This window comes from Panthera tigris, chromosome A1 (genome assembly GCF_018350195.1).
Source record: "Panthera tigris isolate Pti1 chromosome A1, P.tigris_Pti1_mat1.1, whole genome shotgun sequence".
Lineage (NCBI taxonomy): Eukaryota > Metazoa > Chordata > Mammalia > Carnivora > Felidae > Panthera > Panthera tigris.
The window spans coordinates 186,197,500-186,269,588 of NC_056660.1; positions in this window are offsets into that span (position 1 = coordinate 186,197,500).

Sequence of the window (72,089 nt, forward strand, 5' to 3'; positions counted from 1 at the left end):
CAAAGTAGTTCTTAGTGTTTTCTGTAAAACTAAAAAAATATGTGAAAATATGTAATCAACATGCCTTATTCTTCTCTCTTATGAACATGTCCTTGGCCCATCTTTCTATACACAATTGCACTGAACATATTTTGCTGCTGTTTGTTGCAAAAGTCTCTTCAAATGAAATGGTAGTAATTGGTAGCCTGTATTTCCAATTTCCAATACCCCCACCTGAGACCTTTCCCAGCATCCCACACAGCTGCACAGCCACCTCCAACCACACACAGGCTGGCTCCCCGCAGCACAGGCCGCTCTGCCTCTGACCCCAGATCGGGAGTCAGGAGGCATTCCAGGACAGACTGCTTAGATCTCTACTTCCTGGACACCAGGCCTGTCTCCATGGCATCATTCAGCTGAAAATAGACAAGAGGTTTATTTCAAGATCCATAGGGAAGAAACAGATAGATGTAGAGATGATTAGAATGAGACTGACAAGGCTTTCTGTAAATCCTAGAACCGACCTTTCCCCTCTAGGAGCTTTCAGGCCCCGATTGTCCCCCATACCTTCTGGGACTCACAGTCAACTGCTAACCCTTGTATTTTGAACTAGAGTTTTAATCCAACTTGTGCTGCTTTCTGTCCATTGCTTTCTGTACCTTTTATGATACTGTAAGGTTCTAGAGGGGAGGAATCAATATCTGCTCTTTTTCTTTTTTTAATGATTTTTTAAATGTTTGTTTATTTTTGAAGGGGGGAGGGGCACAAAAAGAGGGAGACAGAGGTTCCAAAGCAGGCTCTTTGCTGACAGCACAGAGCCCAATGTGGGGCTCAAACAAACTATGAGACCATGACCTGAGCCAAAGTCAGAGGATGAACCGACCAAGCCACCCAGGCACCCCTATCTGTTCTTCTATATCTTCCCAGTTCCTAGGTCAAAAATGTGTCTTTGAAATAAATGACCTTTCTCAGCTGCTTACTAGCTATGTGGTATTAGGCAAATCACTTCCCTCAGTTTTAGTGTTTTGGAAGGAGCTATTTAAAGAAGATACTTTATTTTTATTTTTAAAATTTTTTTTTAGAGAACACAAGTGGGGGAGGGGCAGTGAGAGAGGGAGAGAGAGCATCTTAAACAGGTTCCATGTTCAGCACAGAGCCCAATGTGGTGTTCAATCCTATGACCCCTGGGATAAGGACCCGAGCCAAAATCAAGAGTCGAATGCTCAACCGGCTGAACCACCCAGGTGCCCCTAAACAAGATACTTTTAAAGCATCCACCATAATAAATACTTGCCATAATAAAAGTTGGCTCCTATCACGCACAGTTCCTGAAAATGTGGACACTGAACTCAGGCTGTCCAGGTTTTTTTTGTGTGTTGGCTCCAGTACTTATCAGCATTTTCTTATAACTTCATTTTGTATCATTTCTGCATCTTTAAAAGTGAGTCCAATCATAGCCCAGTCTATAATATATAGTGTTGTGAGGGTTGAGGGAGACAAGCCATAAAAAGTGCTTAGCAAAATATCTATCTGGCCCATAGTAAACTTCAGTAAAATTCTCCATTGCCTTCTCATCAGAGGCAAAATTTATACAGCTAAAAGAATACATATTGTCTAAATCTTCTCAGTCTTTCAGAAAAGTTTTTTGGTTTTTTAAAAATTATTATAGGGCACCTGGGTGGCTCAGTCAGTTAAGCATCCAGCTTCAGTTCAGGTCATAATATGGTTCATGGGTTCAAGCCCCGCATAGGGCTCTGTACTGACAGCTCAGAGCCTGGAGCCTGCTTCAGATTCTGTGTCTCCCTCTCTCTGCCCCTCCCCTGCTCACTCTCTGTCTCTCAAAAATAAATAAAATGTTAAAAAATTAAATTAACGATTATGTTACACCTATCATTTTTTTTTAATCACCATACCCTCCTTCATCATTGGGATATTGCTTGCACTTGATTGTTACAAAACAAGTGGTGGAAGTACTTCTCATAAATTAATTATTATGAAGCAAGTCTCTTAAATATGGCAGGTGGGTACCTTAATCTCTGAAGATCTTGTATTTTTTCCTCCATGCTCCAATGGTCAGAGATGTTCAGGCCACATGGCTCCCCCTGCTGGAAGAAGGAGATTTGGGCCCTTTTGGGTCTTTGAGCCAAAGACCTGGACAATGCAAATATAAGATCCTCCCAGCTTCCCACACTGCAGCTACTGTTATGTAGGATGTTCTCATCTCAACAGGACTCTGGCAGCTGAATGCCACATGAGGCTTCAGCCCACAGACCTCATCCCTGTCTCTGAATTCTTATTATGCTCCTCTTCTAACTTGGAATTGCTTAAATCTTGCTTGTATTTTAACTTAGTATCCTTCTGTTTAGTTTGCTCAGCTGCCCCTGTAATTTTCACCCTTGTCTGTATTGAATTCTCCACTTACAAATTACTCTTATATAAATATACTCCTAACAGAGGACCTTAAACTTCGCCTTCTCCTCTATCCTGATCCTTACAAAAGAAAAACTAGTTTACTTTTTCACAATGAGGGCAGTGAAAGCAGATATATTCTAGAAGGATGTTTAATAAAGGAAAACATGTTCTATGTACCTGGTCTTAGCCCTCAAGTCCTCATAGTTAGGTAAAGAAGACAAGCAAACATGAAGAATATACTCCACTGTGACATGAGAAGGCATGTCCATGTCTTGGCCCTAAAGGGAAGCATCCACTGTATTAATGGCTCAAACAAGGTTCAAAGATCTGTGAATTTATCTTCTCATGAGAATCCACTATCTTCAGTTTTTTCCCTTCATGAGCATCCATTCTCTTTCATTTGGTGATAGCTCATGTCTCTGGAGGACTTCTAAAAAAAGGGAGGCCATGTCATTCATCTGAATATTTGTTCTCCTTTTTGAAACATTCCACTATTGGTATCGTATTTCTCCTCCCCATACATTAGTGTTTGTGTGTCCTTTCATCTTAGCCCTTTCCTTGCTGATTTTTTCCTTGTTTAACTCAAAAGGTGGTATGATGTTATGGCTCTGTGTTGTGCTTTGGCTGGGACAGAAGGTTTGCATTAGTATTCTTGTCTGATGGGAAGAAAAGACAAGCCTAAGATCATAGTGTTCTTTTCTTTGACTTTGAAGAGCCACCAACTCTTCTTGGTCACTATGTATTAGAAGAACCAGGTGGAAGTGGGCAGGATCTCTCAGGGAATAAACCTTTGGTGGCATTAAAATAAGACAACATTAGTAGCCTTAACACCAGAGTCTGTAAGAGCCCCCTGACCAGTCAGTAATTCAAAGATTCACTGGAATGAGACTGCATTGGCAGGGCAGTGAGATACACTCTGGGAGTTGGTTTCTTAGATTTTGAATGTTGGACGTAAAGAACGAAGCTGAATTAAACCAGTGACTCTGTCTACAACAGCAGAAAAAGAAACCCTGTAAGAAATGTAAGACAGCTTCAAATTTCTAATTTGAGAATGAGTCAAATTATAGACTCAATTTGGTCCTCGCCTTCTTATCTACCAAGTAACAGGTGGGCAAACAGAGTCTAGAGAGGTATTTTATCTTCTTCTTGTGCACACAAGAAAGGGAAACTTGTTTAATATACTGAAGCAATATATAATCTAGAAACAGCTTTTGAGAATATTAGTACAACCTGCACATGTTTTAGGTGATGAAATCAAATCCCAGATAGTGTAAATGGGATGCCTGGTGCCACCCATCTATCAATGGCAGACTAAGATTCAAACTCAGGACTTTAGCCCTCTTATCCACTGCTCTTTGAAGTCTATACAATTCCTGTCTTCAGGGGAATATGTGTTCTTGGTCATCATAATTAGAGAAATCTTAAATATTACCATAAAAAAGGACCTGCCAGTTTTATGTTATGGGTCCCCAGTGTTCTAGGAACCTTAAATATTTCCCATCATCCAGACATATGTCCTGATAATACAGTTTGAGTCAAGGTCAAAAAGTCACTGATTTTGCAATTAAAATGCATGATGCTTTACCTGAAGTCAGAGTAGCAAGCAAATGGACAGTGAACCTCCATTGTAGAAATCAATACAAAGACCCCACATCTCAACAGAGGATCAGCTTCTAAAGCGAATACCACAAATAGTCAAAATCATCCTTCAACACCCCTCAAAAGGCACTACATTGGCGATCGTAATACTAACTCAAAGCATATCCAACACAGACTACATTTGCTCCTATTTTGAAACAGATTGCTCTTTCTTCAGTTGAACACCAGATGAAGTGGTGAGTTGGCTTGCATTCAGGGGCAATGTTGTATGAAAAATATGTATCTTTAAACACTAAACACTCAGCAGAGTGAGATGCTCACTCTACGGGAAAGCGTGAGAGAACTTAGCGTCAAGGGAATAACAGCAGGTCCGCAGCTCCAGTGTCAGGCTGCCTGGACTGAATGTTTGAGTGGCATAATTGGCAAGTCACCTGCATAATTTAAATCCCCCTCCCTCTTTGATTCTCTCTTTCACTGCTGAGCTTCTGGAGTTAAAAATTGCCGAAATTAAATGTTTGTGGGGACTTCACTGAACTTACCTGTGAAATTTAGCCAGGTTGCTTATCATAAATCACTGACTCAGAATAATGAAGCTACATAAATACACATATGTACTTTTTCTTGCTGATTTCTCTGCCCAAAAGCCCCTGTTCTTTCATCCCAGCTTCATTTATCATCAGCAAATGTATGGTGAAAAAAAAAATTTTTAATTGGCATAGATGGGAGTCAAAAGAACTAGGTTCAAATCGTGGTTCTGTAATTAACTAGCTGAGAAATCTTGTAAAGTCTTCTAACCTCTGAATCTCAAATTCCTCGTCTTCAAAGATAGGCTCAGACAAGATACCCAAGGTGACTTTCAATACTAAATTTATGTTAGGAGTTTATAGAACTGGTTACTGCAAGCACTGAGACTTCAACCAAAAATAGAACACAGGACTGCAGCTTAGCACTATGATGCCTCTTCCTCCTCTTTCTCTCCTGCTCTTACTTTCTCTCCCTCCTTCCCTAATCTCTCTGACCCCTCTCCCCCCACCCCCCGCTTCTCTCTCTTCCAAACCATAATTGGATGCTTGTTGTGTGCTCGGGACTACACAGACCCCAGGGATACACAGATAAACTTGAGATGAGACCATACTGTCTCTTGTACATTGAAAAGTCTTTTCTCTTCACTTATCTTAAACGCAGCTGGGCAAGTCCAATCTGATACTATTGTCATAGAGTAATTCAGTGTGAATTTTCTTTGGAAAGTCACATCCTTTATCTAATTTGGATAAGCAAAAGTACTTTTTAGGTCCCAGGAAGGAGTCACACAAATCTGTCTAAATTACTGAAATGTTTCCTGAAGCTGTCTATGCTCTATTTATTGGTAAAGAAAGAAAAAGAATTAAAAGCTCTGAGCATAGTATTCAAAGTCATGTGGAATCTTTCTCCCATTATAGTCCATTCATCTCCAGGGCCATTCATCTCCAATGCCACAGGAAAATAGCGTGGTTCACAATGAAGACCCCGGGTATGGAATTAGATGGACATAGTTTACATAGCTCTACTACTTACTAGCTGGGTCACCTTGAGTGTGTAACTTAACCTCTCAAAGTTGCTGATTCTCCATCTATAAAGTTTAAGTGGTAATATCTACCTAGCAGGACTGTAGTGAGGAATGACACTGTGCAGGTAAAGAGCCTAAGGGAGTGCAACACACGCAATAGATACAGAAGAGAAGGTAACTGAGAATAATTATGAGTATAATTCAAGGAAAAAGAACTCACATTCACAAAGCACCCGGTATGTATTAAGGATAGTATTACGAGGCTATGCCAGGCTATAGTAACAAATTGATCTCAAAGTGTATAGAAATTCAAAACAAATAGAAATTCATTTATCACTCATCTACAGTGAAAGTGGATGTTCCTGGTTAGCAGCTGGTTTTCCTCCACAAGGTAATTCTAAGACCCAGTCTTCTTTCATCTAGTGGCTCAGCCACCCTCAGCATCACATGCATTCAGCTGACAGAATGAGGAAGAAGGCATGCCTGCTTACTGAAAGCCTTGGTCCAGAAGTGATATGTATCATTTCTGCCCTGAGTCCATCATTGATAACTATTCACCAGGCCACGTCTGATTGTAAGCAGGAGCTAGGAAATGTAGTCACTGTTGGTAAACCACTACCCAAAAATGATTATACCCCAAAGAAGAAGAGCAAAAGCTTACTCTGCTATGTGAAGCCACTTAAATCTGTGAGGTAGGTATTATCACCCCCCATCCTACTAATAAGGAAATTTTGAGTCAGTTATTAAGTAAGCTCCAGGTCACCAGGATCTAAGTCTAGGTGTTGGACTCCAAGGCTAGCATTCCCAATCTTGCCTCCCTGAAATCTTGTAAGACAGAGTTCATAGACTGCTGAATGATGGGTTGGATGGACCCCACAGGATGCCCCCACAGGTATCAATTTACACACACAAAATGTGCATTTATACCCTTTCTTTATAAATCAGAACATTTGGCAACTCTGGATCCCCATCCTAGCAAGGCAACAATTGTCTGAAGATTAACTCTAGCTTTTGTTGTGTTTGATGGGACATGTGCATTCTGGTCTACTGACCACTATCCCCTCTCTCCCCAGTTTATCTCTGTCCAATTCCACCCATTAACATCATTTCCCTAGACTTTCTAGTCATATGAACCTTTGCTGTAAGAGCTATCTTTATTATTTTCTTGACAGGGAGAGTCAACATTGTGCTCTCAAAACTTGGAATAGTCATGAGGAAAACAAAGAAATGTTTCTTTTTGAAACTATAAGAGACTATTTAACACTTTTTGTGTCTCTTCAAATTTTGTGCTTCCCACCCCTATTTCTCACCTGACATTTATTGCTCAATCCTGATTCACAAGGCCATCTAAATAAATTTCCCTGCAGCCTGGCCCTGATCGGTACAGAAGAGCCCTCCTACTCTGCACGATTGGTTTTCTGTCTCTTTTCCTAGTCCTCTCCCTCTCTGCACTTATCTACACTTCTCATTCCACTCCCAGCAATAGCCTTGCTTCTATCAGTCTCAGCCATCTAATCAATGCATCAGCTATTTGTCAACAGAGCCCAGAGAGTTTTGACTCCCTGTTTTCAAGATTAGAGTTCAGTAAAGTGTAAAAGCAGAGGACAAAGGACTGAGGTAGGGGGTGGAGGGGGAGGAGATGGACACTGATTGGAGAGCACAGCATGGGCCAATAACTCATCCCCTCTGTGGGTATCCCCTAACCTTGAAAACCAACCCCAGCTTTGCAGCCTGAAGCATGGAGCTTCAGAGGATGGGGAGTGCCTGGCCTGACCAATCTCATCACACTTAATTACTTGCAATTTCAATTCAAAGGCATAACTCTGATTCATCAGCAAGGTTCTGCTTTGACATTATAGTGATTTACAGCAGGGAAGGTCTTCACAGAATTCTCAATTTCTAAATTTATTATCTGGATTTCTCAAGGGCATATTTTCTTAAATAGTTGCCTCACTATATATACTTTCTATTATCAATTGGAATCTTCACTCAACTTTCTAATTGGCCAATCTTCTGTACTTACTGCCTTAATAATCCTTTTTCAGCTCCCCAAGCAACTCTTCTAAGTGCAAGACCAAGAAAAATATGTTCCTGTTATCCTAACACACTTTGTCTGAAAATGAGTCCCATATAATACTAGTTCAACAAGAAGTTCCTAAAAGGAAGTTCCATGGTCCTGTAAATTTTGCTAAAGCTACTACTACATAGTTCTTTAACATATTTATGATACAAGTTAACAAATAAAAATTTCTGAAAATGCTACAGTTAAGAAAACAAAAACCATTTAAATATAATTCTGTATTTCCCATACTTATCCTTCTATAGAACCCCATTCCACCCCTCCTTTATCATGAAACACTTAGTCATGACTTCTGGAATTAGTGTTCCATGATGAATATTTTATAAAATGTTTTCCTAGCACCACGATATGGTTTAGTAGATATAAATGCTTATTTGCTGTTTCTTTCCTTTTCCAATTTTACTGTATACATGCTAGAATGAATTATTGGTTACGATTTTTTATCACTTCCTAGGATCATAACCTTTGTCATGTAACTTTTCAGTTCTTCCAATGAAAAATTCATTCAGTCTTTAATCATGTAGTTTGCTTTGGCCAATGGTATGAAACATACACAATATGAGCAATGGCTTAAATTGGATTTGCATAGTTGAGCTTGTCCTCTTAAGCTTCTGCAGTGATCATGAGAACATGTTCCAGCTAACCCAATGATCCCAGAAGGAGGAAGAGAGACATAGGGATCACAGCAGCCCCAGCGAACCTATAGACCAGCAGCCTGAAGCAGGAGTTCCCCAGCTGACCAACAAAGCATGATCAGGAAATCAATGCCTATTTTGTATGCCTCTAAGATTTTGAGGTTTGTTATGCAGCTATAGTTGATTAATATAATACGTTAGATTCTATTCTAGAAAACGTCTGTCTACAAATAAGTAAACAGGAATCTCTACCTTTAGTGACCTTATAGTAAGAGAGAAGAGAAATAACTAATTATAACTCAAGACAAAATAAGAGTGCCAAAATAAGTGCCAATAATATGCTACAGGGACATAAAAATTGATGTAATCCATCCATACATTTTTAAGCAGGAAGGTAGAATTTTGGCTTGTTCTTAATCATTAAAAGTACACTGGAAGAAGAATCAAAAGAGAAGATATTCCACATCCTGCTTGTGGAACAGCATGCACAAAAAAAAAGTATAAATATTTTCCCTCTTAGGAAATGTTGGTGTTCTTTTGTGAATATATATTGGTATGTCCTATTTGTAACTGAGAAAACTAGATGACTACCCAAGACCACATAGTTAGTATGTGGCATAAGTGGGCTCTACAACCTAGGACTCCTGATTCTAGTTCTAGACCCCTGTTCTATAGTTATTTACATACCTGGGTATAGAATGTAAAAAACCAAAAATAGGAAATTAGCATGCTGTTGTGCTTGGGAGTAACCACAGGGTTCTAGGCCTAGGCAAATAAAGTACGTATATCATGCTCCTAATCATCATCATCATAACAATCACAGTAAGAAGAACAGAAACTACAATATGGATAATAGTTAATATTTATTATTCCTCTATCATGTGCTGGAGACTGTTATGTTTACCTTCTTTATAATAATTCTATAAGAAGGGTACAATTATTTGCCCCATTAAACAACATGAAATAACTAAGGAACAGAGAAGTTATGCCACCTTCCCATGGTCACATGGTAAGCGGAGGAAGTAGGACACAAAACCATCCCTATCTGTCCCAAGAGCCTGATCTCTAACCAACTGTGTTCAACTTCAGTAAAAAATTAGAATCTCCTCTGGGAGAGGTCCTGCCCATATTAATGGAGTCCCAAGCACCAAACCATCTTAAAAACTCTCCACATGATTCTTTCATACAGCCAGTGTTAAGGGGTTAAAATCAGAAGCAGAAGGATGAGCTGGATTCAGAATATTCATGAAGAACAAGAAAGCAAAACAACAGACCAATCAGACAGAAGCCAAATAGGGTAAAACTGGCCTAAGAGTATATTCATGCTTTTAGATCAATTGGGAAAACCTTAGAACTAATTTACTGACAAAGGCAATGTTCTAAATGGAGAAAGATTACCACAATATCCCAGTAGTACCAAGGGGCTTAACTGACCATAAAATAAGCAATCTCAAGAACCAATAACACAGGGTTACCTTTAGGCACTTCAGAGTAAGAGGGAAAAGGAAGACATGAAGATTCCTCCATCTTTACTGGTTTAATTCTTTTTTTTTTTAACGTTTATTCATTTTTGAGAGACAGAGAGAGGCAGAGCATGGGCAGGGGAGGGGGAGAGAGAGACAGAGAGAGATACAGAATCAGAAGCAGGCTCCAAGCTCTGAGCTGTTTGTTAGTAGAGCCTGACGCAGGGCTTGAACTCACAAACTGTGAGCCCATGATCTGAGCTGAAGTCGGATGTTCAACCGACTGAGCCACCCAGGCTCCCCTTTCCTGGTCTAATTCTAACAAAAAATTTGATATGGTGTAGGTTTGATTTTGGCATCCTGTTACCTTACTTTCTCAATTGCCCTGTATGCCCTTTCCCACGTACCTGGCACCTACAAGTTTCCCTTCACTTCCCATTATAGTGGACACACTCAGGTCCTTGGGGCAACTTGATCTATATAATATGTCTATCCCTCAATGGCAGAGTTCCATTGAGCAATCATTGCTCTTTGGTAAAACTCACTGAGGCTGGGCACAGACTCAGAATCCTTCTCAGTTGTAGGCAGGCCTTGAGAAGCAACTGGGCACAAGTGCTTAGCATGACAAACCAGTTTGCCACCCCTGCCCTGAACAACTGATAAGATAGTAATGAGGCAGCAAAACAGCACATGCTGAGGTTGAGATGGAACAATAAGTGCAGTTTCTGGATGCAAATGCTTCTCCTACCTCCTCCATGTGCTCCTTAGATTTTGCTGTCAATTACACAGGGTCTTCTTTTCAGCTTCATTTGCCAAATCAGACCTTACACTTGTATACTTACTTCTTCACTAAATTTTTGGGACAATCTCACTGGTTACAGGTCCAGTTAACATATGATAGAAGTTAAAGTCCCTCATGTGCATGGTCTTCTTTGTAGAAGTCCACATTCAAGTGCAGTGCCACTTTGATCCTCTTGAAAACCCCAAGTGATGCAAGGTAATTGGTATTTCCCTCATTTGTCAGAGGATAAAATTGATGCTAAAATGGAAAGAATGTTGAAATTTTAAGATATTTCTTGGAAGGAAAATTGTCTCAGCTTACAGCACGGTTTATATAAGGATGGGGGCTCCTGGGTAGCTCAGTCGGTTAAGCGTCTGACTTCTGTTCAGGTCATGACTCACAGTTCGTGGGTTCAAGCCCCATGTCGAGCTCTGTGCTGACAGCTCAGAGTCTGGAGCCTGGTCTGGATTCTGTGTGTGTGTCTCTCTCTCTGCCCCTTCCCTGCTCGCACTCTGTGTCTCCCACTTTCAAAAATAAATTTAAAAAAATTTTATATAAGGATTGGAATCATATGGTCAGCCAAAAAACATTTCTGAACACCTACCATAGACTAGGTACCAGACTAACACCTAGAAATAATAGATGAATAATTCATGGTCGATACCCTGAATAGTCTATAGTCTAGGACACAGAAAACAAACTACAGACTGTGGGCCAAATTTTCCCCATTCCCGATTTGCTAAATCAAGTTTTATTGAAATACACAAAGGACCATTTGTTTACATATTATCTGTGGCTACTTTTGTGCTATAGTAGCAGAGTGGAGTAGTTACTAACAGAATCTGTGCACCCCACAAAATTGAAAATATTTATTCTCTGAGTCTTTACAGAAAAAGTTTGCTGACCCTTGATCTAGTAAAGTATGTCTAAGTGAAATCAAGTGGTGCTGGTGTTATAGAATTCTGTGTGGGGTATATTGTGTGGGCTCAAATGAAGCAGGGGTGGTTTCTCAGAAGATGTTGTCTTGAACGATAACCAGAGAGACAGAGAACAGGAATGCAAGCAGAGGTAATAGTGTGAGTAAATAATGGAAACAAGAAACAACAAGGCTCATGAGGAAACTGTCAGTAGCTCAGCATAGCTAGTATTTATGGTAGGGGTGAGAGGTGGAGAAGGAAGGGTCAGCAAGGAGTGGTGGTCACGGACCACCTCAGGAGGATTTCATATGCAAACCTAAAGCCACTGACTGTAGGCCTAGGAATCTTTGAGATTTTTATGTAACAGATACAGTCTGTATTAAAAATGAAATTCTATGATTCTCTTCCAGGCTGAGAAACCCTCCAAGAACATTTAGGGTTCAGTGACCATGATCCATTATAGCATAAGATGAGGTATAGTTTCAACTGAATAAATTGAATCTCTGTTAAGTCAATTTACAGCTATTTCCTCCCTTTATAATAGTTCATAGCAACTAGGGCAATAGCTAAGAAGAGTTACAGGGTACTGAGAAAGCAGATGATAGGAGACCTGGTTTAATCTAGGGGAGTTGTGAAGGTTGTCCCAAACAAGTGACATTAAAGGCATGATCTGAAGCCGAGTACACATTAACCAGGGAAATAATCAAAGAATCATGTGAGAAACTTTGTCTTAACATTTTAAAATCTGAAAAGCTGAATCATTTCAAGATGGTATTCCTCTTCCTTGGATGAGGACGTCATTGGGTTAAATATCACTGAATTCACCAGAAAAATAGAGCTAATACTCTCTAAATAATCACATTAAAGCATTGCTCTAAGGACAAAGAAAGTAATGCATGGGTGGTATTTAACATAAGGTCCAACACACAGGAAGCATGCCAGAAATGCTGGCTGTCAATCTTAGTAACTGTTTTTCTTCTTCCTCCTCCTCCCCCTCCCGCTCCCCCTCCTCCTATTCCTCCCCTTCTCTTCACCCTCCTCCTCCTCTTCTTCTTCTTCTTCTTCTTCTTCTTCTTCTTCTTCTGTAACAATGATGAGCTTATCTTGTCTATTTTATACCCTTTACACAGTCTAGGCAGAAAAGAATTCTGGTCCACAAATTGTTGTAGAATATCATTAATACAGTATTTTTGGTGAATCAGTGAATCTCAGTCAAAAGCAAAGGAGCTCTACTTCTAAGTATGGGATTCCCTGCTTTCAAATTTCTAACAGATGGTCTTCCAATACCCACTTGGATGAGGCCAGTGAGCACTTGCTCCCCAACTGGGAAGCTCTGGTCACAGGAAAATTCTTCTCCATATGGAGCCCAAATTAACTTTCCTCAAACAGCCACCCGTTGGCCTTACTTCTGTTCTCCGGACCATACTGAACATGGCCTATGCCCCTTCCACATGGTACCCCTTCAAATCTCCTGATAGTAGATTTCCCACACAGAGTACAGACCACAGGATGGGTCTCCTCCATTGCACTGTATTGTCTTCTCTCTCTCTGACCTTCAGTAATTTTAAAAGACAGAGGTCTTGTACCACAAACCTCACATCTAATTCATCTCTGCATCCACCCAGCACAGTGTCTCTCTGAAGTAGGCACTCACTCAGCAAGTGTTTTTATGATAAATAAATGAAAAAAAATATCTATATCAAAGCATATTACTCTTTAAAAAGCCAAATAAAACTGAATAATTTTTCAGCTAATGTTATTCTAAATTCTAGTGTGCATCAGAAAACATCATAGGCAATTTAGCAAAGAGGCAGATTTCTGGACTACATCTTCAGAGATTCTGATTCCATCAATCTGGAGTTTCCCTGGGCATTTGCATTTTTATCAAGCATCATGGGTATATCTGAATCAGGTGGTCTGTTAATCATACTTAGAGAAATACTGCTTTAAGCACTCTAGACATCAAATCAAACAACTTTTATTAAATTTGATATTTGGAAGTAGCAAACATATTGCAGTTATTTCTACTTATAACAACTTTTCATTTGCTCTCTTGTTATTTTTTTCTCCTTGAAGCATTTTTTTTTTCTGGGTTACCCAGCCATAACTCCCCTCCCATGCTGAGAGGTAAGTATGCTCCATCTATTACATTCTTTTCAGACCTCCTAAGGAGATAATTAGGCATTGCAATTGATTGCAATTTATTAATCAGAGCAGGATGTTACAGAGTTTGGGGGTGGGGTAGCACAGCACTGAAGTCTAGCATAAATGCAAGGCAAGTGTACAGACTGACAGGGGAATAAGGCAAAAATAACTACCAAATCACAGGGTGTTTTAAACTGATTCTTGTTTTATACTGTGGTGTCCTGATCTATAAAAAGGGGATATTAAAACTTGGCTGATCTACCACCACAGCCAGGTGTAAGATTTATTCTATAAATATTTATTGAGTGTCTATGACGTAACAGGTAATGTCCTTGGTGCTAAGGATACATCACAGAACAAGACTAAATCCTTGCCTCATAGAGAGATTTTTAAAAATGTAAATACATACATTTAAATTATACCATATTATACTACTCAGAAGTTAAGTAGAACTGAGTAATGGGATTGAGAGTGAGGAAGGGGAGGGAGGGTGCAGGTGAGGTCTCCTATTACATAGGAAGTTCTTGAAGAACTCTCCAAGGGGGTGATATTTAGGAATAAATCTAAGTGACGTGAAAGAGCATGCTGCAGGAAGATCTAGTGGGAGAAAACTCCATGGAGAAGGAATGGCAATGCAAAAGGCTTAGGTGGGCCAGTAGGATGAGTGGAATCTACATGATGGAGAATAGCAAGAAGAGATGCTTGACTGGAGCAGAGTGGCCAAGTAAGGAAAGTGGTAGAAGAAAATAAGATAACACAGATGGAAACATGTTGAAAAATAGTCTTTGATGGCGTACTATTCATATAGAATGTTAAGCCACCAAGAACCTAAGTAATCACTCAATCCAGTCTATTCATTCAAACAAGTGGGAAAACAGAAGCCCACAGAGGTTAACAGACATCTCCAAAGTAGGAGACTAATGCCCAGGTCCTATGATGTATAATAGAGCTTTCATTGTCATCTTTCCTTGTTTTCTGCTTGCTCTTCCTCTATTTTTCGTTTCTTACTCAAACTTCCTTTTTTCCTTTCTTTTTCTGCTACCTCCTCCTCCGAGTCCCCTTATTTCTTTTCCCTTTTTCCTCTTTTTCTCTATCCTTTACTTATCACTCCTGCTGTCTCTCTTCCTCCTCACGCCATCAGTCTTTTCTAACTTCATAACTTGTGGTCAGGTGTTATTCAAGACAACAAGATTTATCCCCATATGAAAACAGTTCTGACCATCAGGCCTATGCTATTCAATATCAGATGATTTCAAATTCTAACATCTAAGGACCTCAAAATATCATTCCCTTAATCCTCCCTCCACAATCTTTAAAAGCTACCTGTTATTTTATCTAAAAAATATCCCTTGTCCTAGTGTCTGACATATAAATTACCTCCACAATTACAGAGATGTGTATATGTACTCCTATGCTGGGTGTTTGGTACAGGAAGTGTGAAGCAAAGCCCAAGTATAACAAAATCCAAACCACACATCGAATACAATGGGACAGGTATTAAGTATAAATCACTGCCATTAGGTATGAGGGATGATAAAGACTTTAGCCAAACCACAGGAAATTGCTACCTCTTTTAAAGATATCTACTTGTTTAATGTCTAGCCCATTTCTGGAAGCAGGTGTCCTACATCAGCCCAGAATCTTATGAGAGACACTAGGGAATGGTGATACTCTGAGTGTTGATATCAGTGACTCAAGTAGATGTCTGGTTTCTAAACTGAGTGTGGAAGCAAGGCACTGTGAGTTTGTCACATCCTCTTCCCAGCACACAACCCCAAGTGAATCCTCATACAAATCCCTGACCATTATATTTCAATTTCATGTTTCTAGCCATATAGCTAGAGAATGCAGAGCTGGCATCTGTAGAAATTGATTTTTCTTTTTCTGTGGAAAGAGTCCTTTGCTGTCACAACACAGCATATTCTTTTCCTTAGAAAGAAAATAAAAGTAATTACTGGGAGTACTTTTATCCTGCCAAACAGCCAACATCAGTCTTCCACACAGCTTTTCAACTCCTCCAACTCTATCTGTTGCTCTAAAAAAAAATAATGGCTACATACATATAACTGACTCTCTAACAAGCAACAATCCAAAATTTACTCCCAGAGCCAATCTCCCTGGGACTCAGTCTGTTCATCTGTAAAATGAGAGTGTCAAGTAAATAATGTTTATATCTATGGTTACTACCATCCTATTCCTTCTAGGTTCTTATTTACATCAGGAATGATGGTACATGGGAAATAGAATGAGTCTAAGACATCTCCCTCATTTCTATTGTTACCAGTGATCAAAGAAAGAAAGCTGTGTGGTTTTTAATCTTGATATTATTAAAATTATATCTTTTTCATGAAATTTCAGAGGGAGTAAGAAGGAGATTAAAATTTTGTTATGAGTTGTTGTGGGGTGCTGGACAGTACCTCATGATGGTTTTGGGATTCAGCTTTGAAGATTGATAACATTTATACGTAGTGTATAAATGTATGGGAGAATATGCTTTATAAAATTTATATGCTTATAGAAGGAACCACAAAACTTCAGAGAAGAGGTTTCGCAGATACTCTAAAAAAACAATGATAAAACTGGTCAGAATAGTTTAAAGCAATCATTGTAGAACTCTGAAAATTGAACAAAGGCATACAATAAGTTGAGAAGTGTTTATTCAAGAAAAACTACTAACCATCTCTAAGGACAGTAAAAGTTTGTGACTTTATAGCCTGCTCCCATCCTTCCATCCAGCTCATGGCATGATGGCTCTGCCATAGCTAGGCTGGGTATAAGAAGAGACAGTTCTACCACCATAAAGGGCTTACTTGATTTGAGACAGAGTAGAGAGAAGCCACATGCCCTAGGGCTTTTTCAAAATAATAGTGATCTCTCTGCCAATCTGGGAGGGCTAACATCACATCTTTCAGAGATTGTGATGCTGACTGGGCCAGACAACAGATTAGCCAGAGATATAATAAGGATATACAAGGAACAGGGTAGACATGATAAGTTTTTATAATAACTCAAATGTTTCTGATGGTCTAGAAAGCTGTGTCCCTGCCCAGGAGAGACAAGAGAAGGTCCTGGCTATCTACTCATCACTGGATGAATGTGAGGCCTTGTACAGCAGAAAATAAAAGCTGGAGCATATTTGATAAGTGCTTGAGCTTTGAAGTATTCTGTAATCTACACACAGAGCCATCAGCAAAAAAGGAAAGTCTCAAAGTGTTCAAACACAACTTCTGACCAATCTTTGGCTGACCACTAAGCTATGCTGACAGAGGCAAACCTAAGAAAGCCAGTCTTAAAGGTTAAAAAAAATCAGAAAAATAACCTGAGTAGAGACACCACTGATTGCATAATACAGGATAGAAAGGTTTGACAGAATTGGTGTAGCCAAGTCACTAAACAAACAAACAACTAAAGCAACAACATCCCTTGGGATGGGGGAAATCAAAATCCAGAGTGCTACAATACATCTAAAATGCCCATTTCAACAACAACAGCAAAAGAGAAAAATGCAGAGTAACAGGAAAGTTTGTCCAATACACACACAAAGAAAGCATAAATAGAAATTATTGCTGAGATGAGCCAGAGATTTAACAGACAGACTACAAAGCAGCTACAAAGGGAGAATATGAAGGGTAATAAATGCATTCAAAGGCATAAGGAAATTATGTTTAAAGAATTAAAGGAAAATATGACAGAAAATCACTAATAAAGAATGTCTATAGAGATAGAAAATATAAAGGAGAATAAAACTGAAATTCTGAACTAAATGTACAATAACTGACATAAAAAATACATTAGAAGGACTCAATAGAAGGTTTGAGCCGGCAGAATAATCAGCAAAATAGAATAGATCAATAGAGACTATGCAGTCTGAAAAATGGAAAAATGAGGAAAATAAACAAGGCCTCAGAGACCTGTGGAACTATATCAAAAGTACCAATATGTGAATAATGTAAGTCCCAGAAAAAGAGAAAGAAATGACCAGAGAAAATAAAGAAATAATGGCTGCAAACTTCCAAAATGTTTGAAAAACATTAAGCTATACATCGAAAAAGCACAAGTTCTACGTGTGATAAAGACAAGAAGATCAACTTCTAGTCACATCATAACCTGATAAATTCAAAAACAGAATATCTTAAAAGGAACCATAATAATAGTAATAGCTTACTTCTCATCAGAAAAAATAGAAGCCATAAAGCAATGAGATAACATATTTAACATGCTGAAAAAACATTGAAAAATAATTCTATATCCACCAAAATTATCCTTAAAAAATGAAGGTGAACATTTAAAAACTGAAGGTGAAATACTAAAATATAGCATTTATTAATTTCTAACAGATATGCCTTAAAATAAATCCCAAAGGAAATCCTTCAGGTTAAGAGGAAACGACACTGGATGATAACATGAATTTATGTAAAGAAATACACTGGTAAAGGTAATTGCAAAGATATGCTTTAAAAATATACAAATTTTCTCTTTCTTATCTCAACTTCAAGACAACTGTACTATAAACATTCCTAAACTGTGTTATTGAGTTTATAACATATGAACATATATTTGGAAATAAATGCGCAAAGTAGGGGAAGAGAATGGAGCTATAATGGAAAAAAAGTTTCTATTTTTTACTAGATTTAAGTTTATATAAATCTGAAGTCAGTTGTGATAAATGCATATTGTAATCCCTAAAGCAACTTTAAAAAAATAATGAACAAACTTTAAATATATGAGAAAAATATCAACAAAGGAGTGTAAATGGTACACACACACAAATGTGTGTAAAAGGCAATAAATGTGTAAAAGACAGTAAAAAATGAACATACAAACACAAAAAGGAATAAAACACATAAAACATAACTAGCAAAATGGTGGAAATAAATTCAACCATATTAAACACTAAATATAGATTAAAAACTCCAAACAAAAGGCAGAGGCTATCACACTGACTAAAACAAACATAAGACTCAATAATATGCTACCTGAAAGAGATTTACATACATACATACAAATTTTAAGACAAAATTAAAGCAAAAGGATAGAGAAAGTTATACCATGCAAACAGTAAAAATGAGAGATCTAGAGGAGCTATACTAATATCTGACAAAATGGACTTTAAGATAAAAAATGTTGGGGCACCTGAGTAGCTCAGTTGGTTGAGTGCCTGACTTCAGCTCAAAACAAAAAACTTTGTGAGTTCAAGCTCCACATGAGGCTCTCTGCTGTCAGCCTGTCAATGCAGAGCCTTCTTCTGATCATTTGTCCCCCTCTTTCTGCCCCTCCCCCACTTTCACTCTCCCAAAAATAAATATTTTAAAAAATAGATTAAAAATGTTAGAGACATGGGAGTATTTTATAATAGTAAAATGATTAATAGGAATATGTAACAATTATAAACATATTTGTACATAACAGCAGAATCCCAAAATACATGAAACAAAAACTGACAGAACTGAAAGGAAATACATAGAACAAAAATAATTGGAAACTTAAAATCTCTTCTCAAAAAAATTGACATAAAACTAGACAAAAAGTTAGCAACCATAAAATTTAAACAACATCAACTATCAATCAACATGACATAATTGACAGCTAGGGAACAATCCATCCAACAACTGAGAAATACGCATTCTTTTTAAGTGCATATGGAACATTCTCTAGTATTGGTCATATGCAAGGACATAAAGCAGTAGCAATGCATTGAAAGTATTCAATTATACAAAGGATGTTCTCACAATGGAATTAAATTATAAATTGATGACAAAAGGAAATATGCAAAATTCATAAGTATTTTAAAATATAAAAACACAGAAGTCAAAGAAGAAATCACCAAGAAAATTAGAAAATATTTTTATCTGAATGCAAACAATAGAGCAGTTTAGTTTTGTCTAAACTGACAAAGAATAAAAAACATGCACACACACACACACACACACAAAGACACAGGTTACCAAAAAAACAAAAACAAAAAAAAACCCAAAAAGTGTGGATGTTACCAAATTGATAAAGTTAAAAGAATTTTCAAAAGTACTATAATTGACTTCATGCCAACAAATTCTACAGCTTAGATGAAAAGGAAAAATTAATAGATATAAATTAGCAAAACTGACTCAAGAACAGATTGAAAATCTAATAGACCTATAATACATAAGGAGACCCACAAAATAAAGTCAATGGCCAAATGGTTTCACTGGTGAATTTTTTTAATATTTAGAGAAGAGATAATAGCAATCCTCCACAAAGTCTTCAGCAAACAGGGGAAGAGGGAACACAACTAATCCTGTAAGGCCTCGATAACCAAAGACAAAGACATCACTCACCAAAAACGAACAAACCTAAAAACTGCAGACCAATATTTTTCAATATATACAGATACAAAAATTTTTCAACAAATACTAGCAAGCCAAATCAAGAACAAATAAAAAGGTTTATACATATTGTCCAAGTAGGATGTATCCTAGGAATGCAAAGTTAAATTATCCTCCAAAAATCAGTTAATGTAATATACCATATTAATTTTTAAAAAAGAGCAAAAACCACATGATCGTCTTAACAAATGCAGAAAAAGAATTTAAAATATCCAAATCCCTTTCATGATTTCAAAGGAAAAATAAGTCTCTCAACAAACTAAGCATAGAATGAAATTTCTCCCAGCAAAATAAAAAGCATTTACAAAAAACACCCAAAAAACGACATTAAATGAAATAATGAAAGTCTTAATTCTTTCCCTCAACATCAAGAACACGGTAAAGATGTCTGCCTTTGTAATTTCTACTCAGTAATAAAAATTGTAGCTATTGGAATCAGGCAACAAGACAGGCTAAAGGGCATCCAGATTGGAAAAAGAAAGAACACTATACACATTCATAGATACATCATCTGTATGTAGAAAATCTAAGGAATACACCCACATACTACTAGAACAAATGAATGATTTCAGCAATATCACAGGATAGAAGATGAACATACAAAATCAGTTATATTTCTATATGCAAACACTGAACAATCCAAAAATAATTTTTAAAAATTATTTAAGTAATCTCTGCACCCATCACGGGACTCAAACTCATGACCCTGAGATTAAGAGTCACATTCTCTATCAATTAGGCCAGCCAGGTGCCCCCTGAAATAAATTATGTAATTCCATTTATGATAGCACTGTAAGAGTAAAAATATATAGGAATAAGTTTAATGAAAGAAGGGCAAAATTTACAAAACACTATGGAAATACATTTAGAAGACCTAAATAAATATAGAGAGATTCTATATTCATGAATTGAAGGATCCAATGTTATTAAGATGGAATTTTCCCCAAAATTGATGTATGGATTAAATGTAATCCTTATCAGTAACTCAGCAGGCTTTTTTTTTTTTGCAGAAATTGACAAGCTAACCTAAAATTTATATGGAAGGGCAAATGACTAAAATAGCAGAACAATTTTAAAGAAAAAGAACAAAATTAGAGGACTTGTATTTCCCAACTTCAAAACAAAAAAGAAAGGTATAAGAATCAAGGTAGTGTGGTATTGACATAAAAATAGATATATAGATCAACAGAACATAATTGAGAATTTAGAAATATACTCTTACATTTGTAGTCTAGTAATTTCAACAAAAGGGCCAAGGTAATTCTTTGGGAGAAAGGATGCTTTTCAACAGTTGGTAATGGAACAATTAGATATTGACTTGAAAAAAAATGTATTTAGATCTTAGTCTCATACCACATGCAAAATTAACTCAAAATGGATCATAGAACTAAATGCAATCACAAAAATAATAAAACTTCCAGAGCAAATCATGAGAGAAAAATCACTGTGACTGCAGGTTAACCAAACATCTCTTAGGTTACAAAAAAACAGAAAGAAGAGGAAGAAAGAAAGGAGAGAAAGAACATCAATAAGAGAAATAAATTGGCCTTAAATTAAAAACTTTTATATTTCAAAAAAAATTAATGAAAAAATAAGTTACAAATTGAAAGAAAATATTTTCAAATCATATATCTGATAAAGGACTTATATCCAGAACATATAAGAAACAACTCAATATGATAAGCCAATTTTTTGAAAAGCCAGCTTGAAAAACAGTTTCTCAAAATGCTAAACATAGATTTACCATATGATCCAGCAAGTCAGCTCTCAGTATCTACCCATGAGAAATGAAAACATATATCTATGCAAAGTCTTGTATGTGAATGTTTATAGTAGCCTTACTCATGGTAGTCAAAAAAAAAAAATCTGAATGACCATCACCTGGTGAATGAATAATTGTCGTGTATCCTACAATGGGATACTATCCAGAAATAAAAGGGGATGAACTGTTGATATATGCAACAATGTAGATGAACTTCAAATGCATAAATGAGGGAAATAGGCCAGGTGGAGAAGACATGGCCTATCTAAAGCAGCCAATTATTGCCATATGGGAATATTGTCATGTGGGCTTACTGTTGCTGAATCTTCAGATTTTACAAAAGGAATGATAAAGGAACACTTGTTTGTGAATTCTCTTCTGTAGTCCTTTGCAGATTCCCTCTGGCTGTTTTGCTACCTGTTGATTTTATTCCAGAGGTGAGAAACTTTGGCTATTCTGCCTGCCTCCTACATGGGGTCCTTAATTTTGTCTCTTGTTCCATAAAGTCTAAAGTATTTACTATCTAGCCCTTTACAAACAAAATTTGCCTACTCTTGCTCTAGTTAATTTCTTCAATACATGATGTCAGCTGCATATGCCCATTCTGATTCTTGTAGACTGAAAGTGTGTGCATGGGAGGAGGTGTATTCCTAAACAAAAATGTGGGCTGTTTCTGTTTACTCAAACAAAAATAGAACTTCAGCTCTTTACTTGACTATCTTATGTCTAGCAATCCTCGATTTTCTCTTGTATAAGCTCTTTGCTACTCTTCAAATTAGCATACGAGATAGAAAAGTGACGGCAGGACCCAGATGTTCCTGAGCATCTCAGTTTCCTGTTTTCCATCATTCTGAAAATCCATTTCTCTCTTCAGTCCTTTTTCTCAACAGAACATATTGACTGTAACTTTCTCCCAAAATCTGAAATGCATTCTGTTTCAAACATAACATTTCTTTGGTAGTTGAGTTGATTTCTGGACTGTGATTCTGCTTCACTGTTTTTCTGTCCAGCACTGTATTGGTACCACTCTGCTTCAACTATAGTTGCTTGATGTTATACTTGTCTGATAGGGATAGTTTTCCCTTTATACACTTCTTTCCCTTTAATCTTTTTCCTATGACTTATCTATTTTTTTCCCACTTAAACTACTGTATTTATCTCCACACTCTAGATCAGAAAACAGAAGAAAAAGAGAGGCAATGTCCTGCCCTGGGTGTGTGTCAGCAAGGATTGGATCCCAGGTATGTCAGCCTCCTCCTTGTATTCTTGTATTTTGTATTTTGGTATGTGTATAGGTTTATTATTCCATTTGTCTTTCTCTCTTTTCCAGTATTCTATAAAACCCTGCTTGAAATGTTCAAACCTCTGTTGTAATAAGTGTATCCCAGGACATTTGCCTGAGACAGAACCTTGTACAAAGGATTTACAGATGGATTACCACATCTCTGGAGGGCTTGTATGATGCTGGCAGTGTGAAAAGCAAAAGTTAGAGTCTCAAAGTGAGGATAAAATTTAGGGGACAGGGTCATGGACCAGTTTATAATACTTTTCATTTGAAAACATTTTCAAACTTAGAAGTCGCATGAATAGTGACAAGCATATTATTTACCCACATTCACCTCACTTTAACATATATACATGACTACTCTTTTTTCTGAATGTTGGAAAGTAAATTACATTCATTTTTGCCCTTTATCCCTAACTATTTCAGTGTGTATTTCCTAAGAAGTATATTTTCTTCTATACACCCAGAGTACAGTTCTCAGCTTCAGTGAATTGAACAGTAATATAGAACTTTAATCTACTGGCTACATTTCTTGTCAATTTACCCAATAATGTACAATGTGACAAAGCATTGAGAAGTTTAATGTGATGACTGCTGGCAAAGATTTTAAAGAGTGTGGGGCACCAAAGAAATGGGCAGAAGTTTTGTGGAAAATCCTCATGAATAGTGTGGCAAAAGAAGTCCCAGGAGTCCCTGATATACCACTGTTGTTTTTCATGTCTAGATGAGTGGATGAGGCAGGGGCAATGTGGTTCTCCTAGCCCCAACCCCAATACCTGTTCTCTGCTTTACCTGCTGAATCATGAGTTTGGAAAGGACTGGTTCTAATTTCTAAAAGTTTGCCCATTTCTTATCCTCAAAGCCTCCTTGCAGCTCAATTTAAGTCACTAAGAGTCTTGTCTTCCGAGTTTGAGAATCCCCCCTTGCTCCTCTGTCTTGTATTCCAGATCTTCCTACCCATCTTGTCCATTTAACTGAGTCCCATGAGGGCAAGGATCTCATTTCTCTTATTCTCTAATGTGCTAGGTACCCTGAGAATAGAGGAAACATAGCCTAGCATGGAGTAAATGTTCAAAGCTGAAACATTTGCCTGAGCTGGTCTGCTTCTTTCCACCCACCCATCTATGGGTCAGATGAGGACATCTAGGTCTGCAATCCCTCCGGCGGGCATGCCTATTTCAGCGAAAATGGAAAAACTAGAGGAGAGTGCTCTGGCTGGGTTTCTGATGTGATGCTGATAGCAAGCTTTCATGTTTCAGCTTCTTTTTTTACATAAACACTGTTGCTCCTTGGAGGGCTAGGCACTTGCATGCTGAATCAACACTCAAGTCTCTGTGGTTTTAAATTTCATGACTGCTTTGCAGAGATGTCATGGGTAGGAACAGGGTCCCCAACTTTGAGAGGTTATGATATATAACTTCTGTAGCTCTCTGAGGCTGAAAATCCCTTGGCTCCTTGAATCTCCTCCAAGAGCTATAACCTCATTATGCAGTGATGACTGTCACTCATGGGGAAAGATAGGGGATCAGAGCTCTCTCTCATTATGCACATAGTCACTCAGAAGGATTCTTATTTGTGCCTTTCACTTTTCATTTGGCTTCTTCTACTCAGTTCAAAGAGATTAAAATTAAAGACTAAGAGAGGAATCAAAATATTCACAGGTTTTTGTTTGTTTTAGTATGTCTCCTGACCTCTTCTGATGAGAGTTTAAGGTAATAGAAAAAAAATTCAGACTATAGAACCTGGTTTGTCATGACCCCTGGTTTGTCATTATTCTCTGTATGACATTCAGCAAGCTAATGTCTTACAGTCACTATCTCTCCAGCCCTAAGATGGAAACATCAACTTGTCTGATGAGATGTTTTAAATGAAAGGGAAACTCACTTATCAGTTATCCTCTTGACCTTCTTGTCCTGGGGATCCTTTGTCTCAAGAGATTGTCTCCATAATCACCCAGCACCCACTTGAATGCTGATCTCAACACCTCTTCAAGTTCTGTAAAGAACCCACTCACACAAGTGTCTTGCCGAATTGACTGCAGCTTTTTTTTTTAAGTTTATTTATTTATTTTGAGAGGGGGGCAGAGGGAGAGCACACTCATGCATGCACACACACACGTGTACACGCACATGTTGGGGAAGAGGCAGAGAGTGAGGAAGAGAGAGAGAATCCCAAGCAGTTTCCATGCTCAATGTGGAGCCTGAGTTGGGGCTGGATCTCACAAACCATGAGATACCAGAGCTGAAACCAAAAGTTGGAGGCTCAAGTGACTAAGCCACCCAGGTGCCCCTTTACTCTAGCTTTTATAAGAATGAGGAAGAACTTTATATTATGTACATTTTTTTTTTTTTACTTTCATTCCTCCTTTTTTTCCCCTAAAGACTTTCTACTGAGCTGCTATAGGTATGATGGGGGCAGGGGTACTTTCTGATTCTTCCTCCACACAGGGACCAATCTGCCTGGCCTCTCTCATTTACTTCCTGGGGAACTTGAATTTCTTACCTTGCTATTATTAAGTAGAATAGTTTCTATCCTCTAAAGCCTTGGAGGCAACTCCCTGTGGTCCTGAAACCTTAAGGGACTTATGAAGAGAAACTTCAAAAAATAAGCAAGAATCTTTAGTGGAAAGTGGTGTCCTTGTAAGGAAAACTTAAAATCTCCCTAGAATCAGACTGCTTGGATTAAATTCTAGTTCTTCAACCTACTAGCTTGTGACCTTGGGCAAGTTGTTTCTCCTGGTTAAACTTCAATTTCCCTATCTGCAAAATAAGGATAAAAGAATATACAATGTAAATAGAATCAATATTATAATATTATGATTAAATGAGATGATCCAAAAAAAGTGCTTAGCACAGGACCTGGTTTATAATCCCACACACATTAAGAAATAGATATGTAAAATACCTAGTACATTGTTGGCTTTCAATAAGGAGCAGCTGTTGCTAATTCATAGGCTTTTATATAAGGCAGATGATATCATGTTGTCATGTGCAGTAAAATGGGAGAGATTTCAGGCATTGTTAGGGAAATATGGTTGGGTGGGGAGCACTTCGGAACTCACTGCATGGGAACTGTCTATAGAAAGGACTGGTCCTGGATGAATTTGAGACATGTCAGTCTTTCTATGTGTCTAGCACCCTTTTAACTTCTGGGGGATGCATCAGCTGTCCCATATCATCCCCACACCAAGATGTCATCACCATTTTTCCCTTAACAGGTAGAGTCTGGATTCATATGTTGGTCTTTTAGCTTAACCACAGGTCTGGCCAATGGAATTCAGTCCCATAGGTATTTATCAAATTTTAATCTCACAAGGCTTTTATTGAGTAGTGCCACCTACTTTATGGTGGACAAGATGTGCCACCCAGCTTCCTATTCATGGAAGGACTTGTTACCTCACTTGTCATCAGGCAGCCTCAGCTGTCAGCTTCTCCAAGCCTTGTTTCTATGGGAGAAAGCCACCCAAGGGCATGCCACTATGGGGGAGCCTCACATATGATGACTGATCAAGGTAGGGGCTGGAGGCTATAAAGACCTTGTCATTTTGGTGTTTTGTGGAAGAATTCTGTGGTGTGAGCTGAGGCTGTGTTGGGTTGGCCTCCCAGTTGGACTTCTCCATCTTCTCAGTCCTTCTTCTCCTAACTTCCTTCCACATGTTTTGATACCTGATAAATATCCCGCAAGCCAAATTTCATCTTAGTGTCTGCTTCTGGAGAACCCAATATGTGACATACTGTTATGGGATATCCATCCTTGACCTCCTGAGAATTACCTATGACCATGCTAAGTGCTATGGCATTTATAAAGGAAGAACACATGTTCTTGTCCCCAAGAGACTTCATAGGGGGACAGAAAATACACACATCCCTCAAATAGCTAAATAATAATACAACACTATTTATGTAATACTATGTAAGTTTACATGATTAGGTGACAGAATGAGAGATAAAGAGAATGAATACAGAATATGAACAGTAGGCCAGGTTAGCTCAGGGAGGAGTTAGGCCTGTGTGAGCTCTGGAAGTTGAGGGGAATTGGGATAAGCACTCTAATGTGTAATTTTAAAATGTTTTCCCTTTTAGGAGGAAGTAGCAAAACTTCCTTTCTCAATTCATAATCAACAAACAGATTAAATACAGCTACTAATCCCAAGAGTCCTTGCAGTTCTTTCAGCAATTGCAAAACCAAAGCCTAGAAATCCCTGGAACTGCAGCAGGACTGAGGAGTCATGCTTATTTTAATACAGCTGACCTGGCAGCTTAAAGGGCCATCATGATGTATTGGGCATGGAACATGTTGGGCAGCCTTAAGGAGATTCTGGAAGGTTGTAGATAAGAAGGTTTGGCAGAAACAAAGTCTTTGCTCTGTTACTGTGTTCCACAACTGCCTCCCAGAGAGCTTCCTACTCAGTCGTGTCAGATGCCAGGGCCTATGACACATTGAATCCTTGGTCCCTTTCATACACACACAAGGTGGGGGAGGCCCCATAAGCATTTGTAAAATGGGCAAATACATGAGTGGCGCACAGACAGAAAAGAACACTCAACCATCCTGTCTTGCTCATTCATTCATTCAAACATTCATTATTTATTGAAAGCTTATTATGTGCCTGGAACTACACAAAGCATAGCCCTCAGAGCCTAATAAGGTTTGTGGGGACTACAGACCATAAGAAATAATGTCAATATATAGGGGAAAATGAGGGCGGGCTCTTCAATACAGGGTAGTGGAAGGGATTTTCAAAAGAGGAAATAAGCAGAAATTATAGAACCAGAAAACATGGACCAGGTGGAAAGGTAGCAGGTGGGAAGTGGGGGGTGGATAATTTTAGGCAGGGAGAAAAGCATGGGAGAACTCTGGGACGGAAGATGGCATGGCTCATTTGAAGAACTACAAAGAGGCTAGGTGGCTGAAGCAGATTGAAGGAGGAAAAAGGTAAATAAGCTGAGGATAAAAGAGAGACGGGGCAGATCACTCAGGAACTTGTTCAGGAGCTTGGATTTTTGACCCAAGAGCAAAAGGAAGCTGTTTAAACTTTAATAACGATCTAATTAAATATAAAAGCACATTCCTTCTTCAGGGTAGACAAAAGCTGCTCCCAGATGATTTCACCAAAGCTCTTGGAAGACCAATGATAGTGGAAATTTTCTTTGTCCCTGTTTTTTTTTCTTTCTCTTTGTGGTGGCCTCCAGCCCCAGAACTGAACTACAGAGCTTGCATAGTGTGTGCATACTGGTTTAACTGGTGATCCTCTAAACTATATTTTGGAGGATGTGTATCAGAGTACATCAAGGAAGAACAGGGGTGTTGGTGTAGCTATGTAGAGGTTGAGTTTTGACTGATCATTTCACCTTCCTACACCTCAATTTTGTTTATTTTTAGAGCACATTTAACCACATTGTCCCTACTTGGCTTATACAAAGAGGATGAGGAGACATGATTTAATAGATGATTTAGAGGCATAGTATTTTCAACAGGTAGAACTGTATTCTTAGTGAACTGTAAGTATTAAATAACCAGGAAGAAAGGTTGACTGCATTTGAAAGAAGAGACACAGTTTTGCTATTTTCAAGCACAAGTGGTTGGTTATAACAAGTGGAGAAAACTCTATTCTTAATAGTGTGTTACAGAATTTCTCCTAAGGAAAAAAGCACATTTCTTGGAAGAGTCTCCTTAGTGCCTCTCTTGAGGTCATTGAGTGGCTGTGGGAATTGCATTTCAGCCTACAAGGAGCCTTCAGAGAAGGGCAGAGCCTCCTGCTAGTGACATGAAGGGGAATTTGTTCCGAACAGGGTAAAAGGGAATAGGGAGAAGCATAGGAAGGGAGAGAAGGGGAGGGCAAAGATGGCAGAAAACTTTGCAGGACACATGTACGCTTTCTCTGTGACACTTCAAATTTTCAGTAAAGTGATCTGACTTACAAAAAGGAAGTAGCTTTATTTCCCTGGAAACAAGAAAATGGGCCAACACCACCAGAGCTGCAGGAGCAAGAGATAAGTCAGCAAGAGGAAGCCAGCCCTTGGAACTCCTGGAAGTCTAGATGATAATTCAGCCTTCCCAGAGTCGTGGAAGCAGCCATTCAATGAAGGTTGTTCATTCTCCAAAACCAAGGATGTCACTACTATAAACTTGGTTATAAGGGAAAGCAAACAAAGGTTATTACAGAGTATGTTTAGATGGACTGGCATCTTGTCAATAAGCACATTTTGGAAATCTGCCAACTTATTTTAGACTAGTTTTCTTACTCAGACTACACTTAAGGTCATCCTATTCACATCATCATTTTCTTTGGCAAACTTTCCAGAGTTTGGAAGGTTGCCTATATCCCAGTTCCTTCTCCAAATCACGTAATTCCATTACACATGAAATTAGAAGTGTCTGTGTTTATGCTATAAGAGCCGTCAGAGGATAAGGCAGCAGAGCCTTAGCTAGGGAGGGGCCAGCAATGAACTCACTATCAGAAATGTGTGTAAGAAAAGGGACTTCATGATTCCTGCTTGGCAAGGGGACATTCAGAGGAGGAAGACATGTCTAATACCATACTTTTCAGATTTTATTTTCAAATATTGTAAAATATTTAAGAACACTGGCTATAAAAACTAACTTCATAGGGTCAAATCTTTATTCTACCACTTGCTACTGTGTGACCTTTTGCTAATCTCTTAACCTCTCTGATCTTCAGTTTGATCATCCATAAAATGTCCATACTTACCTCGTAGAGGCACTGGGAGGTTCAGTGTATATAAGTCCTTAGCACAGTGCCTGGCACTGCATAAACACGTAGTAACTGGTATCTATCTGTATTTCTATGATTGTTAGTATCTTTAATATTGGGGCTTTTTGTCACTACTACTCACAGCTGGAATTGGATTTTAAAAATCTATTAATAACACATTTCTTACAAAACTAGTCTAAGTCAAACTTTAAAGAAGGGGAGATTGTGTTCACAGTTATGTATTTGGCATTTTTTATCCTTGTTTTTATTGGTTCTTCCTAGTCAAAACTTGTCTGTCCTGTTGTCACATTCCTCTGCTGAAGGAAAAACAGCAATCCTTTTTAGCTGAAGTTGTTAATTGCTGACAATGACATATGTATAGAATAACTAAGATGTAATCTTCATTCTTAATTCAAAGGTATGGGTTAAAGTAGACAGATGACATGATCATAGATACTATCCCATGCCAGACATGGAGCAAATTCATCTCATCCCTAGTTCCATTCCTACTTAGTTGTATGGCCTTGAGAAAATCACAATATCACTGATACTCGCTTTGCTCATTAGCAATATATTAAGCAGCATTGACGAGGTCCATTTTTGTTTTAAAATGTGTATAATCCATATTACACTTAGTAAAATTATAGAAGGTGTTCTCAATTTGGATCTGCAATTAGAATGTATGGGGGGAAAACAGGGCTTAACCTAATAAATACAGGGTTTTGAGCCCAATTATCCCCCTACATTTTTATTGTGACTAAATTCCTGACTTTATTCTTGACTAAACTCTGTTTCTTCATTACCTAAAAAAATAAAATGATTAAGTTAGAGCTATATCCCCCAAAGCATTCCATAGGTGTGCAAGACAATGGGTTATACAAATAGATTCTCTTCCTGTAGCAATTCCCAGAGAATGCTAATGTGCACTGTGGCGATTTCAGAGAAGTATTCTTTGCAGCCTTTCTAAAACTTCTTTGATGAAAGAGCCATTTCTTTTTCATACAGTGGCTCTTATTCATGAAACAACCTTTGAAGAACATGGAGCCAGGTAGACATAGGTTCTGTGAATTTGGGGTGAGGAGAGCAGTGAAGGTGAGGGAGATTTCAAACCACAGAATTAATTAATCCAGCCTCATTGAATGTCACATTAGAGTAATAACGGCCCTCAAGAGTTAATGCTGCCTTCCCCTGAGCCCAAATCCCTATGCCCAGAGGAGCTTGGGCTCTGAAGGCACAATTCCTCCTGGGTTTTCTTGTTTTTGTTTTTGTGTGGTTTTTTGAAGGCTTCAAGATTGAAAGATAGGAAAAAATTCTGTGACATTGTAAAGTAGTATAACCCTCTGTTCAGTAGGATCTTTTGTAGTTCAGTAAAAACAATCTGGAAAATAGAAAATTTAAAGAAGTTATTTTATTTTATTTTATTTTGGCAGAACTGGACAGGAGAATTGAGGGCTTGTCACCTGTCTAATGTTGATAATTATCTGTGAAGACCTCTCTTGCTCTCCCAGATGAGTTCCTCTAGGTTTCAAAGAAACTGATTCTACAATAATACCTTGAACGGATAGAAAAGAGGTTGTCAGCCACTGAAGTTGTTTGGCTTGAAATAAAAGATTCTGAGACTTAGTATGAGAAGAAATGCCTTTCACAGACCTTCTAAAACAATAAAAGTCAGTATAGTCCAAAATCACAATAAAATTTCATATAAAGTTATCTTATGAACAAATCAGTGGTTAAATTTTGTCTTTATTACAAAGTCAGCAATGAGGGTATTAGGAAACTTATAATTTAAATACATTATTAAAAGAAATAGAATTATAAGTATTAGAAGTAAAGAGATCTTAGAAGACTGTCTATTTGTTTTTGCTTTCTCATTTCAAAAAAGAAATTAGCCCAGAGAGGGAAAGTGACTTCACAAAGCCATACAATAAATTAGCGTCAAAGCCCACGTTAGAAATCTTTTTGTTTTGCTTTGCCTTTTTTTTCATTGAAGTATAGTTTACATACAATGTTATATTAGTTTCACTTGTACAACAGTGAATTGACAATTCCATAATTTTATACATTATGCAATGCTCACCAAGATAAGTGTAGTCTGTCACCATGCAACATAACAATACTATTAACTATATTCTCCATCTCTGTCACATTTATTTTATAACTAGAAGTTTGTACCTCTTAATCCCCTTCACCTCTTTAGACATTTTGTCTCTTTTCAGATTAAGCTAGATTTAGTAAGCATGCACGTGCATATTTTATCTTTAAAAATATGACAAGCTTTTGTTTTAGAATCCTCACTATAATTACTCATGGAAAATTGTCATTTAAATTTTCAAGGAACTTACTACCATCCCTTTAAGAATAATAGCTTGAGCAATTACCACTAATAAGCACAATAGCAATACCACTTTAATAAAATGCCACCTGGTGGAAACTTGGAGGCAAAACACACTTCTTCCATGTATTCCTCTCCAAGAGAATTACCTTAGGCTCACATTTTAATCAATATCATTATCTCTGTGAGTGCTACATGATTAAAAATAACACTGACAATTGTCCTACCTCCAGAGCACAGCAAGGAAGATGAGATTGTGCAAAACTAAGTTCATAAAAAAGAATATACATGGGGTCAAATTGAAAACCATGGAGCTAAGGGGACCCAAATCTTCACTCTCATTTTACTATAATGTAAAACAAAAGAAGAATTAGAAGGAAGTTTGTTTTGCTACTCCTTTTTATAGTCTGGGGCATCTAAGTCTACATGGAAAGTGGAGGTTAGAAAGGGGAGACATTTTATCACGAACCCCCTACCAGAAAAAAACTTTCTGGAATCAGAAAACCTCAGGACCAGAAAACACCTAAAATGTCATCTGGTCTAGTTCTCTGACTTATGGTGAGGTCCTCATGGATCCAGTTTTAAAAACTCCACCCATAAAGTAATGTAGACAGCCATCATGGAAGAATGAATGAATCAAACTTGGAAATTCCACGTGGAAAACAAGAAGATGGATGGACACCAGGCAGGCTGATTTCAATTCAGTAGGAGGAAGAACTCTCAAAATGGGAAGAGATCAACATGGAATACTGGAAGACAGGATAAACATAAGCCAGGACTGGTCCCACTTGTTGAGCTTAAAGAGACTTAATATTAAATATATGGAGCCCTAATATTTAAGAGAAATTGGAGTGAACTGTATTGAATGGTGGAGGTTTTGGAATCTGTGTTAGGTTGGTTCCCCTGGGAAACAGATAGGGAGACTTGGCTGCAAGATGTTGATTGAGAAGTGCCCTCAGGATCAATACCTGCAGGCAAGTGAGAGAAGAGGGGCTGGCAAAGGGAGGTAATGGGCAATAATGCTCTAGCAAGAAAGGCCTCCTCAGATCCCATGGGAGGTCTGGAATTAGATGGTTTTGCAGAGTTGTCCTGCCTTAAGGCAAGGGCTTGTCTATACCTGCTAACCAGTCCTGGCTTTGGGCTGCCCCAGGGGAGGAGGTGTGATGTTGAGTTAGATGCTGTCTTTGAGAATAATTCCTAGAGACGAACTCACTGAGAGTACTCAGCAGTATGTACAGGAGTCCCACAGCTCTGAGAAGGCTGTGGACAGCACAAGACAGCCTGTAGTACAGCATTCTCTCCCTGTCTTTCCAGAACCCAACCAGCAAGTTACTCTTGTCATCCTTCAAGGCCAAATAACACATACCTGAAGTTTGCTTGCAGAAGAGTGTTACTTAAGTCTCTTTGTTTTCTATCTACATGCTTTAGAATACTCTCACGGTGATTTGCATTAGAAATATAATTTGTCCTTTTCTGATATTCATCTTAGAAATCAGGCCTCACTTTGAGTTTTAACCTCCCTGTGCCTCATTTCTTAATCTATAAAATGGGTATAATAATAGTATCTTCTCTCATGAGTACTATAGGGATTAAATAAAGTAGAAACTGTGAGCTAGCATAATATCTAATTCACATTAAACATTTAATGTGCTATTATTACCAAAAAAGAAAGAAAAAAGAGAGTATGGATATTCATGCATATATATATATATGCATATATATGCATATATATGCAAATATATATGCATGTATTTGTATATATATTCATGTATATTATACACACATACACATTCAGGTTCTAATCTCACATGTCCTTGCCTAGTCCAATAGCTTTGAAAGTTTACCCAAGACCCTTTTTGGAGGTCTATGAGATCAAAATTATTTTTATAGTAGTACTAAAACATCATTGCCTTTTTTACTTTCACTCGTTTTTGAGAGTAAAATGGAGTTTTCCAGAGGCTACATGACATAGATTGGTATTCTCTCTGATGTTAACATGTTATTATTGCTATTTTTTTAATTTACAAAATTTAACTTCTAATTTCTAGTCAGGATAACTATTGATAGCCATAATGCACATAAACAAAATCTTTTTAGGGTCCTCAGTAATTTCTATAAGTGCAAAGGAGTCCTGAGATTAAAATGTTTGAGAACCATTGTCCTGAACAAATTTAGTCCCCTCTTTCTAAATCTCTGCCTACCCCCATTCCAACCATAAGCCTGCCTGATGGCCTTCCCTGACTTCTACTTCAAGGCTGCTCTCTGCTTTAAATTAAGATCTACTCAGGCTATGATCTTGAGATGGGGATGTGGGATCAGATCAGAGACTTTGCTTTGTCCCTCAGGGAGGTCAGATGGGAGGTTCCTGAATATCAAATGAGGTACCAGAGAACAGGATGCTGAAGTTAGAACTTGCACAGAAGATGCTGAGTAACACCAAATGGGTCACTAAGTGACGGATGTCCTGCTGCTCACTGGCTGACTGTATTTTAGGAGGACAGGCATGTGCAGAACAGTGTGGATTCTATCATTAAGTAAATTATCAGGTAACAGTTTCTCTAATGATTACCATAGAGATGATTCATTCACGTCAGTCTGACAGTGGAAAAGAAAATTGCAGCAATGCAGTTTGAAACTGTCAGAATTTAGGAAAAGAATGACTCTTAGAACATTTGCACAGACCTTAGTTTCTTATCTTCCCCCCTCCCCCTGCCCTTGATTATTGTGAGCTATCAATATGAGGAAGGGGATACAATCAGAAGGAACAGAGACACTGTGTACTGAAAGGGAGAATTTCATGTGAAAGGGAAAACAAAAACTAAGAAAGATCATCATAGTTCTATTTAACTCTGCTTCCTGCAACAGCTCGGTGCTTCCCTCAGTTTTCCTCTCATCAGCCCCTTAAGGTAGAGATGGCCACCCACATTCTACAGATAAGGAACCTGAGGAAGAGAGAGGCTTAAATGACTTGCTGGAGGCCACACTTCAATTAGGTGACAGAACTGGGTTACTCACCGAGTCTTTCTACAGCAAAACATGATGCTTTGCCTTTTGTGTGCCAGATAGTTCCTGTTTTAAATTTCAGTTAATGTTTATTAATCGCCTAAATAGGCATTGAGTTAGAATTAGTGGATCTTCAGAGATATATAGAGCTGCACCCACATGGGCCTCCACCCCCTGCCTACTCCGACCTCAAAGGAGCCTCAGGACAGGCTGAGATCAAAGTAGCTCCATGAGTGAGGAAATAGTTGCAGAGTTGTGAAGAGACCCAGAGGGCAACAAAAAGGAAAAACCTATCCTCAGCACTATTGGGTGCCATTCTCATGGCATTTCACAAGCAACCTCTTTCATCTTATGGCTCTCTGGAGAAAGTATAATTATTGTCTCTATTTCATAGGCAAGTAAACAGAGACCCAAAGTGGTGAAACAATTTTTCCAAAGTACACAATTAGTTCATTCTAGTGTTGTGATTGAAATCCAAGGCTATGTGATTCATAAAGCCTAAGGCTTCTCTGTGGACCACTGCCTAGGCAGGGAGCCCTCCTAGTCATCAGGAATGGGAAAAGTCCTTGCATGAGAGTATTTGCAACAGGCTAGGATGTCTTTGTCCATCTCTTGTTCAGAATTACTGCCTCTCTCTAGACAATGTGGCTTAATGGTGTTGTGGGTCAGACAAGAGTCTTCAAAACTAGTATTAATTCTTTGCTTGCACAGGAGCACTCTGAACAGGGTTGTGGGTATTAAACAATATTATCATTTACACAATAGCACTTTTGTGCTTTTATTATTATACAATATGCAAATGTTACTTCTTCAATTAAAAGAAAAGCTAGTTACATAGGGACGGGTGATAAAGGAAAGGGAAGGAGGAAGGGGCTTTTAAGATGGAATTAAAGGATGCATAGGATTTTGAAAGATAGGTAAGGAGAGATGGCATTCCAAGAAATCATTTGAACAAAGTCTGTGAGATAGTGTTATGAGCTGAGCTGTGTCCCCAAAATTCCTATGTTGAAGTCTTAACCCCCAGTACCTTGAAATGTTACTGTATTTAGGGATACTGTATTTAGGGACTTTAAAGAGAGGATTAAGTTAAAATGAGGTCATTAAGGTAGGGCCCTGATCAGATATGAGTGGTGTCCTTACAGAAAGAAGAGGCACCAGTGGAAAGGCCATGTGAGGGCCCAGTGAAAAGGTGAGCATCTGCAAGCCAAGGAAACAGGCCTCAGGAGAAACCAAACTTGCCAGAATCTTGATCTTGGACTTGTGGACTTAAGAACTGTGAGAGAAAAAATTCTGTTGATAAAGCCACCCAGTCTGTGGTGTTTTCTTATGGCAGCCTGAGCAAAGTACAAAGTCTTTGTGAAGAAGAGACCAAAGTGGCCTCCTCCATAAAAGATCAGGAGTGATTGTAGAGAGATAAAGTAAAAAAGATATATTATGGAGAACCATGTGTATGTTAAAATCAAATTTTCAAACCAACTATGAAGAGTAAAGAAGAACAAGGAAAAAGGAGATTTTTTTGTCTGTAGTTCTCCATATCTCAGAAATACTTGTAGTAGAAGAGTCTGCTGAGAATTTACTTTGCTGGCCACTTGTAAAATTACTTTGTCCAACCATGTTTATGATTTTCCATTCTCTAATTGGTGCCTTTCTAGTTCAATTCTTTTCATTTCTTATCGATGCCATCCTCTACCTTATTTTTATATCCTAGTTTTATTCTAAACCTTAGTTTTTAAGGATTATGCAGTGACAAAAATATTCTGACCTGAAACTTTGCAAAATAGAGTGTCAGAGGAGGCTTTCAGGGTGACTTGTCTAGCCCCCTTTATTCGCAATAAACAGAGTGAGGCCTGGAGAGGGAGGGGACCTCCCAAGATCACACATGCACACCTCAGTCCAATGCCCATCTTCCCAGTCTATTGTGCCTGGCCCACCACCTGTTTACTTGCTCGCCTGGGCCCAGTTTTTGCTGAGGTCAAAGTGGCTCCCCAACCAGATCATCTTTTCTCTACACAGAATACCATTCTCCTGCATGCAATTAACAGGAGAGATTGCACACAGAGGTTGGCGGCTAACATGATGTCACATACCCAACGTTGGCCAGAACTGGTCCCAGCTCCTCATTTCCCCACAGTCCCCTGGCACCTCCATTTTCTCCATCCTGCAAGTGATTCAGCATGAAAGTTTAGAAGGAAAGCAGAAACAATCAATGTCCCATCACTATACCCGTTTCTAGTCCCGCACTGGCCAAATTTCATCCAGGAGCCACTGTGAGCAAATGCAATGGTCCCTCTGCTCTACTCTGAGAAGCTCTTCCTACCTGCCACTAGACTAGAGTCAGAGTCTGGGGAATTGATAATCTAGAATTCCATCTCCTGCAAATTGTCTTTGAGGTCCTTAAATTTCAAATGGCAAGCTACTAACTTATTTATCAGGCAGCTTTTCCTACTTTTAGTCAATTGTTTTAAAGTTGTATTTTTTTAAACATAGCCATTATAACTCAGGGACCCAGTTGGTGCTGTCTCAGAGGGAGTTTATACTCAAAAAGTGTAGTCAATATCCAAAAATAATGAGAAAGGAATTCTAGTCTTCACTCAGCTACACAAACACATCACAAAATCCTTCCTTCTCCCATCTTTCTTTCTATGTGATGATTCCATCACATCATCCCCCCTCCCAAAATTCCTCCTCTGCTCCCCCTAATGCTCCTCTCCTTCTTCCTTCCATTGCCCTCTCTCTCCCAGCCCTTTATTAACAGAATGATTTAGCGTCTCTCTCAGCAAAAAAATTATTCCTTTCACAAGAGGAAGAAATTGATCTGGCAATTTGGGGATTAACTTCTGTGGGTTGTAGAAGTCTAAGTCAATGTCTGCTAATTCCTACCTACTGGTCCTGGTGAAGTGACTTGACCTCAGAGCCACTCTTCCACATGACAGTGCTTTAAATATTTGACAAAAGGTCATTAAGCCTATACCCACACTCTTTTCTGTTCTCCAAACCAAACACGGCTGCTATGAAGTTTTTTCTTCTCTGGGCCTTCATATGGGACATGTGATATGAAAGTGCTACATAGATGGAGTTAAAAGAACAAATGTTGGCATTGTTATTAACAAATATTAATTAAACATTCAAATATGAATTAAGCCAGTCATTGTTCTAGGTGCTGAGAATAAAATGCCAAACAAAACACCACCCTCCAGAAGTACACCTTCTTATTGGGAGAGACTGAAAATTAATTAGTAAATAAATTAATATGTAAGATATTATTTAGTGATAAAATGTTGAAGAAATTAAAATAAAGCATGGGATAGAGTTACTAGGCCTAGGGATGGGCCTATAGTAACTATAGTTAAACTATACTTTAACTATAGTGTTCAGGGATGACCTATGGAGCATGTGATGTCAGAGGTGCGACCAGAATAATCTGAAGGTGGCAATCATATGACAAAGTAGAAATCCTGCCCAAAGACCTTCAGATGATAAAATGGCTTGGCATGTTCAAGGGAAAAGACCAGCATCCATGGGGTTGGAGTGCTACCGTGAAGGGATTGCAGTGACATATCACCTCATCGTGGAGAGGTCCAGGTCATAAGGAAAGGGAGAGCATTTTACTCTTAGACAGGTGAAAAGTTATGTGAGGATTTGAGCCAAGGAATGATGACTTATTTTGTATTTAATTTTTTTTAACTTTATTTATTTTGATTGAGAGAGGGAGCATGCCCATGTATGCAGGGGGAGGTGCAAAGAGAGAGGGGGAGAGACAATCACAAGCAGGTTTCATACTGTTGGCACAGAGCCAGAAGTGGGGATTGATTTCACAAACCATGAGATCATGACCTGAGCTGAAACCAAGAGTGAGACCTTTAATTGATTGAGCCATCCAGGTGTCTTGACTGATTTTGTTTTTTAGTTTTTTTTCAATATATGAAGTTTATTGTCAAATTGGTTTCCATACAACACCCAGTGCTCATCCCAAAATGTGCCCTCCTCAATACCCATCACCCACCCTTCCCTACCTCCCACCCCCCATCAACCCTCAGTTTGTTCTCAGTTTTTAAGAGTCTCTTATGCTTTGGCTCTCTTCCCCTCTAACCTCTTTTTTTTTCCTTCCCCTCCCCCATGGGTTTCTGTTAAGTTTCTCAGGATCCATATGAGTGAACACATATAGTATCTGTCTTTCTCTGTATGGCTTATTTCACTTAGCATCACACTCTCCAGTTCCATCCACGTTGCTACAAAAGGCCATATTTCATTCTTTCTCATTGCCATGTAGTATTCCATTGTATATATAAACCACAATTTCTTTATCCATTCATCAGTTGATGGACATTTAGGCTCTTTCCATAATTTGGCTATTGTTGAGAGTGCTGCTATAAACATTGGGGTACAAGTGCCCCTATATCAGTACTCCTGTATCCCTTGGGTAAATTCCTAGTGGTGCTATTACTGGGTCATAGGGAAGGTCTATTTTTAATTTTTTGAGGAACCTCCACACTGTTTTCCAGAGTGGCTGCACCAATTTGCATTCCCACCAACAGTGCAAGAGGGTTCCCGTTTCTCCACATCCTCTCCAGCATCTATAGTCTCCTGATTTGTTCATTTTGGCCGCTCTGACTGGCATGAGGTGATATCTGAGTGTGGTTTTGATTTGTATTTCCCTGATGAGGAGAGACGTTGAGTATCTTTTCATGTGCCTGTTGGCCATCCGGATGTCTTCTTTAGAGAAGTGTCTATTCATGTTTTCTGCCCATTTCTTCACTGGGTTATTTGTTTTTTGGGTGTGGAGTTTGGTGAGCTCTTTATAGATTTTGGATACTAGCCCTTTGTCCGATATGTCATTTGCAAATATCTTTTCCCATTCCGTTGGTTGCCTTTTAGTTTTGTTCTTTGTTTCCTTTGCTGTGCAGAAGCTTTTTATCTTCATAAGGTCCCAGTAGCTCATTTTTGCTTTTAATTCCCTTGCCTTTGGGGATGTGTCAAGTAAGAAATTGTTACAGCTGAGGTCAGAGAGGTCTTTTCCTGCTTTCTCCTCTAAGGTTTTGATGGTTTCCTGTCTCACATTCAGGTCCTTTATCCATTTTGAGTTTATTTTTGTGAATGGTGTGAGAAAGTGGTCTAGTTTCAATCTTCTGCATGTTGCTGTCCAGTTCTCCCAGCACCATTTGTTAAAGAGACGGTCTTTTTTCCATTGGATGTTCTTTCCTGCTTTGTCAAAGATTAGTTAGTCATACATTTGTGGGTCTAATTCTGGGGTTTCTCTTCTATTCCATTGGTCTATGTGTCTGTTTTTGTGCCAATACCATGCTGTCTTGATGATTACAGCTTTGTAGTAGAGGCTAAAGTCTGGGATTGTGATGCCTCCTGCTTTGGTCTTCTTCTTCAAAATTACTTTGGCTATTCGGGGCCTTTTGTGGTTCCATATAAATTTTAGGATTGCTTGTTCTAGTTTCGAGAAGAATGTGGTGCAATTTTGATTGGGATTGCATTGAATGTGTAGATAGCTTTGGGTAGTATTGACATTTTGACAATATTTCTTCTTCCAATCCATGAGCACAGAATGTTTTTCCATTTCTTTATATCTTCTTCAATTTCCTTCATAAGCTTTCTATAGTTTTCAGCATACAGATCTTTTACATCTTTGGTTAGATTTATTCCTAGGTATTTTATGCTTCTTGGTGCAGTTGTGAATGGGATCAGTTTGTCTTTCTGTTGCTTCATTACTAGTGTATAAGAATGCAACTGATTTCTGTACATTGATTTTGTATCCTGCAACTTTGCTAAATTCACGTATCAGTTCTAGCAGACTTCTGGTGGAGTCTATCAGATTTTCCATGTATAATATCATGTCATCTGCAAAAAATGAAAGCTTGACTTCATCTTTGCCAATTTGGATGCCTTTGATTTCCTTTTGTTGTCTGATTGCTGATGCTAGCACTTCCAACACTATGTTAAACAACAGCGGTAAGAGTGGATATCCCTGTCGTGTTCCTGATCTCAAGGAAAAAGCTCTCAGTTTTTCCCCATTGACGATGATGTTAGCTGTGAGCTTTTCATAAATGGCTTTTATGATGTTTAAGTATGTTCCTTCTATCCCGACTTTCTCGAGGGTTTTTATTAAGAAAGGGTGCTGGATTTTGTCAAAGGCATTTTCTGCATTGATTGACAGGATCATATGGTTCTTATCTTTTCTTTTCTTAATGTGATGTATCACATTGATTGTTTTGCGAATGTTGAACCAGCCCTGCATCCCAGGAATGAATCCCACTTGATCATGGTGAATAATTCTTTTTATATGCTGTTGAATTCAATTTGCTAGTATCTTATTGAGAATTTTCGCATCCATATTCATCAGGGATATTGGCCTGTAGTTCTCTTTTTTCCTGGGTCTCTGTCTGGTTTAGGAATCAAAGTAATACTGGCTTCATAGAATGAATCTGGAAGTTTTCCTTCCCTTTCTATTTTTTGGAATAGCTTGAGAAGTATAGGTATTATCTCTGCTTTAAACGTCTGGTAGAACTCCCCTGGGAAGCCATCTGGTCCTGGACTCTTATTTGTTGGGAGATTTTTGATAACCGATTCAATTTCTTCGCTGGTTATGGGTCTGTTCAAGCTTTCTATTTCCTCCAGATTGAATTTTGGAAGAGTGTGGGTGTTTAGGAATTTGTCCATTTCTTCCAGGTTGTCCAATTTGTTGGCATATAATTTTTCGTAGTATTCCCTGATAATTGTTTGTATCTCTGAGGGATTGGTTGTAATCATTCCATTTTCATTCATGATTTTATCTCTTTGGGTCATCTCCCTTTTCTTTTTGAGAAGCCTGGCTAGAGGTTTATCAATTTTGTTTATTTTTTCAAAAAACCAACTCTTGGTTTCGTTGATCTGCTCTACAGTTTTTTTAGATTCTATATTGTTTATTTCTGCTCTGATCTTTATTATTTCTCTTCTTCTGCTGGATTTAGGCTGTCTTTGCTGTTCTGCTTCTATTTCCTTTAGGTGTGCTGTTAGATTTTGTATTGGGGATTTTTCTTGTTTCTTGAGATAGGCCTGGATTGCAATGTATTTTCCTCTCAGGACTGCCTTCGTTGAATCCCAAAGCGTTTGGATTGTTGTATTTTCATTTTCGTTTGTTTCCATATATTTTTTAATTTCTTCTCTAATTGCCTGGTTGACCCATTCATTCTTTAGTAGGATGTTCTTTAACCTGCATGCTTTTGGAGGTTTTCCAGACTTTTTCCTGTGGTTGATTTCAAGCTTCATAGCATTGTGGTCTGAAAGTATGCATGGTATGATTTCGATTCTTGTATACTTATGACGGGCTGTTTTGTGACCCAGTATGTGATCTATCTTGGAGAATGTTCTATGTGCACTCGAGAAGAAAGTCTATTCTGTTGCTTTGGGATGCAGAGTTCTAAATATATCTGTCAAGTCCATCTGATCCAATGTATCATTCAGGGCCCTTGTTTCTTTATTGACCGTGTGTCTAGATGATCTATCCATTTCTGTAAGTGGAGTGTTAAAGTCCCCTGCAATTACCACATTCTTATCAGTAAGGTTGCTTATGTTTGTGAGTAATTGTTTTATATATTTGGGGGCTCCTGTATTCGGCGCATAGACATTTATAATTGTTAGCTCTTCCTGATGGATAGACCCTGTGATTATTATATAATGTCCTTCTTCATCTCTTGTTACAGCTTTTAATTTAAAGTCTAGTTTGTCTGATAGAAGTATGGCTACTCCAGCTTTCTTTTGACTTCCAGTGGCATGATAAATAGTTCTCCATCCCCTCACTCTCAATCTGAAGGTGTCCTCAGGTCTAAAATGAGTCTCTTGTAGACAGCAAATAGAATGGTCTTTTTTTTTTTTTTTATCCATTCTGATACCCTATGTCTTTTGGTTCGTGATTTAATCCATTTACATTCAGTGTTATTATAGAAAGATATGGGTTTAGAGTTATTGTGATGTCTGTAGGTTTCATGCTTGTAGTGATGTCTCTGGTACTTTGTCTCACAGGATCCCCCTTAGGATCTCTTGTAGGGCTGGTTTAGTGGTGACGAATTCCTTCAGTTTTTGTTTGTTTGGGAAGACCTTTATCTCTCCTTCTATTCTAAATGACAGACTTGCTGGATAAAGGATTCTCGGCTGCATATTTTTTTTTTGTTCATCACATTGAAGATCTCCTGCCATTCCTTTCTGGCCTGCCAAGTTTCAGTAGAGAGATCGGTCACGAGTCTTATAGGTCTCCCTTTATATGTTAGAGCACGTTTATCTCTAGCTGCTTTCAGAATTTTCTCTTTATCCTTGCATTTTGCCAGTTTCACTATGATATGTCGTGCAGAAGATCGATTCAAGTTACGTCTGAAGGGAGGTCTCTGTGCCTCTTGGATTTCAAAGCCTTTTTCCTTCCCCAGATCTGGGAAGTTGTCAGCTATTATTTCTTCAAGTACACCTTCAGCACTTTCCCTCTCTCTTCCTCCTCTGGATTACAAATTATGCGTAGATTATTTCTCTTCAGTGCATCACTTAGTTCTCTAAGTTTCCCCTCATACTCCTGGATTTTTTTTATCTCTCTTTTTCTCAGCTTCTTCTTTTTCCATAATTTTATCTTCTAGTTCACCTATTCTCTCCTCTGCCTCTTCAATCCTAGCTGTAGTTGTCTCCATTTTATTTTACAGCTCATTGGTAGCATTTTTTAGCTTCTCCTGACTGTTTCTTAGTCCCTTGATCTCTGTAGCAAGAGATTCTCTGCTGTCCTTTATACTGTTTTCAAGCCCAGCGATTAATTTTATGACTATTATTCTAAATTCACTTTCTGTTATATTGTTTAAAACATTTTTGATCAGTTCATTAGCTGTTGTTATTTCCTGGACGTTTTTCTGAGGGGAATTCTTCCGTTTCATCATTTTGGATAGTGCCTGGAGTGGTGCGGGACTGTGGGGCACTTCCCCTGTGTTGTCTTGAATAACTTGCGTTGGTGGGCGGGGCCACAGTCAGACCTGATGTCTGCCCCCAGCCCACCGCTGGGGCCACAGTCAGACTGGTGTGTGCCTTCTCTTCCCCTCTCCTAGGGGCGGGATTCACTGTGGGGTGGCGTGGCCCGTCTGGGCTACTTGCACACTGCCAGGCTTGTGGTGCTGGGGACCTGGCATATTAGCCAGGGTGGATCGGCAAGGTGCACAGGGGCCGGAGGGGCAGGCTCAACTTGCTTTTCCTTCAGAGATCTGCTTTGGGAGGGATCCTGCAGCACCGGGAGGGAGTCAGACCCAGTGGAGGGATGGATCCGCAGAAGCACAGCATTGGGTGTTTGTGCGGAGCAAGCAAGTTCCCTGGCAGGAACTGGTTCCCTTTGGGATTTTGGCTGGAGGATGGGCGAGGGAGATGGAGCTGGTGAGCGCCTTTGTTCCCCGCCAAGCTGAGCTCTGTCGTCCGGGGGCTCAACCACTCTCCCTCCCGTTGTCCTCCAGTCCTCCGTTCTCAGAGCAGAGCTGTTAGCTTATAACCTTCCAGATGTCAAGTCCCTCTTGCTGTCGGAACACACTCTGTCCGGCCACTCTGCTTTTGCAAGCCAGACTCGGGGGCTCTGCTTGGCCAGCAGGCCACCCTTCCACCCCGGCTCCCTCCCGCCAGTCCGTGGAGCGCACACCGACTAGCTGCCCTTCCTACCCTCTTCCGTGGGCCTCTCCTCTGCGCTTGGCTCCAGAGACTCCATTCTGCTAGTCTTCTGGCGGTTTTCTGGGTTATTTCGGCAGGTGTGGGTGGAATCTAAGTGATCAGCAGGACACGTGGTGAGCCCAGCGTCCTCCTACGCAGCCATCTTCCCAGGATCCCTGATTTTGTTTTTAAAAGCCTGCTTGGCTGCTGTGTGAAAACTGATAACTTATGGAAGGCACAACACCAGGCAGGAGTAGTCCAGGCAAGAGATGAAGGGGGTTTCAACTAAATTTGTAAGAGTGGAAATGATGAGCATGGTTTGTTTCTGCAATATGTTTTGAATCAATACTATCTTGGTTTTTGGGTGAGCTGCCATGGTCTACAGAGAAAACCATGCCCACACCTTTGTAAAGTATTCTATTGCAGCTCTGACATCTGTGGGTGACTGTTCAAATAAAAATGCACACATCACCTTAGAACTAGCCACCAACTTTAGTCACAGCTATGTCTAAACCCAGACATAGAAAGTTATCCCCTGAAGAAACCTAGTCTGAAAATATGTATCTCTGTCTCCATCACAGAAAACGTATTCTGTGATTACAGAACAGTTTAGTTCCTTAAATCCCTAGTAGTTCCAACCTTCTACCTCCTAGTTTGGTCCCATTTATATTGTATAACTAACTGCTACCTTACCCACGGTCAGGTTTAGAACCCCAGAATGCCAGGACTGTTAGCTTGCCTCCAGAGCTCAAGTATTATGGACTTTTATGGATTACTCCACTATCTCAGTTCCACTCCAGGTGATTAGTCTAGGCCAAGCCAGGTAATGCCACATCCTGTGCTTATGACTGACTCTGAAATGTGCGCATGACCAATCTGGCTAATAAAATACTGGAGGACAGCCTGTGGGAATTTCTAAAGGATTTATTATTTCTAGGAAAGAAATACAGAAAGAGATAGTCCACCTTTTTCCTTTGGACATTATCACATCTGGAGATGGGGTCCACAAGTCCTGCAACCATCTTTGATCACACAACCATCCATAAAATAAAGCTCATGTTGAAAATGACAAAATAGAAAGATGGGAAGAATTTGAGTCTTCAATGACTGTATTAAGGCACTGATCAAAAATGCCTGGAACCTGTCAAATTGCTAGACTTCCAGTTTTGTGAGAAAGCCAATTTCCTTTTTGTTTAAGCCAATTTCCTTTTTGTTTAAGCCAATTTGCATTGTAGTTTTCTGTCACATGCAGCCAAATTCATTCTATAGGAGATGTTGTGGCTCATTGCTTTTTAATTCAACAGATATTTATTGAGCACCCACTGTGTCCCATGCACGATTCTGGGTACTAGTAATAAAGAGATGAATAAGACAGTGCTGCCTCATCTTATGATACGTCAATATTCTAATTTGAGGGAAGAGGATGTAAGTAGAAATAAATGAGTTAGCTTAGAAAACAAATGCTATGAAGAAAATAAAACAGGGTAAGATACTAAAGAATTATAGGAGAGCAAAGTCATTTAAAAATTATTACATATGTGCAGAAGTGAGCCAATTACAGAGATGTTCATATCTCAAATGTTTTTAGTAGCAAAAAAATAATGATAGTTACTAAAATAGCCCAGATGTGCACATCTAAGAGCCTAAAGAATTAAATTTTGGTACATTTATGTGATGGAATACCATGTTGTTAATAAAATGACTAGAATATGAGATTAGAATGCTTATATAACACTATCTCTGAGATAAATTATTTTTGATTATTATTATTTTATTTTTAAGAGTATTTAATAACATAAAAATATTATATTAGTGCACTACAAAATGATGTGTAATTGTACATGCTATAGTTCCTAGAACTTTTTTTAAGTTTTATTTAAATTCCAGTTAGTTAACATATGTAATATTATGTTAAAACATATGTAACATTATGTTAAAACATATGTAATATGTAATATTAATATGTATGTAACATATGTAATATGTAATATTAGTTTTGTGTATACAATATAGTGATTCAACAATTCCATACAATACCCAGTGCTCATCACAAGGGCACTCCTTAATCCCCATCATCAATTTTACCCATCCCTCTACCTACCTCCCCTCTGCTAACCATCAGTTTATTCTCTGTAGTTATGAGTTTGTTTCTTGATCCCCACCCTTTTTATTTTCCCTTTGCTCATTTGTTTTCTTTCTTAAATTCCACATGTGATGGAGTCATATGGTATTTGTCTTTCTCTGACTTATTTAGCTTAGCATAATACTTTCTAGCTCTATCCATATCATTGCAAATGGCAAATTTCATTCTTCTTTATAGTGGAGTAACATTCCATTGCATATATATACCACATATTTTTTATCCAATTATGAACCAATGGACAGTTGGGCTATTTCCATAATTTGGCTCTTGTAGATAATGCTGCTATAAACATTGGGGGGCATTTATTGCTTTGAATTAGCATTGTTATGTTCTTTAGATAAATACCTAGTAGTAAGATTTCTAGATCATAGGGTATTTTTATTTTTAACTTTTTGAGTTAAAACTTTTTTAACTTCTATACTGTTTTCCAGAGTGGCTGCACCGGTTTTCATTCCCACCAACAGTGTAAGAGGGTTCCCCTTTCTTTGAGTCCTCACCAATGTCTGTTGTTTCCTGTGTTGTTAATTTTAGCCATTCTGACAGTTAGTAGATAATATCTTATTGTAGTTTTGATTTGTATTTTCCTGATAATCAGTGATGTTGAGCATCTTTTCATGTCTGGTGTCCATCTGTATGTCTTCTTTACAGAAATGTCTATTCATATCTTCTGCTCACTTTTAATTGGATTACTCATTTTATGGCTGTTAAGTTTTATAAGTTCTTTATATATTTTGACTAGCCCTTTATCAGATATGTCATTTGCAAATATCTTCTTCCATTCCATAGGTTGACTTTTAATTTTGTCGATTGTGTCCTTTACTGTGCAGAAGCTATACAATAATTAAGCAGTAGAAAGAGAAATTGAGGAATGAATAACACTTACCATTGCACCAAAAATAATAAGATACCTAGGAATAAACTTAACCAAACAAGTGAAAGACTTATACTCTGAAAACTATAAAGCACTAATGAAAAAAATAGAAGATGACACAAAGAAATGGAAAAACATTCCATGCTCATGAGTAGAAGAGCAAATGTTGTTAAAATATTTATACCACTCAAAGCAATCTACACATTTAATGCAATCTCTATCAAAGTATCAACAGCATTTTCACAGAGCTAGAACAAACAATCCTAAAATTTATATAGAACCACAAAGGACTCTGAATAGCCAAACAACCTCAAAAAGGAAAAACAAAGCTGGAGGCATCACAATTCCAGACTTCAAGTTATATTTCAAACCTGTAGTGATCAAAACATTATGGTACTGGCACAAAAATAGATGCATAGATCAATAGAACAGAATAGAAAAGCCAGAAATGAACCCACAACTATCTGGTCAATTAATCTTCAACAAAGCGGGAAAGAATATCCAACAGGAAAAAGACAGTCTCTTCAACAAATGATATTGGGAAAACTAGACGGCAACTTGCAACAGGATGAAACTGGACCACTTTCTTATACCATACACAAAAATAAATTCAAAATGGATTAAAGAGCTAAATGTGAGACCTGAAACCATAAATATCCTAGAGGAGAATGCAGACAGTAACCTCTTTGACATCTACTACAGCAACTTCTTTCTAGATATGTCTCCTGAGGCAAGACAAACAAAAGCAAAAATAAACTTTTGAGACTTCATCAAAATAAAAAGCTTCTGCACAGCAAAGATTAATTATTATTAAAAATAAAAGGCTGATTGTAGACAAGTACACAGAGTATTACTCCAATTCTCAGAATCAGAAAAAGGATAGAAGGATATAGAAATAAATAGAGATGCATTTCTGGATAGATACATAAGACAGCTTATCAGTGTTCTTTAGGAGAAATAGAGAGAGAAGACGCCTTTATCTTCTATTTTGTGCTTCTTGTATGTTTTTAGAATTTACTACACCATGTATATTTTTCATTTATAAAATAAATATATGGTTAACAATTTTTATAGCATCTAAAGTTTCTTTCAGGGTAAATCTGAATCTAGGAATAATTAATGTTAGTAAATATTGCTTAAGAGGAGTAACTTTTGACATACATGCTATAAGAAGAGAAGAACCTGATTTTAAATAGGAACCAGATGACAAGTGAGGCCATCTGCTCTGCCTGGTCACCTGGCATACACTCTCCCCACCATCAGGAGTAAAAGCTGCAGGAAAAGATTCTACCACCAAAAGCAACTACCAGAGCAACATTGTGTGAGATCAGCTGCCAGGATTATCCACAAGATAATTTCAGGGAAGGGAAATGATGAGAGAGGATGATAGAAACATCCTTGAAAATTGCCAGAAAAGACCAAAACCCTGACAGATCATGGGAGCACCTGAGGAAAGGTCCCCATGACAAGAGACCTCTTAAGATCTAGAGGTTGATGGAAAGATATAATGTTGTTCCCCAGGTGTATCTGCATGACCCTCCAGGTAGATTTTATGCACTGGGTCCTCCAATCTAAGCCAGGCCAAGAACCTGTGTTGATTTCACTTAAGCTGTGACCTCCCTCTTAACTGAACATGTGTTTGAAAAATCCTCATCTGCTACATGTCAAATCCATATTTGAAACACAATCAGCAGGTCTCCAAAGGAGGCTGACTCAAAGCCAACTTCAAGAGCAGAATGGATTGGGCAATCCACTACAATAATGAAGATTAGTGGCAGGGTAATTTTCTAGATGCCTGATTTCCTTTTTCCCTTTAGTTTTGTCTTCTTGTCTTATCAATAACCATCACATATTTGGTGACTAGTGAACCAATTTTCTGATAAATAGCACATGTGGTGAGAAATGATAGATCAGGATGAGGAGAATAGGTTTTTGTTCATTCATGGAAGCTCCACACAAAGTACTGTTCTGTAAGTGCCCATCCTTCAATATGTCACATGCAGTCACTAATGATAACCAGAGTTGCTATAGGCCTTGGGTCCTTTTGCCCTTTCATACGTTAGTGTATAGGTTCAACCACATCCCTTAACTTCACTCTAACTTGCTTTCTCTCTTCTTAACAGGGTATTAGTCAAGAGTGGCAATCCATGGAAGAGAAAGGGATGCAAAATACACAGTGGTTCCCATTAGTTTGTTTTGCAAATCCTGATCCCTCAAAATGTCTTCTCTAACACAAAGCAAGCAAGTTTGTGACTTGTGGGGCTTTCCTACGCCCTCAGCCAGCATCGCTAATTTAGCATAACAGCACTTTCTCCTACCCCTCCTTGATGAGGACTCAGAGCTTCAGGCAACTACTTTAGAACTGACAGATAAGCTAGACTGTTTAACATCCCTGCAGCTGCTCTGGCCAGGCTTTTTCTTTGGATCCTATCCATGGTTTAGGTCCCAAAGGTATCAATTTCCCTTGCACTGTACAGTGTGATGTGTGTGTGTAATGGAGTTTATCATGCCATTACTAATGGATGACTGCTGAGGATATTTTAATTTGCATAGAATACATCCTTATGCTGAAAAGGAAGCTAAACTTTGCTCAAAGATCATCTTTTGTCATTAAAAGTCTGGAAGTTTGTGGGTTCCTCATTAAATAATTTCCTTGAGACTTTCTGAAGAGTTTTAAAATAACCCAATACAGGGAAAAGAAAATTTAACTCCCTTTTCTATGCACCATTTTCCAGGTCTCCTTTCAAGGGAAGGGGGAAAACTGCTAATATGATTGGTCAGAAATCAAGAAGTAATTGTGCCATGAATATTAATGGATTAGAGATCTTAACCTGTGTTCTATCCCTCTCTCCATGCTTTCCACTACACACAGCTTGGTTAGTAAGTCAAATGAGGACTTTCCTCGGCAGGACTTGTCAGCTGCCTCTCCTCTTCCTAAACTTCAGAAAACTTTCACTTAGCTGAGTCAGAGTTCTCCTTGGAGCCTAGCCATCACTCTCTGCCTGCATGTCAAATCATGCTGGACATTGTGCTGGCTTAGAATTTTATTCATTTCAGTTCCTTCTCATTAACAAAATTATTTTGAGCACCTACTATGTGCAAGCATCATGGTGGGTGGTGGGCATTAGCCATGTACAAAGCACAGAAAAATAGATCTTACCTTCCTTTTTAAAAATTTTTTATGTTTATTTATTTTTGAATGAGAGAGACCGAGTGCAAGCAGGGGAGGGGCAGAAAGAGAGGGAGACAGAATTTGAAGCAGGCTTCAGGCTGAGCTGTCAGCACAGAGCCCAATGCGGGGCTCAAATCCACAAACCGTGAGATCATGACCTGAGCCAAAGTCAGATGCTTAACCAACTGAGCCACCCAGGTGCCCAGATCTTACCTTCTTTTAATAAGTAAAACCTAAAGCTATTCAGATGATGATAAGCACTTTGGATACCATTAAAACACCCAAGTGGAATAGGGAATGGAGGGGTGAAAATAACTGTTCTAATTTCAAATAGAATGGTCAGAAAGCCCTCAATGAGAAGGTGACAGCTGAATAACACCCAAGAAAGCAAAAATTCAATCATGTGATTCTTTGGGGGTGGGGGTGGGTGGGATGAGGCACTCCAGGTAAGGAAAGGAGCAAAGGCAAAGAACAGGGGGCATGCCTGGGTGTCTGAGGAGCAGTAAGGTGGCCAAGTGACTGGAACTGAGTGAGCAGAAGGAAGAATGATAGGAGATGAATTCAGAGTTATGAGGTGGATGGTGGGGAGCAGATTGCTTGAGGGCTTGTAGGTCATTGTATTGACTTTTGATTTTACTCAGGATTAGGAGGAATAAAGAAGAGGTATATTAGTTTCCTATTAGTGCTGTTACAAATTAATATTAATTCAATAGCTTTAAACAACAAATTTATTCTTTTGCAACTTTGGAAGTCAGAATTCCAAAATCAGTTTTACTGGACTACGGTCAAGGTATTGGCAAGGATGGTTCTTTTTGTAGTTTGTGAGTAGTTTTTCAAGGGTTAGTAGTCCCCTGTATGCCTTTGTTTGTGGCCCCTTCCTTCATTTTCAAAGCTCATGGCTCCAGTCTCTGTTTGCATTATCATATTGCCTTCTTCCCTGACTCTGACTATTCCAGTACCCTCTTATAAAGATGATTGTAGTTACATCAGATCCCCCCCGCAAAATCCAAGAGTATCTCCTCAGCTCAAAATCCTTAATGAATTCATATCTGCAACATCTCTTTTTACTATATATGATAATGGTCATAGGTTCTGATGATTAGGACATGGGCATATTGGGGGGTATTATACAGCCTACCATAGAAACAGGTATTCCTGCTTTCTGAAAGTTTGGTTTACACCAGTTCTCTTTTAGGAAAGACCTACCTTAGCATCTGATTTTAGCTAACTGAAGGAAATCCGAAGATAATTTTTGCTTTTATGAGAAAAGCTGTTATTGTATGAATGTAGGTCTTTCCTAAAAGCAAAGCCACCTAGTTAGTGTGAACATTTGGAAAGTGGGATATAACCTTTGCTTTATGTTTTTGCCTTATTAAAGGTTTTGTAGGAATTCTCTACTTCTAGATAGTGGGGGGAGCCTATATACTGACTTGGGTTTCTAAAGGGTTCTCTGGCTGCTCTGTTGAGAATAGACTTTTGGAATTGCAAAGGCAGAAACAAAGGAACCAATCAGGTGGCTCTTGCAAAATCTCAGACAAAAAATGATAATGGTTTAGTTCATGGTGGTGGCAGCAGGGTTGTTGAGAACTCACACCTTGGATATGTTCTGAAGATAAAATCAACATGATTTGCTGCTACCAGCCATGAGGGAAATAGAAGAGAAATTGATCCCTGCAAGTCTGAACAGTTGGAAGGATAGATATGCTTATTTCCCAAATGAGAAATGTTATTGAAGGAGCAGATTTAGAGGAATGGTAATGAGTTTGGTTTTACACATATTAAATTTGAAATGCCTATTGAAGAATCAAATTGAGATGTCAACATCTGAATTAAATGTTAGGACTTGAATGTATGTAAACAGGTGAATCAGATTAGCCTTTACCATGGTTGTGCACTGAGAGTTATTACACATTGTACTTTAAATACCATTTGGCTGTTATTCTTCACATATAGTTTACACAGGAACATTGTGAGGGCAGGAAAATATGAAAGATGGGCAGTAGCAGGGAAGGATTCATGTACTATAAAAACTCTGGCTATAATACTGTTAAAATAGCAATGAAAAGATCCAAAATCCCACTTAACCCCAACACTGTGTATATTTGCAAATATAGTTTCAATTTCCAAATTTGATAGAGACATCTACCAAGATCCTCTTGAATCTTGGTTTATGGTCCATTTCAGTGGTCCTAAACTCTTGGTTTGCATCAGAGTCAGGGAGCGTGTTAAAATGCACCTTTATGACTTCATCTCCAGAGCCTGATTCAGAAAGTTTGGGTGGTAATAATAGTGGTCTACAGCCCAGATAGCAGTGTGGGAGGATGGAGAAAGGAGAGACTGGTTGTGGCAATTGGGGCTATATATTAGGAGATTGCTTTGGTTTGGTTTGTAGTTAAGAATTCATTGACACTTACCATGAGCAAATGTATTACTTTAGTCTCACAACACCCTAACATGTGGGAAGAAAGTAGTAGTATTAGTGTCGTTTTACAGATGAGAAAACTGAAGACCTAAGGAATTAGATGACTTTATCAGGTCAATAGCCAGTCAAAGCTATTTTAAACTAAGGCTTTTTGATTCCAACTCCCATATCCCTGCTACTACCTGCTGTTCTGTGTTGGGGATGGGAACATGAGAGGACGAGTGGTCAGATGTGTGAAAGGAAGTAATTCTAAGGTACTGTTGATGATGTCTGGATTTATATTGGGTAATATATACCCAATATATAGTGGAGTGATTTCTGGAGTCAGGCTGCCTGGGTTCAAATATGGACTTTGTGACTAGCCAGTGATGTGACTCTGATGCCACCTCTGTCAATATCACTTTTCTTGTCTGAGAATAGGGCTTACAAATAACACCTACATCCCAGGGTTATTGTGTTGGCTAAAGAAATTGATAATACACTGAAGTCTTATTCACCAGGGCCTACAACATCTCTGTATGATCTGCCATCTGCTTTCCTCTCCAACCTCATGCATGAAATACTCTCTCCCATTATGCATCTTGCTCCAGAGATGCTGTCTTTTTTTTTTTTTTAATTTCACAAACAAGTCTGGTTCATATGGGACATTTATATTGGAATAATCATCTTCCTGGAAAACTGCCCCCATTAAAAGAATGTCAGTTCAAATACATCTCCCATAGAGAAGTTTTCCCCGTACGCTCAAAGAACGTAGTCCTTCCTTCTTGCGTCACTATCTGAAGTTGTTTGTTTACCTGATTATTATTAATATAGAATTATACAACTAGAATTCAAGGTGCATAATGTTACTTGTTCACTACTATAGCCAGAGCTCTTAGAAAAGTAACTGATAGTAGAGGAAACTCAATGAACATTTGTGGGAAATAAGTAAAGAAGGAGGGAGGAAGGAAAAAAGGGAGGACTGGATGGGAGGAAGAAAAGGGAAAAGTGAGGAAGGAAAGGAAGGGAAGTACTTAGTCTATCACCTGATGCATAGAAGTACTAAAGACATGCTACTATTATTAAAGAAATGGTTATTAAATACCTACTATAATCCAGGAATCATGCTAAACTAGATTTTCCAGTCTTATAGCAGAGTATATCTTTCTGAACCACTGTTGTGTGTGGACTGAAAAAGTTGGGGTTGGAATGGCCTACAGTGGGACTCCTTAACTCTTAGGGCTCATTGAATTCAGGACTTACAACCACATCTTCAAAGTATTTAGGCAATTCAAATTCAACTGGAATCTGTCCCATGCACACAACTCATTATCCAAGCTCACACCAAACAGATGGACTATGCATTGCACCTAGGAGTCCAGCCAACTCTGGCTGTGCTGGTCGCAATGGAGAATCTCACAGAAGTGGAGGTAGAATTTACAAATTTCCAAAAGGGAGTGAGGTCCTAAGTCCCACTTCCAATTTTGAATTGCACAGGTTATGGGTTTTAAATGGATATTTTCATTGTTTATCTTCACTTAATGTTCACTCTTTTTCCATGGGGGATGATAAGACATCATCTGGCGCTTCTGCCAACCTCATCATAACAATTATCTGCCTGGCAGAGAATGGGTGGTTTGGGGAACAGATATAGCTTTTCTAGTGAGTTAAATATACACATTCCTCTTCTGCAAACTTGTGGGCATTGATGAGTGAAAAGCAGGAAAGGGTTCTATGTGTTCAGAGAACTTTGGCGATCTCTCATTTCTTTACCAGCTTTAATTAGCAACTTGGCAGAAATGCCCTTCAAATGAAAATGAAACAAGGCCAGTTCCCAAAGCAGAACAATTGTCAGTGTTAAAAAGAATTTTTCAGTCTTCTTTCTTGGGCATTTGCTATAGGATACTTAAGAGAACAGCACCAGTAACTTGCTCTTCTTGGAAGACACCCATTCTATCCAGGTTTGGAGTATGTCAATCTAGAAGCCAAGATTTTACTGACTTCCTTGTTTTGGAAAAATAAGTATTGGAATTCAGTTCTCTTCACAAAGATTTAAAGAACATTTACCATGTGCCAGGCCCCATGTGTTGATGTTACAATGGTAAACAAGCCACTTCTCTCATGGAGCTCCTACTCCAGTAGAAAATATAGTCAAGGAAATAATTCATCACAAGTCAATGTGATGAGAGCGAGGCTGTTATAAGGTACTTTTTGTAGCCCAGAGATGTTTACCTTATCCACACTTAGGTGGACAGAAAGTCCTGCCAGAGGAAAAGGTGTCTTAATCCAAATCCTAAATGAATCCTAGACCAGTAAATAGTCAATGGTTCTAAGATCTGGGTTTCATTTTTTGAGTTATTAGCCTTATAAGCATGGGCAAAACTTTTAAACATCAAAGAACATCAGTCTCTTTATTTTGGAAATGGGGATCATAATACATTTCATAGGATCTGGTAACAAAAAAAATGAGCAAGTAATTCAAAAATTCTAAAGCATTCTACAAAGTGCAAGGCAAGGTATTACGTGAGGCACCACTACTACTGATTCTCCAGCATCCCAGCCTATATGTGCTTGGATTAGAGCCAGCAAGTTTGGTTTCACCTTTTCCCAGCATCATTCACCTCTGAAAGTGCTTAAAGTTATTTTGTAACCAAGCTCCACAAATGGAAATTCAAATTTATTGCCAGCTTAACTCTGCTGATATTCAATCTTATCCCCCACCACATCCCAAGCTCTGACCCCATAAGATTTTTTTTCTAGTCTTCATACTTTTCTAGGAAGCAAAAGAGCATGATCCATGAATATTTACCAGTATGATTTGTGATTTGTAAGCATATTTGAGTATAAAATGTTAATATTTCAAACATCAAGGTTGAATTGTGTTAAAAAGAGACCAGAGCTCTATTCCAAAGCAAATATGAGAAACAAGCATTTCCATGGCATTACAGCAAGATTTATTTTTTATGTCTCATCTTTTATAAAGCACAACAACATTCTCAACTCTCAGGAAAGCCCTTCTCACCTATCATCCTTGGATGTACCAGAGTTAAAGTTCTCTTTTCCTAAATTGAAACACATTTTCCCACTAATGAATAGAACAGGGGCCAATGTGTTAATCTCCAAGTGTGATATCTGGAGCTACCTATGAGATAGAAAACCACACTCTAGAAACTGTGGGCCCAATGCTCAGAAAATCAATGTCAATTCCTTAGATATATCTGGACAAAAGAAAACACCCAAATGAGACAAGAAGTCAAAAGATAACCTGAAAGGGAAAACAAGAGGAAACACTAAGTGTTAATCTACAGAGACAGTGTTTGTACCCTGCCCCACACTGTCGTAATTCAGTATAAGCAACTATTTTTTCTTAGAAACACACTTTGCTAGAGAACCGTTAATCCAAATGAGGAGTTCTCATCCTAATACTGGACCTTAGAAAGCTAAGATAAAGGCTCCCTTTCAACTCTGCTTGATCTCAACACTTGCATGAGGACTCAAAAGGCTAAAATAAAGCTAAAGCAGTCGAGGTAAGGGTTAATGGTGTGTGGAGGGGAGGTGTTTATTTTTTCAGAGTACATTGTCATTCATTAAAACCCAGCTGAAGATTTCTGGGACTCCTTTGGAAGAGAGTATAGTAAAACAGTTAAAAACCTGGATTCTGGAGTCTATCTTAATTTTAGTTATGCTAGAATTGTTTATTTGCCCACTGTTTGCATTTTAGGCTAATACAGAAAAGCCATAGTTTCCCTTCCTACCAACAGGTTGAAATCAAAGGAGAGAGCAACGACTTGAGGAGACAGGGAAAGATGGAGATCACAAAACCTTCTTTGGGGTATCCTATAAAGGGAGTCAGTGATGAGATAGTACAAAGAACAGGAGTTGAGAATGTTTTCACATCCAAGAGACCACCTCTCTTAGCAGGACTGACACAAAAACAACTATTTGTCCTCAATCCTGAAGATTGTTTGCGGGCAATTAACTTCTCAGTCTACATTGTGTCTAAAGGAAGACACAATGTGTCTTTCAAGGTTCTCCCTAACCTTGAAAATAGAGTCCAAGAGGTAACACAAGAGATGCCTCTGAAACAGAGTTGCCACTGTTGGAATTTATCAATTGTTCCTCTTCATGCCTTCACTTTAAACATGCTCCCCTATTGCAAGCTACATCTAACTCTGCCTTACTTTGCATCCTTTAGTTGTATGTTTCCCCCATCTCTTTATTATGAATTTAACAAGGTAGCAACCAAACACTGCCTCTCTTTCTTCTTTACACACCTTGCCCACCAAGACTGTACACAGTAAGTGTTCATGAAGTGTTTGCTGAAAAAATAAAATACATTATTGAAATGAAAGTTTCAAAGATTAAGTTTTTTTCTATCTAGTCTGTCCCTATGCAAAGTGATAAGGAATGTATGTCTTATTAAAGTACTCTAATAAGTATCCTTTTATTACTCACTCTCCCACCACTGTTCCTCATAGTGCCCACTTCCTTTACTGTACATATGATTTATGTTTCAAAAATCCATGTATCAAAACTTACTTGTCTTGCTTTCCATTTATGAAAGGAATTATATTTTCAAATTTTCAAGGAAAAAACGGTTTCCTGGTAAACTAAACTGTTCATTCAATAGCTGATGACTTCCAGCATCTTAAGTGTGCTAGTCCTAACTAGATTTTGTGGGAGGTTCCTGGGACAAATGGCTTCATGAAAAAAGATTATGTGTCTTATTCTAGATTGTTTAATAAGCTAATGGAAAAATAATATGATGTGGAGAAGCCTTCTAGTCTTCAAATCATTCAGCCTGCAACCTAGACCTAGTTATAAATAAGCATTCATATGATGAATATGAAAAATTCAGATTAAAAAGAAAAGCATCAATCATTTGATTTTCAAAAACTCACGTTTTGGTGGCTGGTGCCAGAAACCTCATAAATGAGCAGCTGCTTGAGATGAGCATTGTATTTTATGTATTTAAGTGCATTAATTAGAAAAATGAACAAGAAGTCATGGAAGCTGAGTGTTTTCTTATTCTTTGTAAGTCCAGATCTTCAGAATGCCTTCCTCCACTTGATTTTCCTACATCTGTTATTTTACTATAGGCTTCCAGAGTGCCAAGATGTAAATGATCATTATAAGTTAAATAAGTCATTTTGGCTAAAAAGAAAACCCAAAGGGGAGATAATGGGGGGAATATCTGCTCTAGGCTGTGTATGAAAAGAAGTGACTGCAAAGGACATGATTCTGGAAGGGGAAATTGAAGAAAAACAGCCTAATGTTTTTGCCCATCTTTGATTTTTAGAGGAAGATGAATACGTAGCTTAACAAAGGTGGAGAAGAAAGAATAGCAGAAAAATAGCAGAGCATGGTGAAAAAAAAAGCAGGTCTTCGAGTAAAGATACCTGCTCTGCCACTAATAGGATGCTTCAATGGGAAAAAGACACTTTACTTTTTGAGATTCAAGTTGACCTATATAAAAAAATGAAGATGTTGAACCAAATGGTCTCCAAAATCCCTTGGTACAATGCTCTTATGCTCAAGGAATTCAGAAAACTGCTTGGGGCGCATTGAACCCTATGATTACAATCTTCACTTATACCCACCTTCCTCTTGTACAAGCTCAGGGTACTTAACAGTAGATTAGGCAGAGGGGTCAACTCCCAGGTCTTTGGATCTGAAAAAATGTAGTGTATCTTCTCATTTTTGATTCCAATGATATATTTTGGTTCAAGATGCATAAAACAGCTTGTGAAAGATAAAGTCCCCAACCTATACAGCAGAACCATTAGTCACTGCATCTTCTCTGAAGGTAAAGTTTCTTAAAGGATTTGTCTACAGATATACCTTGAAGCCAGTCACAATGATGTGATGTGCTTTGAACATTTCAAAAGAGCCATATCTAGGGGAATGTGTGTGATGGGCATTGAGGAGGGCACCTGTTGGAATGAGCACTGGGTGTGGTATGGAAACCAATTTGACAATAAATTATATTTAATATTTTAAAAAGGAGCCGTATCTCCAGTTGAGAAGGAGAAAAACCACATTTGGAAAGGGTGGGCATAATACAGAGACTGGAAAAGCCGTGCAATTAACATCTGTGTCCCAGCCATTCATTCATTCGATAAATATCTGTTAAGTTCCTAGTATGAACAAGGCACTGTGGTGAGGTACTGGGGAAGAAGTAGTAAGCAGCACAAACTTTCTCCTTACCCCAGTGAAAGTCACAGCTTCAAAGGTGCTGTGACAGTTTCATGGGCTGCTTTCAATTGGCTGTCATGGAAGCCCTCCTTCAATAACAATAATTGAGAATTGAATACGATTTCGGATCCTTTTAAATATTCCTCAAGTGAGGTACTTTTCATCTCTTACCCCCAACACCCTATACTTTATCCTCTTTAGGTTGAGCCATCAGATGTGAACCCCAGGTATATTTAAGAACAGGGGAACAGTATTTTCCATTCTCCCTGTTCTGAATACAAAGTTACATTAATGTAGCTTGTGATCCCAATGGTTCTCATATTAATGTAATAATGGTGATGATATTGATGATGGTAATGAATCAGAATAATGAGAATACCAAGACTCTGAATTCCTGGACTAAAGTCTGTATTCTATCTCTGTCTTGGCTTGGATTTCCCCAAGAGAAGGGATGGGTTGGGGAACAGTTAAGAGACCTAGATGGCCTGACTCTGCTTGAACACTCCTCACATGTAATTCATTAGGCTGAGAAACATTTTCTTCTTCCCTATATTTCTCTGGTTGCTCATTCCATGGCTGATAGTGCCTATAAAAATCTTTAGGTCCTAGCTAGATACCGCTTCCTGTGGGAAACCTTCCTCAACTCCCAAACATAGTTGGCTTGCCCTCTTACGTGTTTCTACATCATCTACCTTTCCTTGCCATGGCACTCATCTTGCTATATTTTCATTGTCTGTTGTTCATTTGGATTCATACAGCTTTGAGTTCCAACTGGGCATAGAAGGTGAATGAATGAATGAATGAATGATATTGTCTACTTTGCTCCAGACCAAACAAGCATGACCTCCCACATAAATCTGATTTTTTTTAAAAAAAGCACAGATTTGCCTTCAGCATAAATATTGATTTAGTCCCAATGAGTATTCTCCCATTAAGCCTACTCTGGTTCCCTCCAGTCCATGAAATATGACTTATTTTGGTTATTGGAATAGAATAAGGAAAAAGCATGGTTTTTAAACTATTTGGTGGATGCAAATGGAGACAGTCCCACAATAATCAGGTTGCCTCTCCAGCCTGTAAGTCCTGGTGAATCTCCCTAAGCCACTTCTAGATGGTATGTTTAGGGAACTAATTAGACTCAAGACCCCACAAGGCAGATGTCCTCCAGATGCTATTGCTAGTGATGCATGAAGAGATCAAGACTATGTAACTTCCTCCCTTAACTCTCAGAAGAGTCCTCATGCATCCCAGGGAAACAAAAGCCAGGACCTGAGGAACTGGTAGAAGAACAAAGAATAACATGGGCATTAGTATCTAAGAGATCTTGAATTCAACTCTAGGTCTGTCCCTTATCAGCTGCATGACCTCACAAGGCACTTGCATCCCATGAACCTCACTTTCTTCTGCTGTAAAATGGGGATAATGTTTCCTTTTCTTGAAATCATGCCAGGGATTTAATATACCCTGATCTTAAAAGATACATGGTAGCATATAGACCTAAGAATATCCAATTTGAAGTCGAAAGGGGAAAAAAATGTTGCTACTCTTTAGAAGTATATTTTTTTTCCAGAAAGATCCTTTTATGCTATTGCAACTATAGCATGCATCAGGGAAATCTGCAGGACTTGTTAAAGTAAAGGTCAATAAGCCTGACTCCCTGAGTTTCTGATCCAGTAGGTATGGGGTGAACCAGGCACTATGCTGGGTTCTGGGGCTATGGGAGTGGGCTCACTGGTCACTGTCTTCACAGACTTCACAATTTAGTGGGGGAGGCAGACATTAAACAATGTTCTCACACATGGAGTTTTCAGAAGACCATGTAACATTCAGAGTCTCCCCTCCTCCAATGTATCATCAATCCCTGATTGATTCTCAAACTTCAGTGTACGTAGAAATTATCTGGGGTGGTGGGTATTAAAATGCAGGTCCCAGGGTCTGCTCTCAGAGAGTTCAGTAGGTCTGGGGTGAAGCCAAGAACCTGAATGTTTTAGAAGTTCCCCAAATCATTCTGATGTAGGTGGTCTTTCCCCCACACTCTGGAAACATTGCTTTATTAAAGGACATCATTCTTGGCTGGTAGATTTTTTTTTACTGGTTATTTATTTTTGAGAGAGACAGAGACAGAATGCGAGTGGGTTAGGGGCAGAGAGAGAGGGAGACACAGAATCCGAAGCAGGCTCCAGGCTCTGAGCTGTCAGCACAGAGCCTGACGCGGGGCTCGAACTCACGAGCTGTGTGATCATGACCTGAGCCGAAGTTGGACGCTCAACCGACTGAGCCACCCAGGCACCCCTGCTGATAGATTTTTAATGCAGTCTCCTAAATTGAAGTAGGCCAGATTGTATTTCCTTCCATTTTAATAAAGGAGTTACTTAAAATTAAATCTCTGTGCTTCACTCTCTTTCTCTGGTATTTCGACGGCCTTCAGGGAGTTATTTTAATTAAGTAATTCATGGAGAGAACACCTGTTTAGGTATGCCTTGGCTTTATTTGGAAAACAATAATTATAAATCAAAACCTCACTATTCCTGGAAGGAGACAGGCATCTATTTGCTTGAAGAATAGATAATATTTGTAAAATGGAAAAGAGCAGTGACAATGTATGTTCAACTATAGACTAGATTCAAGCACCACCTGATAGTATTGATGCAAATAGGTCTCATCTCATGTAAGGGTTCTAGTCATTGAAGGAGGCTACAGGGAGCTATGCAGCAGAATACTCCTAAAATTACTTGTGGGTAGTTTTCAGTGGCCCAGAATAAATGTAGAAGATGTCACATGGTAGGACAAGTGCTTGACAGGCTCTGGTTCCTGTTCCCTCAAGACAAGTGTGCAGGTGAGCAACAGGCCACAGATAAAGCGAGCCAGTTTGAGAATGATGCCAATGTAGATAGACATCATCATAAAGCCAATTAGCCTGAGGCCTCTGAGAGACTTTCAAGCACTTACTGTACAACCACAGGAAGCAAGACCGTGTCAGCAGGGGTTGCTCTTTTCCCCATGTTCCCCCCAATGACACACTGAAATGCTCTGTTAATGGTCGTTTCATTTGTCCTCTCCCTGTAACATGAGAAGGGGAGCATGAAGATACAATGTACATTGTCAGACTAGCTTGGCAAGACATTAGCACAACATGTAACAGGAAGATGAAGAAAAACACCCCAAATTAATAAAAATAACATACCACATATCAAATGGACAGAAGTTCTTTGGGGCGGGGGGAAGAAATTTCAGAGACATAAAGCGATTGCACGTCTGTCAAATCAGAATGTCCTGTGTTACTAACCTACATTATGAAAGTTGAAAACAAAATTGGTGTTAGATTACAATCTCAAAAGAGATCCTGGGTGGCATTCGAAATTACTTTGGTCCAGATGACTTATTAATATAGCTAGTGCAATTCTCTACAACTGAGTCATTCATCAAGTCAGAATTTACCCACCCATGTGCCATTATGCCTTTTCTTAGTATTCACTCAAAATATTTATGGATCAGAACCCATGCCGAGCACAGGGTGAGACACTTCAGAAGGACACAAATTCAGTCACAAGAAGGCACCCTCTCCATCTGGGAAGACAGAGTACATGCAAACCATATCATCCCACCATATATATTGAACCAACTGTTCATATCCTCCTCTGGCTCCCACAGTAAGGAGATAATCAGGGGCAGAGATGATCAGAGAATGCATTTGATAGGAAGCAGAAGAATGTCTTATAATGAGTTAAAATAGTTACAATTTTCTGAAGAGGAAATAAGAGTGTATTCCAAGCAGAAGATCTGAAAGGCCTAGAGTTTCAATCAAGTAAATCTTTCCCTGATGAAAGCACTGGGAATTATATAAACTAAAGTCTGTCCTTAATTATCAAATAAATGCAAAATAAAAATAAGACAATATCTTCCACTGATTAAATTGGCAATATAAAATAATAATTATCAAGGAGTTGTTAAATCTTGCTCTGGAGTTGTATGTGATTTGCTACAACTTATCTTGAAGGTCAACTAGCAATGTATATCAATGGCTTGAAAATTGGTCATACATTTTATGATAAAAATGCCACGTCTATGAAATGAAATCAGGGTTGGATTTTTGTAAAATGGAAAAATTACAAAAATGTGTATGTCCAATAGGTGGGAATTAAATTATGATGCATCCATATGATGATGAGGAGTAGAATATTTAATAACTTGAAAAATATTCGTAACAACTGATAAAGAATGTGATCCAATTTTGATTTTAAAAGTATTTCCCATACATTAAAAAGCATCTAAAAGTCTAAATCATTCACCAAAATATCACTCAATGATGATTCTCTCTGACTTGTAAATTTACGGGTGATTTGTATTTTTTCTTTCTTTCTTTTTTTTTTTTTTTAATCTGTCATTTCTACATTTCCTATAATGAACATGTATGCTTTAGAAACCAGGGGCACCTGGGTGGCTCAATTGATTAAGTGTCTGATTCTTGGTTTCAGCTCAGGTCATGATCTCACGGTTTGTGAGTTCCAGCCCTATATCAGGCTCTACGTGGACAGCGTGGGGCCTGCTTGGGATTTTCCTTCTCTCCCTCTCTCTGCTTCTCCCCTGCTTGTATGCATGCTTTCTCAAAATAAATAAACTTTGGGGCGCCTGGGTGGCTGAGTCGGTTAAGCGTCAGACTTCAGCTCAGGTCATGATCTCACAGTTCGTGAGTTCGAGCCCCACATCGGGCTCTATGCTGACAGCTCAGAGCCTGAAGCCTGCTTCACATTCTGTGTCTCCCTCTCTCTCTGCCCCTTCCCTGCTCATGCTCTGTCTCTCTCTGTCTCAAAAATAAATAAACATTGAAAAAAATTCAAAATAAATAAACTTTAATAAATAGATAAATGAATAAATAAATAAAATAGAAACCAGAAAAACATGAAAAGTATTCTTTTAACAACTAAGGAAAGGGGTTGAATGAGTAAAAGGTCAGTGTATAAAGGTCAGATGCCCTTACATGGCTTGCCTGTAACTACCACTCGTCTCATCTCATTACATTCCCATCAACCCTCTCAGCCTTAGCCACAAAGGCCTCTAGGTTTTTTGCCATTTACTTTCTACCACAGAGGATTATATTAGTTTTGCCATTATATATCCCCATGTCCTCCCCCAAGAGGCTTATGCTCCTGCTCACTGCAATATACTTTGCTATGGCCCCATTGTTGAGGATTATACATCCCTGTCCCATTGGCTTTGAGTTTGACCTTGGTCTCTACTTCTCAGGTCTCAGTGGCCCTTTCTTGTGGATTTTGAGACTCTTAAAAGTTCACTGTCATCAAAAGGAATTTAAGCAAACACAACAAGGCTACATCTAAGCAGAAGCCTTCAGTGTTACGGCAAGGTTTTCAACAGTGCTCTTGACCTTCTGTTCTGCTACAGGGATAGCATGTCCCACACTGGGGATGCTCCTTCAGTTTCAGTCCTTGAATGAGAAGCAGAGTCACAGCCTGATCAGAGCTACAGCCTACATGTGAGTAATAAGTGAGTAACAAACCTTTCCAGTATAAGCCACTGAGTTGTGGAGGTCACTTATAACAGCACTAAAATGGCACATGGCATTTGTTTATCTAGAATATTCCTTTTGTAAATGTATTTATTTATATTCAAGTTAGTTAACATACAGCGTAGTATTGGTTTCAGGAGTCAAATCCAGTGATTCATCACTTACAGACAACACCCAGTGCTCATCCCAACAAGTGCCCTCCTTAATGCCCATCACCCATTTAGCCCATCCCCCCACCCATCTCTCCTTCAGCCACTTCCACTCTGTACAGTTAACGCCATCTCTTTGTTTACATCTCAGTTCCACTCTATCCCTGACCAGGTCAAATTCTCCTCACAGTCTTTCTCAGCACTGGGTACTGCTCCTTCTTAACATAATCATAATGTCACAGCTTGTGTGTGATTGTTCAATCAATATCTAGTATGCCAGTGGACTGTGAACTCCTTCAGAGCAGGGATAGTGGCTGTTTGTTCACCCATTGGACTCCCAGGACTTAGCACAATGCTTGGCACACAGTATATCCCCAATGAAAACTATATATATAGTTTTTTTAATGTTTATTTATTTTTGAGAGAGAGAGAGAGAGAGACAGAGCAAAGCAGAGGAGGGGCAGAGAGAGAGGGAGTTACAGTCCGAAGCAGTCTCCAGGCTCTGAGCTGTCAGCACAGAGACTGACATGGGGCTGGAACCCACAATCAGTGAGATCATGACCTGAACTGAAATTGGACGCTTACCCAACTGAGCCATCCAGGTGCCCTCCAAAATATATATATATATATATATATATATATATATATATATATATTTAAATGGATACAGGAAGGAAAGCATGGATAAACTAAGAAAGGATCTTAAACATAGAAATGAGATGCATAAATCAAATGGAGCAAATATTTGGAAGATATTTTTGGTCCTTGGATGAGAAAACATTGTATCTTTTTTTAGTGTAAATAAATACATGGTAACAATGTTCAGGATCTCCTGAATAATAATATGTAAGCACTCTCACTTTTAAAGTAGATTATACATATTAGTTGATACTATCCTGGTGACCACTTTGTGATGTAAACACGACAATCTACCCTCACCGCCCCCCCACCCCATCCCCAGGGAAGTTTGGTACTTTACCCAAAACCACACAGCTGGAAGCTGGTGGAGTAAAGGTTTGAATCCCAGCATTCTAGTGCCAAAGTCTGTTTGTAACTAGATTATGCTGTCATTCATTTCATCTGAAGGTTATGAGTACTGGGAAAGACTTGTGTAACTGTACTGGCAAGGCAAGAAAACGTTTAATTTTATTTACTTATTTTTCAATTTTTTTAAGTTTATTTATTTTGAGAGAGAGAGAGAGAGAGAGAGAGAGAGAGAGAGAACGTACACACACACAAGTGGGGAAGGGGCCCAGAGAAGGAGAGGCAGAATTCCCGGCAGGCTCCAAGCCATCAGGGCAGAGCCTGATGTGGGACTTGAACCCAGTCTGCAAGATCATAACCTAAGCCAAGATCAAGAGTCAGATGCTTAACTACCCAGGCACCCCAAAAACATTTAATTTTAATTTCCCTATTATATCACATGGGATCACCTGAGCTACTGATAAGGTGGCATGGGCAGCTCCAGGAGAGCATTTCCCCTGGGGCAAATAAGACTCACACATTTTCCAACATCTCTCTCATTACTTGGTTCCTACTCAGTGTTCTCTCTCATCTCTCCAATTCACTGGTACAGCAATGCCTATAACAATAATGGCATCATTATCAATACCTTTTGGTTCTCTTCACAATCCTTGCTGTTCCTAGCACAATGCCCTGCACATATTAGGTGTTTAGTAAATGCGTTTAGAATCAAATGGGTCGTGTACTCTTGCCTTATGATTTAAATGATTGGGATGGACAGACAGTCATATGAGATCTGGTTGCCTGTAAGATAAGTCTATTTGAGGGAGCAGGTGGGATGTGAGAATCTTATTCTAAAACTAAACCTGAGTCAAGAAATAAGAAACTTGAACACATTGCCTTAGCCATGGAGCAGGAAGAGGAATTGATGGGTGGGGCCCATGCACCTGGCTTCTTTTCCAGAAGTACTGGTGCCACGGGCAGTGAGCCTGGGGAGGTGTGGGCATGAGAGGAGTCAGCTTTGGGACAGGTAGGGTAGTGGTGGCAATAATGTAAGGTCTGGGTGTCAGAAGGGAGAAAGGGCAGAAGTAGGGCTCAATATCTTTTCTGGTGAGATAAGAAAGGGTTCAATGACATCATTTCTAAGGTCTCTTAAGGCTGGAATATCTGTGAGTCTAACACTCTGTCCTCTGACAAAGCTATTTGTCAGTGAAAGGGAGGAGGAACAAGCTGGAGCCAGCTGGGAAATTCCTGAAGGCAGGGGTGGAAGCATGAATTGAAAACAATGGAAACAACTTGGTCCTTAGCTGAATTTAAAAGGCAACAAGAAATGCAGGCTGGGGTCTGGAAAGAGAGAATGTAACACACTATGGCAGTGTTCTTTGAAGCACAGTAGCCAGACCACTCAAACAAGAATCCTGTAGGGGAAATTTTTTAAATGCAGATTCCTGAGCCCTCTTAGAATATGAGAGTTTCAGGCAGAAATTGCACTTTTAAAACCCCAGATAATTCCGATGAGTCAGCAGATCTGTAAATCTCTGATCTGGAGAGAGGGAATACTACCTTACTGGGGTAGGAAAATAAAATCCCCAATGCTTAGATGTGGGACCTGAGCAATGATTATCTTTTTTCAAGGATAATTTAACTCCTTATTTTAAGACCACCTGTGGATTCAGTGAAGCAGCCATTAATTGGCATGACTAAGTGCTTTTTAATAATAGATATGGAGTATATTGCTGTAACTTCTTTGCTGATCTCCCCAACAGAGAGGAAAAAGTAGAATCTCCTTTGGGCCTGGTGGTCAGATTTCAACCTATCTTTCAAGTTCTCCTCCTCATCTTTTTACTGAGAATAAAGGCAGCTGCTACATCTGTCATGAGAAAAGCTGGGGTCACTAAAATAGGGGTGCAATATAGCCAAGTCTCTGGCATAGAGATACAGCTTTTGGCTTGGAATGAAGTTACCCTGTGAAGTAGCTAGACAGAGCCCCATCTCCTGACACTTGGCCTTTAAATTCCTGTAAGTTTTTAAATCAATCACCAGAAAATGGATACTCTCTGGTTTCGCATAGCTGAGCCAAGTGTCCAAGTTCTGGCTCTAACTCAGGGCCTCCCTCTCAAAGTAATTTGGAAGGGCACCTGGGTGGCTCAGTTAAGTGTCCAAATTCTGCTCAGGTCATGAGTTCGAGCCCCACATTGGGCTCTGGGCTGACAGGGAAGAGCCTGCTTGGGATCCTCTGTCTCCCCCCTCTCTGCTCCTCCCTCACTCAAAAATAAACAAACATTTTAAAGAATAAATAAACAAACAAACAAAATGGAGAGGCCAGAGCCAGATGTGTAGAGACCAGGCCAACCACCCACCAGGTAACAGCACAGGCCTCCCTGGGGTTAGGTCTGGGTACCTGAGGTGGTTAGACCAGCCCTGCCAGGGAGCTGAGGAGAAGGGTGGAGATGCAGGGCTTGGAAGAAGAGCCTAGAAGCCTTGGAGAGGGCAGGGCTAAGCGGGTTTCTGCAGCAGGCCAGGAGAGGAGGAAATGGGGTGGAGGAATTGTGTTCAGGTGTGTGACACCTGGGCTGGGCTTCTAAAAGGGGTTGGAGCTACCTTTTCCAGCCAGAGATGAGAAGAAAGCTCTTACTGGCACTTGCTCCCCTTGGATGGGATAACTGGAGGGGGTAGCAACCCAGCCTCTGTCTCCACCGCCCCATCAGAATAAAAACACCTTAGGAGCCCTGACCCCCCCTGTCATAGCTGTGGAGCCTTTACCAAGGAAGGAGAAGGTAAGTGTCCTACTTAATGCTAAGACTGGGGTGTGTTTTTTTCTCCTCAGCTCTCCCCACCTCTTGTTGGCATGGGGCAGGGATGTTACTTCAGAGGGAGCCTTTGAGGTTGTCGCTGGCCTCATTCTCAGTACCCTGGGTCCTGGGGGCTGCAGCTGTGTACTCCGTTAGCTACCAGCAGCTCCAGGCTCCAAGTGACTCTATTTGGGGGACCTCTTTGCCCATGCTGGAAAGCTTTACCTGTATAGTTGGCTGGGATACGAGGGCGGTTGCAGATGATGATGCATGATGATTACTGCATGTGATTTTGGCTTTTCTACATGTTCAGGAGAGGGCAGCCTCTGCCTTTGTTGCCTATAGTTTGAAATGAATTACCTGTGTAGAGTCATAATGTACAGGCATTGGTCGTTACCTATACTATTCCAGGGCCTCTTCCAAAAGCTTATAAAACCATTTCACAGGATTTTGATACAAGTACACATGTGTGAGGTAGAGAGAATGGGAAAGAGCTGGGATTTTGATGATGGAGACTAAAAATAGTAATGATGAGAGCTTATTGCAAGCTTACAACATGCAAAGCGTGAGGTTGAACCACCTTTCATCTTGTTGCAAGCCCCTGAGGCAGGTGTTGGTATTAGCTACAATTACTGACAAGGATGCTGAGGGTCAGGGAAGTTAACTGAGCCAACCCAACATTTGCAGGTTCCAGTCCATGCTCTGCACTTAATCAATGAGGTCATATTTGCTCTGGGGTCTTTCAGATTCAAAATGTCCAGGGGCGGTAAGGAACAACCACCTGTAAAGAAGCTTTTCTCCAAGCAGAACAAAACTGACAGCCTCCATCTCCTGTTGCCATATTTAGGAAATAATTGAGACTTTGTCTCTACTTCTCATGCCTCCATACCCCCTTTCCATGAATTTGGAAACTGTTTGATGCCCACTGTCTGCAATATGTAGTCCACATGATCTGTGCCATTAAGAATTCAGAGACTGTGCAGCTGAGCAATGAAGCTGGTCTTTAAAACACCAGAGCCCACAATGGAAGGAGAAAGGGAATGCACTCAGAGGCCAACCTCAGGCAAGTACACTGTGGCCACTTAGAATTAAACCCAATGCCTCCAAAATGGTTTACCAGACCTCTCACAACCTCAACTCTTGCCCATTCCCAATCTCAGCTAATATCCAATCCCTCAGTTCATGGTGGGCCAGCAACACTGGCTGCCTATGTTCTTTTCTTCCTTGGGACCTGTGTACCTAGATTTGCCTCCCCTGGGAACATGTTCCCCTAGACTTTTCCTGTATTTGTCTTTCTCTCTTCAATGAAATGGCAGCTCAAATGTTGCCTGTTCAGGGAGCTTTGTTGGCTCAGTTGGTTAAACCTCTGACTCTTGGTTTTGGATCAAGTCATAATCTCACACCTTTGTGGGTTCAAGCCCCACATCAGGCTCTGTGCTCCCAGTGTGGAGCCTGCTTGGGATTCTCTCCCTCTGCCCATCCCCACTTGTGCTGTGTGTATCTCTCAAAGTAAATAAATTAAAAAAAAAAAAAGTTGCTTGTTCAAGAGGGCTTCCTAAAATGCCCACAGAATCTAAAATGGGCCCACCATTAACACTATCCTCCCCAATGACACTCCCTCACAGCATTGATTATTTTTTCAATGCCAATGATCATCTGAAGTTCTCTCTTCTTATTGTATATCTTGCCACTAGAACACAAGTTCCCTGCAGGAAGGAATCCTCTGTGTCTTCTGCCTACTGGACATTCCTGAGTAACCAGGGCTTAGCAGATTTCCCAATAATAACAGGCTGTGTTAACAGGGTAAATGAATAATAGAAAGGATCAGGAGATAACTTGACCATGAGGATACCTCCTCATTCAATATTGCCCTTCAATCTCCCTTGACCAGGCAAAACCCTTAGTCTAGAAATGGAAGTGAAAAGTGCCTGAATGTTTGGCATGCCTGGGTGGCTCAGTTGGTTAAGCGCCAGACTCTGGATTTTTGGCTTGGGTCATGATCTCATAGTTGGTGGGATTGAGCCCCACATTGGACTCTGCAGATGACAGCATGGCGCCTGCTTGGGATTCTCTCTCTCTCCCTTTCTCTCTGCCACTCTCCTGCTCACTCTTTCTCTCTCAAATAAATTTGAAAAGTCAGAGTTGTTTGTTTTTGTTTGTTTGTTTTTAAGTGCCTAAGAGGCAACTGATTTCATTCCCGGAGTAACCTAGAGAAAAAAAAAAAAAAAAAAAGCCAAATGGCATCAAAAGGATTTAGTTCCCTGAAAATTGGCAAGGTACAATAAGGCTGGCTCTGCTTGACCAGTGTGGATAAACACCACTGCCTGTGATTCAGCCGAGCATGCCCTTCTGGACCAAATGTGGTATCGATGAGAGTCATGACTGGGTACTTGCCATACCAATAGGATTTCAGAAAGCTGAGCTTGCACACTTCCAGCCCTGTTTCCTCAGGCTATTCATTTAAATTCTCACCATGCTTTGCCTGTCTTTTGCTATTGTGGGTGTCATTCACTTATAAGGTAGAAAGAGGCTTATATTAGGGACCAGGGGAATCAAGATTTTTCTATGGGCTCTACCACTCTGCAATTGTGGGCAAGTCCCTTAGTGCCTCCACCTGTCATGTTTCTCCTCTGTAAAATGGAATGATTCCAGCTTCCCTCTAGAGCCTGTGAGGCTGTTGTGAAGTGCAGACAGGCCAGCTCTTTGGGTACTCCACGTGAGAGTGATCTAGAAACTAGCAACAATAAGTCTCTGACTCACAAGCACCCAGCCCTGTAAGTGATAGGGAGCAGAGAGTACACAGGTGTGTTTATTTGGGATAATTTCACTTGCAGAAAAGAAGTCTATGAAAGGAAGAAACTCCTCTGCAGGATTCCTTTTCCCAGGGAGCTACCTCACGAATCAACTTACACACTTTAATTAACACCCAGCCTATTTGCTTTGCAGCAAGAAACATTAGAATCCAGCCTAGTGATGCTGCCTCGTTGGCAAGCACACAGCATTTGGCAGTATTTCACATGCTGGTGGTTTTTATGGGTCCCTTCTTACATTTCTGTGTTCTTCGTTGTAATGTATGTTAAGCCTTCCTGGCATCAGCTCTGGCCCTGGCCCTATTTGATTTAAGAGACATCTGATTTTATATCTGATCCTCAGGTTGTTCTATAATTCAAGGCATTCCTTAGCTTGTTCTATTTCCTTGTACTACTCTTGACTTGCAG